Source organism: Notolabrus celidotus, chromosome 13 (assembly GCF_009762535.1).
Source record: "Notolabrus celidotus isolate fNotCel1 chromosome 13, fNotCel1.pri, whole genome shotgun sequence".
NCBI lineage: Eukaryota > Metazoa > Chordata > Actinopteri > Labriformes > Labridae > Notolabrus > Notolabrus celidotus.
Genome location: NC_048284.1, coordinates 22,952,104 through 23,023,319, shown reverse-complemented (window position 1 = coordinate 23,023,319; position 71,216 = coordinate 22,952,104). Strand labels below are relative to the sequence as shown.

Below are 71,216 nucleotides of genomic sequence, written 5' to 3'. Positions count from 1 at the left end.
TGAAGATGGTCTTATATCAGTCAATCAATGTACAGGCAAATTGGCTGATGCTATCTCTGTATGGCTGTATCAACAGCAGAAATTCCTCTTTTCATTTTTATAATATTTTAAAATCAATCGATCTATCTTTATTTACACAGCCGAAATTCACAACAAATATAATCTCAAGATGCTTTGCAGGTCTAGACTGTGCACTGTTATATTAACAGACAACGGGCCAGATAAATGTTTTAGGGCCTGATTTTCCTCACAGGGCAACAGGTGAATAGGTCTGCTCTTAAAAATGCATGTCAAGACGATTAAGAGAAAACAAAAAGGAACTTTGATTTAAAAGGTAACCAGTGATTAACCCTCATGTTATGTTGCAGGTCAAATTGACCCTTTTTAAAGACTATTTTAAGCAATATATGCCTTCCAAACCAGCTAAATGCAGCATAAAAAATATGGGCAGCATGTGACAGAAGAGGTGTCAAGTGTTAATTTATCAACATCACTTCATAAAAACAAATAAAAATAAAAATGTAAAATAAAATAAACCAAAACCAATGTCATGTAAAACTATTGTATTCATATTTAGGGTTCTCCAATGTACACTAAAAAAGTTTTAACATGAATTTTCATAAAAAACGAGTGAGTTATCCTCATTGAACCATGATCTGAGAGAATTAAAGAACACCAATGGACTAAGTCTTGATTTAAATGGTTAGTAATGGCGCTAAAAACTAGATTTAAAAAAATGTGTATTGGGATTTTTTGGGGTTCTGACACTTTTGGATAATTGAATATGCCCAGGTCAAATTGACCCAGGAACATTATTGCTGTTCCAGAGAAACGAACATAACAGGAGGGTTAATGAATAAAGATCCTTGGACCTGACAATATTTCTGTGGCCTCTGTTTGATAAAAAAACGGCATCATGACTTCAAAAAAGAAGCAGATACATTACTCACGTCATTATTTTATCACACCAACTCTGTTTCAGACTTTAAAAAGCAAATTCCTCAGTGACCTCTGTGCAGTTTGGCAGCTGCTCATTGTATGAAGTCTGATTGCCTTCGGACTTGTGCTGAGTCCTATAACCCTTCTGTGGGCAGAATGGGACATAACGAATCCAAGACTGAGACGAGAGACAAGAGGTTATGCCAAAGGGTAGGTCGTACACCTCTTCAGTTTCTGCGCTTCCCGAGTCTTCGAGATTGAATTCATCAGAAGCTAAGAGGCCACGCTCGCGTTTGGTCCCTGGAACAGTGACATAAAAGTACATTAGAAGTGAGCAGGAGACCATACTTTTTTAATTCTATAAAACACTTCTAGTTTATAGTGAGAGAAGACATGAGCTGTATTGATTCACTAGCAATCTTCCACCTCAACTTACCTGGAATCGTGTTATCCAGGAAGAAGCCGAGAAACCCTCCTACAAACATATGTGTGGACAACAGTATGTGGATCACTTGGTCCAGCTCGTTCACACCTGAGTTACACAGCAAAGGTAAAAGAGAGAACATATTAGTACAATATTAGTAGAATACCTCTGAATTTATAAGCACCACTTGCAATCCAATTACAATCCTGAATGTAAAAAAAACTTCATTGCAAAACGCACCTGTTTTAAAGGAATCAGGATTCTTCATTATCCAGTTAGGGACAACAAGTGCAGTGAAGATGGAAAAGCCAAAAACAAATATGTTCCTGGAGGAGTTCATATCTGTGGACTGTTATATTAGATATGTCAGCCCATTATTGAACAGTTACAAGCAGGTGGAAGCAAACAATGAACTGATTTTGCAGAGATATCATAATCTGCTGTCAGGCCAAACTTAATTTTGCTCATAAATGAGTGATCAAGGCGTTATGTGTGGCCTGCCCTATTCTTGCTTTCTCTCTGGTCTCCCTCCCTCTTCAGCCTGGCTGCAATGAACACTCAGGGAGGAAGAGGTCATAAAGAGGGGAAGGTAGAGCAGAAACTTCCTCCTCTCTCTCAGACTCACACTTGCTGGGCAGCACAGTTGTCACAAACATATTTTTGTTGTCTTCATTAACCTTCTTGTCCCCCTAAGCAGGTACATCAACATGTTTTAGATTACTGGGTTTGGTCACGTTAGATTAGTCTATCTCAGTCCAGGTCTCTTATTCTCTCAGGTTTCTCAGAAGTGCTGTGAGCGATGGTCTATTGCATGGCCTAGCATCTTCCCACCTTTTGTTCTTGGTCGGGGTCTGCAGACACTTCTTGTTTCTTTTGATTGTTTTCTTGTTTTGAACATTTAGTTTGTTCAGGGTTTTTTTTTTTGCTTAATGAAGCTTGAACTTTAAATCCAACGTCCCTTGAATATTTTTTAGTCTCCATCGTGTGAGCCTTTGGTTTTGCCAGGGAGGCCGTTACACAAGGTAGAACATTTCACATAAGGGACTGAACACTGACATTTTCCCAGTTAAACATCCCTATAGGGAATTCTCCCCAAAGGTAAATTTAAGGTCACATATAAGACATTCAAGAACTTCATGGTTTTTCCCATACGGTCCTTGATTGTTGATGAATGTAGACATGGTCTGACATCATATCATCAGTTACAGCTTAAATATGGTCATCTATGTGAAACTGGCCCCATGTCTAATACCACTGTTTACCTGCAGATTAGATATTCCTGCTGCAGATATGACTCCAAACATGATCAGGAACATTCCTCCAAGCACAGGAGTGGGGATGGTTGTGAAAATGGCTCCAACTTTACCCAACATCCCAATCAAAATCATGAAAACTCCACTCAGAAGAATGACCATCCGGCTACCCACCTGGTGTCACAGAAACAGTTTAAAAAATGAACATTTTGTAGATTTGCTTGTTCTGTTCTTGAACTGACAATGTACCAAAGCCAAACTGTATACGTTTGGATGTCACAGTATTAGTAAGAATCCTACTTTGGTAATACCCAGAGCAGCCACATTCTCACTGAATGAGGTAGTGCCGTTCCCTGAGCCGAAGGCCCCTGCCAACAAACAGCCAAGCCCTTCGATACCAATGCCCCGGTTGATAGCATGCTTAGGAGGAGGAGGAGCCCCTGAAAGCTTAGCACACGCGTGGTAGTCACCCACAGACTCTGCCATGGAGCATATTATACCAGCCATAATGCCCATCACACCTGGCAGGCTCACGGTTGGAACACCCCACTGACCTGAAGAGGAAGTCAAAACTGTGTTTACTGCACGTCAGAAGTAAATATTAGGTTTAACCAGACGAACTATGCCTTTATCTTATCTACGTGTGATCTCCACAAATAAGATGTTTGACGGATTTATTAATAATGAACCAATAGAATAAAGGGATTAAAGTAAAGAAACAGCAAGGGAGTATTGATGTGATTCTCGTAAACTGACCAGGATAAGGAACTGAGAACCAGGAAGCCTCTTCAACCACATTCCCTTTCACATCAGTGCGGGCCAGGTGTCCATATATGGCTGGATCAGATGGTAGGACGTCATAGATGGTAAGAAGGTAGCAGACTAACCATGACACCATTATGCCCAGCAGAATCTATTCAATATCTGATATTAGTATCAGGGTCAATATCAATTCAATAAAACAGAAATTCAAAAAACAACATAGATTTTTGATGATAAAGAGAATGACAAAAAAAAACAGAGAACATACAGGTACGGCCTGGAAGATATAGAACTTTGAGGTATGCAGTTTCCTGGCTTTGTTGTATGCAGGGAAAGGAACTGGTACACCACGAAGGTACTGGGAGAACAGAATGATCAGCGCTGTGGTCCTGTATGCATAAGAAGAACTGAAAAATCAGGGACTGATAACATAAATGCCTGCCACTAATGACCCCCCCCCCCTTTAAGGGAAGATTGGACTTACATAGCAGAGATGCCCCAGTGACTGCCAAGCTTGATTCCAGCTGAGTCGTACAGTGACAGGCCGATGAGAGAGACCGTGGGGGCAATGGTTAAAGGGCCAATGAAGCGCATGAGGAAGCCAATCAGGCCAGAGAAACCAACCAGGATCTGGAGTAGGGAGGCCACCATGATAGAGCCCTGCAGCTATAAAAAGGAACACAATATCTGAAATCAGAGGCATTGATGCCACTACACTTTCACAGTCTGACTGATAGACTGTTTGATTAGTAACTACCTACAACAGAAACCATTGATTCATAGAAGTGCTGTTTTATCTCATCTTTGATCATATTTACACAACAGTCATTTCATTCTGATGTGACGTTCAGGATGGAAAACTCAAATACTGTTATATACAGTATAGACAATGAAAAATGAAATTGTGACTGGACATCAGACTTTGTTTGAAGTTAAAACCAATAAGAATTTTACAATGGGACGAAACAAAATCCTGACTGGGAGTGCAGGTTGCATCTTGCTGCTCTGGCACAGCTTGTTCAGGTTGTTTAGCTTTCCTCCCTCGCTTTGGCTTCACCACAGCTTTCTCCACAGGTGCTGCACTGACATTTTCCTCCTGGTCCACCTCAGGTGGAGGACTTGGTTCCATAGCACCAGAGTAACAGGGTACTACATGGTCACAAAACAACAGTATTTTTGACAGTAACATGGTGCATGTACCATGGTTGTACCCTGGTACTTTCACTGTAGTACCTTCAAGGTAAGACCACATATTTATACTGGTACTCTAACCATATTGGTACCATAGTACAAGTATCAGGGAACATACAAATGCGCCATGGTGCTGTCAAAAATACTATAATACTTGTACCACATTAAGCACTTAGTTGTACTTGAACCATTGTAATGCCCTGGAACTCATACCAGCACTATTGTGCAAGAACAATGGTACTGTCAAAAAGACTGTATTACTTGTATCACAATTACACCCCAGTATTTTTTTGTTTTTGAATATAATACATTTTTAAACTTCTACTCCAATTCCCTTACAGTTGTAAATGCAAAGTGTTTGTGATAGCTCACTGTTCTCAGGCGGGTCTGCCACACTTCTATAAAGACAGGTGAGGAGGTGTTGACCAGAGTGGCGTTCTGGGTCCAAGCTGGGCATTTCCACTCTGGCAAAGATAACATGGCTACAGCAGGTGTTAGCAAAGCAAATGTTCCACCTTGTAGGATGGGAAGCCTATGCGTGAGACATAAAGAGAAGTAATAATCTGTTAGTCAACAAGACAAATTATTTCATGACAAATTAGGCAAAAACAACATCTACTAAAAGTAACACTACAAAATAATATAGTCTGCAAGGTTAGTTTGCATTTGATGAAGATTTTGAAATTAGTTTTACACATTTTGTATCCATGTGAGCCTGCCTTGACAAAGTTAACATGCTAATTTCTAGAAGATTGGCTAAATGTTTACATTATATCTGCAGGCTAGCATTTGCTTATTAACACTAAATCCAAAGTTGAGACTGGTGGCAATTTTCTTTCTTTCTTTCTTTTTTTTTTGCTGGTATTTGAATATATATCCCCTCTAAATGCACCATATAACGCCACAGGAAGTCATTCCTGCCTGTGGCCATCAGACTGTACAACTCATCCCTCTGATCACTGAACAATAACTGCGCAATACACTGTGCAATATCCCTGCCATTTCAATATCCTTGTATATATCTCCTTCATTCCCAGCACTTTTTACATAGATAATTCTAAACATTCTGAGCTTTTTGTATATACTTTAGTATTATTTTATTATATTGATCTTTATTTTATTTCATCTTTTTCGTATTTAGAATAGAATAGAATAGAATAGAATTCCTTTATTGTCATTGCAACAAGTGCAAAGAAATTGAAAGTTGCAGTCCTCATTAGGTGCCAAAACAATCAAGGCATAAAAAGTAATAAATACAGGGATAAAAAAAACACTGTCATACACACGACATACAAATCAATCACAGAGCCGCAAAGTTCACACTTGAGAGGGATTTTTTTTTCTCCCGGTCTTATTATTGCACAGTTTATGTTATTATTGCACTTGTGTATTGCACTTGACTATATTGCACAAAGTCACTATTCAAAAAATTGTACTCCTTCTATTAATATTTTGACTTTATTTTTTCATACTGGTTATAAGAGCTCTGTAAAGTCCGAATTTCCCTCCCCCGGGATAAATAAAGGACTCTAATAATTAGATGTATAGCAACAGACATTCTGCATTCAATAGCCACTTGGATAAGTCTTTCTGTCTATGATAAATACATTCACTCTCTTTTAGCTATAGTTTTGTCTCCATTAACTTCTGAAGAAAAACAATATGCTTGTGGTGAGTGTAACACTTTCAACTTTTCACATTCAAACCTGTGTAAGTTAGTCTTAACTGTCTTGCCAACCTATCCTTACAGAGTGTTGAGTGGTGTATTGAATCAGCACCGTCAATCTGACCTGACACCGAAGGTGACCTGCAGCAGGGTGCACAGGCCGGAGACGAAGAATATGGTGTTAATGAGTTGACTCTGAGTCAGGCTGTCATGCTGCAGACACAGTCCCTCTGACAGAATGAGAGGTATGGAGAGGATACTACCGAATGCTGTCAGGTAATGCTGCACAGGAAAGCAAGTGAAAAAAAAGAAGAAGATTACATTGGTAACACCACCACAACAAACACCAGTGCAATAGAGGAAGGATACAAATTATTTTAATGACATTTTTTTTATAAAATTGAAATGATACAATTATGGATTCAACTGCTGCAGTACTTAAGGAATTCAAATGACTGTGAAGCACAAGTTGGATTACACTCACCTGAATGGCCAGAAAAATAGCAAGGTACCAGGGGGGAACATCGGTCACACAATAGATGGGTTTGTTTCTGTCCTCTTCTGCTTCAAAGCTGCCCTTTTTTGTCTTTCCTTCCTTTCCTCTGAGTTGATTATTGACTTGTTCACCAGTCTGTAGCACCATCAAAACATGCAGATGCAAAAACAGGCTCAAACAAATAGACAAGATAGGAAACACCTGTTCTCAGTGATTCTCTATGGCTAGTAGTTTATTCTAAACAGGTTTTGATTTTTACATGTACTAAAACAGAAATTCCATGTCAAGAGACATTATAAACTATGTATAGGAATCTTTGTTAATCTGTTGAAGTATCTGTGGCAAATGTGGAAAGTTAAACATCAATTTAAAAAAAAAAATATAGCTCTTAACAATCCGACTAAAGCCTTTTAAAAAGTAGTATTGCGTGAGTGTCAATGAGTTACAGCCAAAGCAACATAACATAGGGAAAATGTTAATCTGAATTGCTCCCATTTTCCATATCATTCCAAACGCAATGAGTTGCAAAATATGTCAGAAGCTAAGACTAGCACAATCTGTACTTTTTACAGATTTTTTTTGTACTGTATTTGACAGAGCCAGCACTAACCGATTTGGTAGGCAAGATTTCAGCTGGTGATCCTTGTATAGCAAACAACTCCACCACCAATCACAAAATGTAAACACTTAAAGAAAAATGGCAAACAGCTTTATGTTTTACAGATTTTCTTTATTTCAAAATAAAAAATACATTTTAAACATTAATGAAATAACAATAACACAGATATTTATCATAAAATAAAACAAATATAAATGCAATTATAAAATGTATCATCTAACAGAACACACAATAACCCAGTGTAGAACTACAAAGATCCATAAATACCTGATGAAGCATCATTTGGCTATGCAGAGGTGGAGGGAGCAGAAGGGGTCACAGACGGCCCAGGGTTAGCAGGGGATTGATTTATATAATTTAAAAGTGCATCTGTAGAGTGAAGATGAGCACTTGTGAAACAATGGGTATATTCTGCAATATACTGCTCTAAAACCCAGAAACAGTTGTCAAGTTGCAAGTGGGGGCCCCCACTTGAGACCACCTTAAAGGAACCCATCTGGCAGCACTCACTCTAGTTTCTCTGCAAAGCACCGAATAACTTGAATAACAATATAAGCTAGCATTACATTATGGTGTTTTTTATTTCATGTGGGACATTAGTTATCTAAACTAGCAGCTGAGTGTGACCAGCTCTGCTGTCTGTGACTGAATCGAGTGTGCGCTGGGAGGCCCCCCCATACATTTTGCCTGGGGTCCCGAAAGACACCAGAATCGCCACTTTGAAAACCCCTGCAAGTTACAGTACACTGAAAAAAACTCTTTAGCGGTGACAGGCTTCAAACAATCTTTTGATCAAACTTAAATAGCTCATAGGTTTTAGAAACAACCACCCACCCCTCTTTTACATTGCTGCGTTTACACTGTACTGGGATCATTCAAATTAATTTTGTCAACATGGTATTTTACAGTAGTGACTAAGCAGTGAAACTATAACACACTTTTAAAAGAATTAGTCCAGAAATTGTAGTATATTTGCTCCAGAACAGTACTGAAACCTCAGCTGGTTTTCAGCTTAGGCAAAACATAAATAGGCCTACTCAAAGGCAAGTGTTAAAAACTGAAAAAACATACATTGGTGATAACAACTCGCCAGGTAATAGAAATAAAAAATATATGAGCAAATTAAGTACACAAAAATGTAAATAAAAATATAAGTGGGTCTTATGTCCCCTACAACATAGGCTACTGTACTTCACTGAAGAGAAGTCTATTACTTACACAGTTTTTTTTCTGAACACATGGATAATCTCTGCATACAGTGGAAACAACTGATCGTAACTCTAGCTGTTGATTTGGGATTAGGATGCATGAACTGGACTATCACCCATCCATAACAATCTAGTATAACTTCTGCATATAAATAATAAATTCCTTTAGCACATTACCTCTGTCTGCCTCTCGTTTTTCCTCTTCTTCCTCTTGTGTTCTTTTTTCGTGGGCCCCGAGCTCCAGAGGGCTTTTGAGTTTCTATTTGCATAGGGTTTGTTAATACACCTGATATTGATCAGTACGTCGGTGTCACTGCTCTTCTCCCCAATGAGCTGATTACGCGCAGCAGTGTTGTAATGCGCCCGGTCAGGGTTCAGCAGGAGCAAGAAAATATTAAATAGTTGATGCAATTATGTTTTCTTGGCTTCTGTTAACATTACTAAATGATATTATATAAAATGATTTAGAAAATGATGATAGTTTAAAAAAAAAAAGTATTTTTTCATTATTGTCTCCAACTTAGTTTTCTCACTCGTTTGGGCACCAGAGATACCAGAGACCCCCATGCATTTGCATGCTGCCTCTGCCACAGGCCTGCCCTGGTATTTGATAAAAATAAGTCATTGTACTTACATCAAATGCAGGGTTATCAAGTCCAACGATATCTTTCCCTGAGGCCATAGCAATTCAACTCAAGTCAAGACCAAAACAAAAAGGAATAAAACTGTTTCATGGCTTGAGGCGGTGGATTCCAAGAACAAGAGGTGCTTTCAAAGCTTCTAGTTGATAAGTAGTCGAATAATGAGGAGGAGTCAGAAGTTGAGTTGTAAAGTTATATCTCTTTGGCAAGACATTGGTTTCTTTTAGTCGATAGTTTTACAGCTGATGTTGTTGTGTTGACTCAAGACAAAGCTCTCCAACAGTTGGATAACATATTTAAAGGGATCATTAGTCACTATTTTTACAATGTGGTTCCTTTATCAGTTCTTATTGAAGAAAAGAGTTGTGGCAGATAGCTCTCCACCAATGAGTGTGATTCTGTTAAAGGTTTCTGCCTGTTAAAAGAAGGTTTCCCCTTGCAACAGCTGCTCATTAATAGATTATAGTTGGGTCTCTGTTAATATTAGGGGAGCATGATATCTGTCCCACAAATTACTTGACAGTAATGGGAATTTGGATTATTATTTATCCTTCCAATGTTCCAACCGATCCGATTAATAACAAATAAAAACAACTGATATGAGCTGCTTTTATTTGTTATGCCCCCAGCCATGGGCATTATTGGACCCTATTTAGGGTCTTCCTTTGCGTCTGGCTGGGCAAGCAAAGCCCTAGGTGGCCTTTGCATCTGGCAGGGCGGTCACGTCCCTGACGCATCTTGCACCAGGGCTGTTACAGACCAAGCAGCATTTCAGTCCTGATTGACCAATCAGAGGCCGAACCTGTGTCAGCATCTGATTCACTGGCATACACACACACAGAGACACAGGCATACTCACAGAAACATCCACACTCTGCAAGGGAGGAGACAGGGCTGCACAGAACAACAGAAACAGTTCACTGAATATATAACCCAGGGTCATAAAAACGTACATATTAACAGACCTACTTACTCTGACACAGTAGGTTGTAGTGTGTGAATGGGATTGACCATAACATACAAAGAAGAACAAGCAAAGCCAAAACAAGCTGATGAGGGAATAAAAATTGCGTCACCTGTGTGTTTGTTAGTGTTGTGGTCAAGACACCAAACCTTGAGTCTTGAGTAGAGTCTCAAGTCCTCAGTGTCAAAATCTAAGTCAAGTCTGAGTCACCAGTGAAGAATCTGAGTGGAGTCCAGGGGAGTCCTCATTAAGATACTTATCTATAACGGATGGGGAGCGGCTGTTTCATGCTGAACTCTTTGGAATGTGTAGAAAACACACGTCAACTTTAGATTCTGACTGATCCTTGTGTTGTCTATTCGTTGCGCTCATCTGTTGCTCAGTCTATACGTTGCATCATTTGAATTGCATGCAGCTAGTTCAATGATTGATAGTAAATTTACTTTGTTACTGTCCACATCTGATCTTTGCTCACTGAATCTATTAGCCTTTTCATACCCTCTCAGAGCACAAACTAAAAATTCAACAATACAAAGATAAATAAATAAATAGTGATCATATCAGCATCAAGCATCAGGATCATATTATCGTTTGTTAGTATCAGCTTAAACAAATCTACATCATGCATCTCTGGTAAATATGATAACAATGAGTATTGTCTAAATTTCGCCCCATGTGTACACTTTTAGGGATTCAATCTTGTTTTGATTTAGCACTGTAGAAAAAATGTTGATAATTAATTGAAAAGAAATGTCTTTATTTCTCTTTCATATTTAATCAATACACTTAAGATAATTCCCCAAGGATGGATGACAGTATAGATAGTTTGCTTTCATATGTCCTAAGTGCAGGCAGCTTACTTTTTAAATGTATTACATCATGTCAAAGAAAAAATAAAATAGATGGAAACTTTTAAACAAGAACTCAAAGACAGCGCTGACAGCCTCAGCAGCATGGTTTGTCTGATCCAGGTTTGCATTTAATGCTTACCTCAAACTGTCAGCCTCCGTTGACAGAGCAAAATTGGGAAGATAGTAAGATAAAGAGATTTAGGCCTTCAAAGAGGAGATGTTTGCATTGCTAAAAGAGGGGAAAGAACGTAGAGGACTGATAAAATCTCCCCATGTGAGGCTAACAAATGTGACGAGGCAGGTGTATCAGCTCAAATTATCATGTAAAAAACATGTCACTCTCCAGTTTTATAACATAAATTAAAGAAACAGGGTCAATTGAAGTGCTTCCTATTCTCACTCGTTGGTCTGGGTTTGATGTCAGGTCAGGGTAACCCAGACTTACTCCCCTACGGCTCATGTCAGCAAAAACCCACGGAGAGAATGAGCACAATATTCCCCTTTTTCTCACTGAGTGAAATGAATAACACCAGTCGAAACAGGATAAAACCGGGTCAGACTGACACAGCACTTATCTGCAACAAAGAGCGGAGGAACTAACTGAAACAGGGCACCACAAGCAAGCACTTTGAGATGGTCTGTTCTTTTATAATAATGTTGACATATACTGGTCTATGCTGGTTTAATAGTGCGGCACATAAAGAGTCATTTGTAATCTAAAGCAGAAGACAACAGTTTTAATGTCATTGCTTGCAATGTAGCACATCATTACTTCCCTGTGACAATTATGCAGATAACACTGCTTTTTCATTTTGTGATAGAGCAGGTTAATTTTTCATGTTTTGAGCCTGCTGACACTATTAATCCAATTTAAGGGCAGAAAAGCAGAAGTGCACTCTAATGAGTTATTTTGTCTGTATTTAGGGTGGAAATCATCTGTTAGGTAACTGATGCTAATAATGCATGTCAAGCGCAAAAAGGAAAATACTTCCAGAAGTTTCACAGCCCTTACTCAACCAACACTGTCCCTGTTTGACTACACTATACTCATTGTGCACAGAAGCACAGAACACTCATGACTTACTCTGACAGGGAAAGGTAAGGCAGATATGTAAACATGGGGGTTTGAGTACAGCAAAGAACATTCAGTCAGCAGATGTCACAGCACATAAAGTATGTGTTCAACCAGCAACAAGCTATTGTCTCTCAGTTGAGCCTGAGGTAACAAGCGGTAAAAGACTCTTCATGAAAGCCCTTGGTGGTAGCATATGGCACTGAGGCTGCAGCATACACTCCAGGCCATGTATTTCTTTTTTTACCCATGTCACAGAAACACAGTGCAGCATTTTATTTATTTACTTACTTACTAACATGCATACAATACATATTTTTAAATGCTATTAGTTCCTAAAACAGGATGAATATATGATTATTTATGATGATCACCAGGGATATTACGCTGTTACCATCTTAGCAAAGGTTCTATGTCATGTTCATACCATGCAATCACTTCTAATGTATCTCTGTAGATTTAACCGTGTGCAGTGAGACGTCAATGTCGTTCCTCACACAGACCAGCACAGACCGACTTCGCCTGGGGACGATCTGCAAGTTTTGCTTCATCCATGCATGTACTTCTTGCCCAAACTCCTCCAGCTGAGTAAAAATCTGATTAGCGGCTGACCAGTAGACACATGATGTCTCCAGCCGAGAACTCAGACCTCTTTAAAGCAAACAAGTGCCAGCACCGATCCATTTAAATGTGAAGTCAAGGTGAGGAAAGAGGCAAACTTTGTTCCCAGACTGGCATTGATTGTGACACCACCGTGAGTGTTCCCTTGCAGAGCTGATGTTTGAAACATCCTTAGATTTAGATCAGAGTTGTGTATTTCAGCCTAGCTGTTATACTGATACAGATATTAGCTGTTATTTTTTTAATCCAATTGTAATCCCCTTCCCTTTATTTTTTAGTTTTGCATCTCTCCTTGTATTCCAATGGAAACACTCTACCAGCACACTGAATTGCATTCAATTAAGCAGATGTTAAACACTGTCTCATATGACGGTGCATAAATCATGTGCCTTGAATACTTAACCATCAATTTACACAACAAAAACAACAAACAGGTTCAGTCCTTTGTTATAGAAGCAGAACAAGTGAGACAGATGTCCACTTGGATTTTATCCACTTTCTGCAATCAGACTTAACAAATCAGGCTCTCAGTAAGAGATATTGGCTGTTTTCTTCATAAGTAAACAAAATAAAAAAACATTTAGATTCATATTCACGACTTAAGTTGATACTGAAATGTAATGTTTTTTTGTCTCTTCTAAGGCTTACAGACATGAACTTCTGCTATAGGCAGAGGAACACATTTGTTGTGTCTTAAGGTAGTGCAAAATAAATAGACAAAGTAAAGTGCTGAGAAATATACTATCAATATAGATAGATAGATAGATAGATAGGTAGATAGATCTTTATTTGTCCTTAATAAGGAGATTTGTTGTCACCGTCTGTACAAGAATGTATAAAACACAAATAAACAATAAACATCCACCCAGCCTCACAACAATTGTGCACATCATCCCACATATGTGCAAACCGGACACATAAACACACCGGACACATCACATTGGCATTTTATTTAGCAGTGCTATGGCCAACGGGACAAAGCTTCTGCCATACCGGGCTTGCCTACAGTATGGGGATCTGTATCTGCGACCAGATGGGGGTACTGTGAAGACTGAGTAGAGGGGGTGTTGCGGGTCCAGTGTTATAGTCCGTGCTCTGCGTATGATGGCTCTGTTGTTGAGGTCAGACAGGTTGGGTGTGGGGAGGCGGATGATTTTAGTGGCGGTGTTTGTGGTGCGTATGAGTTGGTTTTTGTTGGAGACAGTTAGCATGTTGTAGTAGCAGGGGGAACAGTAGAGGAGAATGGGTTGGATGATGCTTTGGTACAGTAACAGTGGAAGGTGGGGGGCGACAGAAAGTGCTTTAAGTTTGCGGATGGCAGAGAGTCTTTATTGGCAGCGTTTGTGAATGTCAGTGGTGTGTTGATCAAAGTTAAGTTTATTGTCCAGGGTGAGTCCAAGATATTTGACGTGATCCACTATTTCGACTGGTTGATTGTTGATGTGGATGGGGTTGTGGGCCGGACTGTGAGTGCTGGAGGAGTGAATTAATATAAGTGTTTGGATTCGAGTTTGTTAAAAACAGCTAAATTAAGTGAAAGAGCTGACCCCATCCGGTTGATAGCCTTGCTTCCGTTACGGTTCTCTGGCTGGTTTCTCAACTAAGGAGCAGAGGTGACCGGTATCCTCTGCGGCTAATACAGTAAGCATTGACAAGTACCTCATACAACCCTAATACTAATACAGTAAGCATTGACAAGTACCTCATACAACCCTAATACTAATACAGTAAGCATTGACAAGTACCTCATACAACCCTACTTTAAAGCCCTTACTATCCCTTTAAAGGTTACATTTTATTTATCATTTCTGTGCAATGCTTTCTTCACACACAAAATAATATTTTTATTGTGTTATTGGATGCATGGATGCGTTATATATATTTCAACAAATAAATGTAAGAACAAAAACACTTCATGTTAAAAAACAAATCTAAAGTGTTAAGATGCCAGCCATGTTAGCATAACAAGATTATCTATTTAAACTGTGTACAAAGGTTACCCATCACACAAAAAGGCCTCAGTGAATGTCACTGTGAAGTTGGCCTTGAGGCTCTGTCTAATGTCCGCCTAATAAACTCAGTGTGGAGCTTTGCAACAAGTGACAACCTTTAAACTTTTGAACCTGGGAAGGAATGTAAACAAAATAATCTAGTTTCCCTCTGTTATCTGTCTGAATCCTTACTCCATACCGCTTGATGTCATCACGCCTGTGAACACAGCTTAACATCAGTGTCAATTTAACCAAAGAATGGAAGGTCACAGCGGGTAAGGAGGCTTCAAGGCAGCATCAATCATCTTTAATATCATGTCAATATGACGAACTGAGACTATTAAATGAATTATATCACTATGCCTGCTCAATTGTCACCTCACTAGTCAGCCAGGGGAAGGTAAAGTTGTTACTGCAGGTATTTTAAGTGTTTTTTTTTAAGTCATTCATCCATAATTGCCTGGTTCTAATCATGCAATGCAGGTTATTCCCAAGCGAAAGAACAAAGACCTTAACAAGCCAAAGCCACAGGATGATTAACAGTAAATTGCCGTTTTGCACAACACTGGGACTTGGGTCTCTTTCCTCAGCTGCAATTAGAGGTGAAAAAAATCAATGACATGAAAAGCCTGTGCTAATTTGTGAGCTCTTTACAGGCAGTGTTTGAAGCTCTTGTACTTACATGCCTGCCTGTGCAGTCAGGAATTGCATTCAAAATGTGTATTTTGATTTATAGGAGGGGAAACGAGGTTTCCAATATGGTTGGATTTTTGTAAATGTAATTTTAGCTGTTGTATCTTGTGCCTTTGAAGAAGAAACAGACTCAGAAATTAAAGGGCTTGTCCTCTCTAAGAAACATAGAAGTCATATTGTCACAGTTTTACAAAGGCAGCTGCTGTTTGTCAAAAAGAAAAAGTGTATCAACACACAGTGAAGCAAAGAGATAAGAATTGTCCCTTTCGGCCCAAAGTTCATTTGTTAGGTCAGGCTCTGATGTAGGAGCAGAGGACCTGGATATTGCTTCTCCCAAAGGTGTTAAATGAGGTTGAGGTCAGGGCTCTGAGTAAGCCAATCAAGTTCATCCACACTAAACCCATCTACAATATAAAACAAATCAAATCTTATCAAGATAATTTGATCATTTCTAGACAATTTACAGGATATACTTCAAATCTGCCACAATGACTTGAAAAGGCTGAGAATGAATTTGATTTCATGATGGTAGATCCAAAAATGCAGCAACCAACATTTTAATTTTAGATTTATTAAAATAAATGTTCCAACTTTTTTCAGGAAACTTAAACTGAAACAACAATTGAAACATTTTTTACTCATTAAAATCAATCAAGTGATTGTGGATTGTAATATCTTAAAATAACATTTATATTTGGACTTTTCGGGTTAAGGTGGCCTATTGGAAATGTCATGAGAAATGCTGACTATAGAACTTTGTTGGATACACTTGATAACATTTGAGTTTTTTTTTTTTAAGTGTCACCCAATCTTTATTTAAAAACAGACATTTCCACTGCTCTGTATGTACTGTAGCTGTGGCATACTTTACACCAATCCAACCTCCATGGAAACATGTTTTATGGATTGATAACAATGGTGGGATCTTATGACAGTGCAAAGTTTAAAATTGCAAAGCCCTTTATAACCAATACTAAATTCATATTGTAACCCTATAAAGCTTTCTTGTCTTTTTGCTGGATGTTTTGCACCTGATAGCAATGGGTGTGGAAGAAAACTCCTCAACAACATGATACCAGTAAGAGAGTCCACTGGCCTTCGTCCAAATGGTGTATCATATAATATAACCATAAAATAATTCAACTTTGGAATGAATTTGGCTGCTTGACCTCACAGGTTAATAAACTGCTGGAGTGATCTTGTGGATAGTTTATATTAATCTCTTCTTCACAGCTGTGACTCTCCACAGCTGAGTTGTTTAATGGGGCCAGTTTGCATTAACACATCTAAATCAATACTCATGATGAAAACCCAGGAGAGAGAAGCATTATGCAGCAACACTGTTCCATTAAATTTTCATTCACTGCAGAGGTCTGGTACAAAAGATTGGTAAACAGTGTCTGTTCTGTGGTTTCACATCTTTTGTTATGTTTATAGAGAGATGAAATATAGATGAAGAATAGTCACAAATAATTTGGGAAAGAGCAGCTTTGTGTCTGAAAACTATTATGATGATAACTAGATAAACACCAAGCTACTCCAGCAGTTTCCTAACCAGTTTGATAAACTTTAGAAATATGTTCTTAAATAAGAGGGAGTTCAAGAAGCTTGGTAAATGTGGTCACAGTTTAATGCTTTGCAGACCCATAAAAGTCATCTTTTGAACTGGCATAGAGTAATTACATCCTGGATGAACACAAAGTTGTCTTCAACAGTTCGGACCTTTTTTACATTAGAGTGTCCTGTATTGATGTTCTTGAATAAACTCCTGTTGTTTTTAAGCAAGTAGGACTAGAGACGTAACAACAACTTCCTCAAAACCTTACAATAGTTGTCGAGTTGCTTTCTTAAGTTGCCAACACTGTCATTCAAAAATGACCTGAGGTTTAAGCATTGAACTCAAAACTAATTAATTACTATGATTTTTTTTCCTGACCTTTAAAATTACTTATTATAGCTGGGTTTGGTTGTCAGATTTAGATACACTTTTTGTTGTACTGGTTGAAATGATCTTTATGTCCTGATGGAAATCAATACATAGTGTGTTCCTAAAAAAGAGTGAAAAAAAAGCCGCTATCTACAGCCGAAGTAAACCTGGGAAAACACCAACCAATCCCTGCCATCTGGAGCCAAATTATGAAACCAATCAAATCCCGTCCTGCCGTTCTGCCCGCCTACTGCGCGTACATTTCATCTTTGTTTGTGTTTTTAACTTTCACTATGATAATGTTTTGGTGTTTTCTTACCGCTGAGTGAGATATGAGTTGACGTAGTGCAAAACACAAACGATGTGCTGAGGACCGGTTTTGAATCATACATTATAGAATCGACATATAGTCGCGAATCAGCGGCACTCGTGCATGTGAGCGGGGGTGTCATTTTGGAGGCGCTCTGAGGGGAGGGGGGGAGGGGCTCGACCGAGTCCTGAGGAAATGCTACATTCAAATTCATGCTAGTTTTCCGTGACTACCAACCCCAGCTTTAAGCCATAGACATAGAAAGATTTGATTCAAAACCTTGATGTCGCACTAAACAGTTATCATGTGCTATCGAGTGACGAAAAGTCCAAGACAGTCTAGCTGCAGACCTCCATAGTCAGGCCCCTACCTCTGCAGACCTCCCCGTGAAGCACCTCAATAGTCAAGGCCGGAAATGAACACAAAAGTTGTTTTTTTTTTAATTGGGTTTTAATTACGGTTTCACATTTCAGTCTTTTTTTTTTCTCTGATCCCGTAAAAAGTATGCAAGATATTGTGTGTAGTTTTCACTTCCAGTTTAACACTTCAGTCATCTAGCAAAAATGGATCTTTTGCTGTAGGTTGAAGAATTACAGCTTTGTTACCACTTGTTATTAATATGGTTGAGATTCATTATGGGTAATAGATCTGAATACATTAAAGTTGTTAAACATATTTCTTCTTTTACATCTTAAGAAATTCACGATTCAATACTTAGCGGACTTTACCATGGCTTGGTGGCTTTTAACTTTTTAAACATTATGTTTTACTTTATGTTGCTCAGAAACAAAGCTTCTACAGTGAAAATATACTGCGTGATCTGAATAATTTTCAAAAATAAGAAGGTTGAAGTTATTAGAAGTAGAGGGTGTTTCAGGTTTTGAACTGCTTGTATTCATCAAGAAATAAATTCCCAGTAGCCAAAGAGCCCTTAGCAAAAAATGACCACTGATAATAGCAGGCACTGATACAAAACCAGCATAAACATTTAATGAAGCCAAACCTAAACTGTCCAGACAGAAATTAGAAGTTTGTGTAACTGAGGAAACTGCAATCCTTAAACACAGTGATGAGCCATATGACTATTTGACATTGTGCGTGAGACTCAGGGACTTCTCCAGACGCCTTTAGATGTTTTCCAACAGCGTTGATTATGCAGAGCATTCATCCATTTGCGTGTAAACAACTAATCACATTAAAACGAGCTGGTTCTGCAGTACTGTAAGTGCTGCAGGTGTCACATCCATAAGCAGACAGGCTCGGGGTGTGTTGGCTGGATGTACGGGTGTTGACATCTCAAATGACTCAGAGCCTGGCCTGTGAAAATGTCAAAGGGTGTTATGAGATCGTTCATAAATTAACTTATGCTGGATAAGGTGCCGTCACAGAAGAGGGGAGGATGTGTCTAAATATTGCCAAATAATGTTTTATACTCATAGAAAATGACCCATGGCTGTTAAGGTCATTATTTTGCAAAAGTTGCATGAAAAAATAGGACCGCACAGTCACCAAAGCAGCTCTTGTAACTGTCCACAGGAACCATTTCTCCTCTAAGAATAGCAAACTTTTATGACCATCGCAATATTCATAATGTTTCGACTGTTCTGCTTCATTCAGAATTTATTTAGATTTATCCTTCTCAAGCAGCACACACCATCCTTTTCTCCCCAAAGACCTCATAAGGGACTCTACATTTTCTCATTTTACTGAACTGAAACAGTTTTGCTTAAACCCTGACTGCATTAATAAAAACATACAAAAACACACACACACACACACACACACACACACACACACACACACACACACACACACACACACACACACACACACACACACACACACACACACACTATCATCATATGTACTTTTCAAAACCTAAAACGTTTTTCAAATGTGGGGACCTTTTATGGAGCACTTTCAGCAACTTCAGTCAATTTAAAAAGCACCCTCCTTCTTTGTCTTTGTCTTTGACATTACAATCTACATTTCTATAATCTTTCTTTTTTTTACATTCTTTTATTCTATGTATTCCCACCCAAATATTGTTTTTGTCTAGTACTATTGTAATCCTCAAAAATAACCGGCAACCTGACTTCCAGCACTAGAACGCTGTTTAATCCAGGACTGTTCTACTAAATGTTTGCACTATGGAGCACCTATACGGGCATTGGGACTGTTTGGTTATGAGGGTGGGTTTTGTATTAGAACAAGCTGATCTCATTGTGCCGTTTTCTGTGTACATTTGTGAAAATCAATAAAAAAAATCTTGAGATGAAAAAAAAGGTAGTCTTGCTCTTCTGTTTCCTCTGATTTACTTCAAGGTCTGGCTATTTCATTCAAGAGTTTTTTGTTAAGATTTTTTACAACCAAAGAGACAGAGAGTTAGAGGAGCTGACGAGTTTGACATGGAAATCCCATAATTAAGTACACATTATAATTAGCCCTCACCTGCTTGTTTGTCAATGAGGGCAATTCAAACCATGTATTACACAATAAATCAGAGCTGGATCCTCCTTATTGGCCATTTCAATCCCATGCTGGCCTTCAGGGTCCCATTGAGTGTTCTATTGAGAAAGATAAAGCACAAAGCAGCTATGTAGCATTACTGTTTGGCATATAGAGTACAAGCCTCCTGTCAGCCTGCTTTATAAATGCATCAACAACGCAGCAGCTTTGTAATGACACCTGCATGGATCATGTGAAAGCACACTTTCCATTCTTTGTTGCCTGTTCTCCTCTTTTTTTAACACTACCTCACAAACAATAACAAGAGTCTACAGCTGTCCTAGCAGCTTTGTGAGGCTGTGCTGAACAGTACAGCTTTGCTTCGAGCTAAATGCTAATATCAGCATGGTCACAATCACTACATTAGCATTCTAACATTTTGGAGGTAATGTTTACCATTTTTTAACATGAGTTAGAAAGCTTGTATATTGGTGTAACAAACTATGCTAGCATGCTACCAATTACAGTGCTAACATGTTGACATGGTTAGGAGGTTCTGATCCCCATGTGAACCATCACAGTGTTAATAAGCATGCTAACATATTCATGTTCATTGTATCCATGTTAATGTTTGAAGTGAACCGTATGTTCACCATCTCATATGATAACACACACATACAACCCCATTTCCATAAGAGTTGGGAGGCTGGGTAAAATGTTGTAAAAACATAATCTGATGATTTGCAAATCATATTAAACCTTTTTTTAATAGAAAATATTGCAGAGACAATGAAGTATTATTGTTTTACGAAAATAATATACACATTTTAAATTTGATGCCAGCAACACCTTTCAGAAAAGTTGGGACAGGGGCGCGCAATTAGTCTAATGGTTAAGTTGTGTGCCCATGTAGCGGGTGGCCCGGGCTCGAATCCAGCTCGTGGCCTCCCTCCCGCATGTCATTCCCCCCACTCTCTCCCAGTTGCCTATACTATCCACTGTCCTCTCTGCTATAAAATAAAGGTGTAAAAGCCCCAAAAATATAACTTAAAAAAAAGAAACTTTGGGACAGGGACAACAACACTGAAGAAGTTGTATCATTCTAAAAAAAAACACCTGGAGGAACTTCTCCCAAATAATAACATACATTTGCAACAGGTCAGTGACATGCAAAAATGGGCACTCCAGAGAGGTAGTGTCTTAAAGGAGTAAAGATGGGAAGAGGTTCACCACCATTTTGTGAAAAATTGGCAAAGGAAATAGTAAAGCAGTTCTATATTAATGTTCTGAGTTGTGTAAAATTACAAAGAATATCAGGATTTCATCAACTACGGTATAATACTAAGAGATTCAGAGAATCTTGAGAAATCTTTGTACAAAAGGGACAAGAGGCCAATAACTGATATTGGCCAGCTATAATCTTGGGGTCCTCAGGCATCACTACATTAAAAACAGTTAGGACTCTGCAGTGGAATTCACTGCATGGGCTCAAAATCATATCCAAAACCATTGTCCATGATCATAGTTTGTCAATGCATCCACAATTACAGGTTAAAACTGTACCATAGACAAAACCATATATAAACATGATCCAGAAATGCCAGCGACTCCTCTGAGCCCAAGCCCATTTAGGATGGACTGAGGCTAAGTTGAAGTTGACTTTCTCTTTGGAAATCATGTACGCCACATCCTCCACTCTAATTACAACTTTATGATAAGTGTACTTAAAGACAGGTTGTGTTTATAAAGATGATACATTTTGTATTGGAGATGGGTAGATGATGGCTAATTAGTTTGAGCTTTGGATCTTACATAAAATTGTGCTTAAGTCTGAGAGTAAATGGTTCACCAAAAAGAAAATATAACTGCCTATTGCCAGAAAAAGTCAGACCAAGATGAAGTATTAACCACACAGTTTATTAAAATAAGTGTGTTTGACCACAAATGACCACACACAGACTCTCCTATTGTTCTTGGACTATCATCAAAGTCTCTCTTTAGTTTGGAGCCAAACAAAAAGCTTGTCCCCCTAGGAGATCAAAGCCCAGCTGAGGCTTTCATTTGGTGTTCTGCATCGTGCTCATCCTCAGTCACTCTTCTTTTGTTCATACATGTAAATAGTCGGGATGAAAGGGCCTGTGTGTTTTTGCAGACAGGGACTGATCTCACCGAGTCGTGCTCACAGAACCTGTCTGCACTCATCGAGCTTCCCCTCTGAAATCCTCCTCTTCTCTGTAAGCTCCTATATCTTCATGGCTCACTAAAATATTAATCAGGCCTGGAGCTGTGGCGGTAAGGCCATGAAAACACATACACAGCATCACACGTGGGTGCAAAGGAATCCATGGACACACACACAAATATTGTTCAGAGCATGGTACTTGTATAATTTAGTGCTTCAGTGCTTTTGATATCTAGTAGCTGGATGGCTCAGTGTGGAGAACTAAGCTTCAGTCACAGACATGACTTCCTCCCTGGAGACAGCAGTGGAAACTACAGAGCACTGCTCTGCTGCTTCTGCACAAAACATGTAATAATCTATCATCCACACACAGTACTGGGTTCACTGGTTGCCCTCGATCATTGCCTTGATGCCTGACATTACAGTTTTTATGTTCTGACCAGCAATTATTTCAGTTACTATTATGGAGCTTGTCTGCTGTAACGAAGATGGATGTCAGTAGCCGAGCATGTGGGCATGAGAAGCACAGGCGAGAGAGCAGATTTATGGAGCACGATATTTTCATTTGGCTTGCAGCTGTTGCAGTTTCTGGGTGTGTGGTTTTCAAGACATGATTGAATTCGAATGTACTTTGCCATACATAAAGGTCAGTGCTTGTTGTATAAACGTCCTATGTAAACATTTGCATCCATATGCATCTACAGACGCCCATTATACGAATATATGCAGATGTACTGAAGCCCATATAAAAGGGTCACACATGGGTCTCTTTTGACTTGTTTTTCTTAAATTAGAATGAAAAATATATGCTAAAGGAAAGGACGAATTGCACAAGGAAGCCAAACAAGAAATCATGCAAAGTGCCAAAAAAGAAGATGCCAGTAGTTGTCGGTTTGAATGTCCTGAGCCATGCTGAGTCGAGACGGCTGAGTCTGAGCTCTGTCACTGCACATGTCAGTTCATCCCAATCTATTCATTTTGTTACCAAGACAGCAGCAGTCACAGATTAAGATACACATATTCATGCACAACCTACTTTTACAGGAAGCTAGGGATTAGAGGGAAAAGTCTGAAATTGAGATGTGTCTTGTCTCAACAAATATAGTCACACAAGACCTTGCAGATGTTTTGTAGTAACTTAAATTTGCTTGGTTCTCATGAGAATTACTCTTACATACTATTTTGTGTAACCACTTTACCTATAACAAAGAAAAGAGGGTTGAAAAAGATGCGTAGTGCTCTTCTAACACTTGAGTGTTAACCACAAAAACGATTGACTCACGTCTCTCCATTAACCAGCGCCTCAACTGGGGATGGAGAGCCCCATGGGAAACTAGCTGCAATGCGTTAAGGGCTGAATAAATTATTGAAGAGTTACAAATTGTGACTCAGGGTTTGTCGGGCTCTCTGGCTGAACATGCCTAATTTAACTTGTTTTATATCTGTTACATGATACTACATTAAATTATACAAGAAAACAAGAAATGTAGGGCAACATTGCAGTTGATAATAAGGAGGGATTACATAACCTCAGCCAGAGACTGGGGGAAGCCTTTTCTAAAATGCAATAAAAAAAATAGAGCATTACATAGTAAAGAAGTCTGCAGTCTAATGCAATACCACGCAGCAGACCTGCAATCGGATGCTTTGTTTAGAGACCACCTTCTTTTAGTGAAAAGGTGCACAGAGTGTGTAGATTTTCTAAGTATTTTATACTGACTTTTAATCATTTTTGTTGAATTATTTTCTTTCTTTTTTTTTTTTTTTTTTTTTACCTTTGATCACTTCAGATACTTTTTAATTATTGTAAGCTACTGTAACAAGCGAATTCCCCCTCTGGGGATCAATACGATGGTCTTATCTTACCTTATTTTATCCTTATGTTAATATCAGCAGCTAACACAGGGGGGCTGAGCCGAATAATCATCAGTCCGACTATAAAAAATATTTCTAAATCTTTGCAAAGTGGCATCGTGATGTTTTCTCCACCCCCTGCACCTATCTGTCCTGTCCTCAGGCACATGATGGCATTAAACACAAACACCCTTCCCTCCCACCCGTCTCTTAAATCTATTACGTTATCACCTGAATGAACCGTGACAGTAACTACATTACTAATTCACTTTCCGTAAAATGTCGACATTGTGCATGCATCAAACCTCACTCAGGACACCCTCTTTGCAGGTCTAATGAGTCATGACATTAACAGCCCTAAGCCCTCCTCCCACGCTCCTCGTGCCCACTCCTCTCTTTATTAGAGCCGCTCCTCGGCTCCAGTCCTCAGAGCAGCAAAGCGCCCTAGCCAGCGCACCTCTCTCGTACCGCTGCGGAGTGGACGGGAGCTGGTGTTTCTTGCACTTTTTCCTCGGATTTACCTTCCATTTCGCCAAGATGAGACTTCTTTTTGTGTTTGCTGCGGTTGTGGGTCTTTTGACAGGTAGGTGAAGAAGTCGTGGTTTTCTCGCTGCATAGTGTTGCAAGTTTTCAGAGCGCAGTTCAGGACCATGGACAGAGACACGGACGGCTCTTTCACCTTCATTCATTCCTTCAAGTGATCTGTTTCAGTTTCTGCTATTTGACTAATTCATACTTTTGCTTGTGTAGAAAACCTAGCGCTGCCGGTAGGAAAAGAAGGACAAAGAGAAGATGTGGTATGTCACTTAAACTATTTTTAAAGATTAGAACAGCAGCAATGCAGAAATCAAAAACTACAAAAGCTACAACAATAATAAGATATATATTTTGATGCCGTTCGTTTCAGGTGACACGATGCTTGGTTGAAGTTCTCTCCAAAGCTCTATCCAAACCGGACTCCCAACTGGATCAGGACTGCAAGGACATTATCCAAGCAGGTTTGTAGCACGAGCGATTTTTCAATGTGCATGGAGATAGTAAACAGGCAAATTTAAATCATGGTCAGGTCGTGCAGACATTGAGCTGGTTCATGCATTTAATATCCTGGCAACTAGCTTGTGATATAAATCGCTACAAGAAATCAGATTGTTTATATTTTCAAGCAACTTCTCTATAATGAAGAGCCTTGTTCTTCAATATATTTTAACTTAAGTGAAACTAAAATAAAACAAGTGATAGATTTGACCTAAAAGCTGAGTGCAATGAGAAAATGTACCCTGAACTGCCTCTAAGTGCCATTTCAAATGGGTGATTACACCTCTTTTGATCTTGTCTTGTGTCTTGATCTGTAACAGGGGTTAAACATGCCCCACTGGACAAGAAGAGCACTGAAGAAGTCAAAGGTCAACCCGAGGTGCCACAGGCAAAAGAAGCAGATGTGAAGGACATCGAGGCTCTCCTGAAAACAGTGGAAGAAAAAAGAGAAACCCCAGAAGATGAGCGCAGCCAAGAATCCTGGAGCTTTGGTGACGAGAAGGAGAAGAGACACGAGAACCAAGGGGAAGAAGAAGAAACAGAGCGAGAGAAGAGGAGCGGCTGGAGGCCCGGCAGGCAACACCAGAGGAAACACAAACGAGGAGAAGAAGAAGAAGAAGACCAAGAGCGCAGTCAGGAGAGTTGGGGGTTGGACAAAAGATCAGATGATGAAGAAGAGGAGGACAAAGAGAAGAGGAACTGGAGGCCAGGAAGACACCACCAAAGGAAACACAAACGAGATGAGGAATCTTTAGGAGACGAGAGGGAGGAACCTGAGGAGGAGCGCAGCCAGGAGTCTTGGGGTCTCGACAAGAGGGATGGATATGAGGACGAGGAGGAGACAGACAAGCACAAATGGAACCCCTTACACCGTTACATCTACACCAAGCTCACTAAACGTGGAGACGAAGGGGAGGAAGACGGCGAACGCAGCCAGGAGTCTTGGGGTCTTGACAAAAGAAACTGGAGAGCAGGAAGACACAGCCAGAGGAAACACAAGCGTGATGAAGAGCTCTCAGAAGAAGCCAGGGAAGAGCCTGAAGAGGAGCGTAGCCAGGAATCATGGGGACTGGACAAAAGAGACTGGAGAGCAGGAAGACACAGCCAGAGGAGACACAAACGGGATGAAGAACTCACTGAAGAAGCACCTGAGGAAGAACGCAGCCAGGAATCATGGGGACTGGACAAAAGAGACTGGAGAGCAGGCAGACACAGCCAGAGGAGACATAAACGGGATGAAGAACTTGCTGAAGAAGCACCTGAGGAAGAACGCAGCCAGGAGTCTTGGGGACTGGACAAAAGAGACTGGAGAGCAGGCAGACACAGCCAGAGGAGACACAAGCGTGATGAAGAACTCGCTGAAGAAGCACCTGAGGAAGAACGCAGCCAGGAATCATGGGGACTGGACAAAAGAGACTGGAGAGCAGGCAGACACAGCCAGAGGAGACATAAACGGGATGAAGAACTCGCTGAAGAAGCACCTGAGGAAGAACGCAGCCAGGAGTCTTGGGGACTGGACAAAAGGAACTGGAGAGCAGGCAGACACAGTCAGAGGAGACACAAACGGGATGAAGAACTCGCTGAAGAAGAACGCAGCCAGGAGTCTTGGGGACTGGACAAAAGAGACTGGAGAGCAGGAAGACACAGTCAGAGGAGACACAAACGGGATGAAGAACTCACTGAAGACGCACCTGAGGAAGAACGCAGCCAGGAGTCTTGGGGACTGGACAAAAGGGACTGGAGAGCAGGCAGACACAGCCAGAGGAGACACAAGCGTGATGAGGATCTCTCTGAGGAAGCCCGTGAAGAGCCTGATGAAGAGCGCAGCCAAGAATACTGGGACTTTGATACTGGAAGAGACAAAAGAGACTGGAGAGCAGGCAGACACCACCAGAGGAGACACAAACGTGACGAAGAGCTCTCAGAGGAAGCCAGAGAAGAGCCAGATGAAGAGCGCAGCCAAGAATACTGGGACTTTGATACTGGAAGAGACAAGAGAGAGTGGAGGGCTGGCAGGCACCACCAGAGGAAGCACAAACGTGATGAAGAGCTCTCAGAGGAAGCCAGGGATGAGCCTGAAGAGGAGAGAAGCCAGGAATACTGGGATTTTGATACTGGAAGAGACAAGAGAGAATGGAGGGCTGGCAGACACCACCAGAGGAGACATAAGCGTGGTGAGGAGCTCTCTGAAGAGGAGAGAGACGAACCAGAGGGAGAACGCAGCCAGGAGGACTGGGGCATTGACAAAAGACACGGCCAAGAACAGGAAGAAGTGGACAAGAATGGAGAAAAGGACAAAGATGACGCTCTGAGGTACTGTTATCACATTTTACCACTCCTACAGTTTTATTCTGCAAATTGATTCTCCTGTGCCCTGGAGCAGGAACACTGCAGAGTTCAATGATACATGTTTGCAATAGACAGAGATCCAAACTCAATCTTGCACCAGAAATGAACAAACTGCTGAGCAGTGTACATGTGCTGCCAGAAACTGCTGGTGGAACAGCATTTAATTGAGGCTGTTTTTCAGGTATCTGGCAGAAAAGCGCAACCCTTGGATTTTCAGAAGTTTCTACCATCCTGCCTGGTATAAAAGGGATTCAGATGGGCATGCTGCCACCTCAAACAAGGTAGGAATTGTGTGAAGATAGATTAAATGGTTGCAAATGTTTGCAGCTGAAGGTTTGTGGCTTAAAAGACTGCACAGCTCAAACATGTAGATTTAGTGAATGTCATTTCAGCTTTTATTCTTTCACTTCTTAAAATGTTTAGCCTCCTAAAAGTTACTAAAATGCATTGACCCAACATCCATTCTATTTCAAGTATTATTGAACAAAAAACGGATTAGCACATTATAATTCCATCCTATAGGTTGTAAAGTTTTTAAATGTACAATGGTTCTGATTTTCTGTGCTCAGATGAATGAACTGGCCAAGTTGCTGAGCTATAAGATAAATGAGCTGTCCAACCACTCCAATCAGGAGGAGGCAAAGAGGAGCACACAGCAGAAAGCACTCACTGCACAGGAGGTAAAAACTGCAAACTAGACCATTGAACTATAGAATAGTAAAGAAAATGTAGAGTTGAATAAGTTCAATATTTCTACTACTTAAGATGTTGCAATTAGAATTAAGGCAAAAAAAAAAGAAGCTATTTAATGTTTTTCTGTAAATCTTGGTAGTGAAGTTATAATCTACCACAGACCATTAGGAATAAAAACATCTGGATGTTTCACGTGTTAAAGTACGTGCTTCATGCTGCACAAACTGTTGACCTTCAAATGAAAATATATTCAGTTGACCCTGTAAAGTCATGAGGTACATCCAGTGCCTCCAACACTCTGTTTCACTAGGGCAAAAAGAAACTTTCCTTATTATGGAAATCTCATGTCAACACCAACATGTCAGGATTTCGCCTTCAGAATTAGTGAATATGCATCTGTGCAAATGCACATCAGGAACTCTCCCAGGAGCATGTCCCAAAAACAGAAAAAAGCAGCCAGTATATTCATGAGCAGTGGCTCCATACACTTTGTATTTATTGCCTAAAATCCTTTGCAGCTCTTGCTTGTTAGTCCCCTTGTTTATATTTGCACTTTCAGCATTAGTTTTTTATGACTTCTGCAGTAATCGCACCAAGAACTTCATGATTATCGCCTCCTAAAGCAATCAAAGTCATAATTCACCCATTAAAAGAGCGATGGCCCGCAGAGACCTCCTCATCTTGTAAGATACTCTAAGCAGAAAAACAAATCGGGGTGTAGGAGGCGATCTTGAGGGAAAGTAAAGAATGTTTTACCTCCATCTGCCGTTTCTCACATTATGCAGAGTTTGGAGCAGGCTGGGGAAAAAAACGTGTCTAATTCAGACTGATGGTATTTAGTTGCTGACACTGATTTTCCTGTTTTTCAGGAGAAAGAGCTGGAAAACCTTGCAGCGATGGATCTGGAGCTGCAGAAAATTGCTGCAAAGTTGCATGACAACAATGCATAAGTCAGCATTTCATTCCACCACCAGTGGTTAAACGCTGCTGTCTAACTGTATGTCCACTATCTATGTGCTTACAGTGTTGAAAAAAGACAAAAAATAAGACTAAGAACACTGGAGCCTTGCCAAAAACACTTTATCAACCTGTTCATCATTGTATTTGTGATATTTTGATGTTATCAAATTAATCCGCATGGGAATGATTTTGATGTTTGTAAATATACAGTAAGGGAAACTAAGAAAATAATATATATATATATATATATGAGACAAATTATTCAAAATATTGTCTTCTTAGGAGTTTGTTCAGTTTGCACTCAATAAAAGAAATTATTCTGGGACCAAACATATCTCTTTCAAATTATTCCTTGATGAAAAAAAAAGTTCACACAGCCTTTCTTCTTCTTCTGCTTTTTTAATCCTGAGCAGATACAGATGTAGCCCACAGTGAAGCTAATACAACAAATGGCACTGACTGCAGGGATAACAAAGTAAAAAAAGTCATAACCTAGCAGCTGGGGAGCATTTAACCAAGAAAAGAAAGCTCTTACACGTATTGTTAAGGCATAAAACACAAACCTGCCACATACTGTCAACACATAACGTTATTTCTGCTTGTCATTACACAACACACACTGTGCTCATACGGCCTGCACTGACTTACAGTTAACTCCTCAGCATTACTTTAAGACTGCACTGATCTGGATACACGAGCCGGGGGAAAGTGTGCTGATGAATGCAAAACAGACACTATGCCTGGTTTATTCCAGATGTGTCAGGTCAGATCTGTCAAATCAGAGGAGTCGATGCTGGAGGAAATTCCCTGTAGGTCGTCGGTAATGTGCCTTCTGAGGATTCTTTGCTTGTGTTTTGTTTATCCTTCACTGTCCGTAAGTTTCTGTCTCTTTGGCGCCGGTTCCTCAGCTCGCCGGGAGCCTGCAGGTTTGGAGCGGTCCACGGCAACTGTTGTTCCTGAGAGGAGGTAGCCCCCACCCCCGCTCATCAGCAGCAGAGGATGTGTCCTGTTAGGCAACACCTGGAGACGGGACATACATACAGTCAAAGAGACATTAAAGTCTAATAGATGAGCCAGGGGAAATAACACTCTGGTCGTGAGGGGACGATGTCTTTGAGTATGAAAACTAACTGGTTTCAGGCGGTTACTGCAAAGTTCACAAACGAAAAAAAGAAAAGGAACAGAGAGTGGGCAGTGAGGGAGTCTCTGCTGTGAAAGATCAGACTTTTATCTTTTCTGAAAAACATTTCTGCAGAGCATGAAATGTCTGAGGCAGTTCAACCAATAATGAAGGTAAAAATTACCAAACACTAAAACAAGTACTTCATTAAACCAAACTTTAACAGCAACCATGATGATAATCCATTAAATGGTTTACAGTAACAGAGACAATCAGAGCTGGTTCCAACTGAGTACGAGAATGTTGCTTCTGTTGTATTAAAATGCACATCACGAAAAGATGTTAATTAGACAGACCATTTCGATGATGTCCCCTTGAGATGGTTAACACTGACAAAATGTGGAGCTTCTCAATTTTCATCAAGTTGGGTAAACCAAATGATAAATTAAAACTCATAAAAGGAGTTTTTTAGCTGCTTATGAAACAGACCCAAATGATAACTGAAGCTTCTGTATGACTCAAAAATGCAAACACTACTATTAGTGAAAACTAGGGATGTACACAATTAATCGATTATCGATTAATTGATTGTTAAGAAATTACTCGAAATACTCATTTTTCTTTTCAATTTTCCGTCACGTGGAACAAACATCATGTGGTCTCATATTACACTCATCTATCAGGGAGGTGTTTTAAGTTTAAAGCATGTTTTGATGTGAATCAGCTGTTAAAAGGTGTTGCACACAGCAGAGACGCTCAGCTGGCGGCTGCAGCTGTGCGTCAGCTGCCAGTACGCTTTTTAAAAAGAGGATCAATACGCAACTGCTGCCAACAACAACACAAAGGTTGACAACTTTAAACCGGACATTTCCCCACCTTTGGATACAAAGCCAACAGACTGATGGGAATTGCTGGTACGCTAAATTTGCAGACCAGCAACATCAGAGCCGTCTGAGCTTTTCTGCCGCTGGACTGATTATGACCCGGTTCAGCTCCCGGCTGACACCTGCCAATACACATGTTTATTTCTCTCAATAAGAACAAGTAGAGAGAAAACTGGACACTGTGAGTGAGTAACAGGAGGCTGCAGAAACAGCCTTGTTTCTAGGGCAAACATTCAAATCAGGTAAAATGTTTGACTGTTCAACGAGCTTGAGGAGATTTTTCATCTGAAAACACCACTTTTACATGTATGGTACAGAAGCGGTAAACAGACAAAAGGTACTTCTTGCTTTGACCTCAGCGGGTGCAAAAATTGGCGCAACTGAAGGTCCCTTAAGAAGCTTTAAATACTGCATTTAAAGTATTTACTGACAAGAGAAAAGTTCTCAATTTAACTCCTTTTAAATTTAATGTATTTTTTAATCATTTAAGCTTCATTGATTGGTGTGCAAATGAAGCTTAAATAAACATGTATATCATTGCACTTGAGGGTTTATGTTAGCATAATTATGAAAGAGCTGCCAAGTACGCATCCAAAAAGTGAGGAACCACCTAAGTATTATTATTATGCAGCGGTGTGTGTGTTCAAATAACTAACTCAACATAAATCTTTGCTCTCCTTTTTGCACTCTTCTGCTCTTCACAGGAGAACAGATAGTGTAACTGCCTGGTAGTGCCACTTTGACTGAAAAAAGCTGCCTCACATATCTGAAAATAACCCTGATGAAAATGGCCGGGCAGAGAAAAAAGACAGTGAAAGAGATACAAAAAAAAAAGTGAACAGAGCTGAGGGGAGCTGCAGAAGCTGATAATAATTCTCTGTTGGTTCATTACACACGGACAACTAGTCCAGAAATCATTAAGAAGTAATGATTACAGCATCTTTACCGTTTAAACTTAAAAAATAATGAAAATAATATTAATAATCAGCATTCTGGGCTGATTCTGAGTTAAAACTTTACCTGATAATGTCTGACCCAAGTGTCTGTGAGCCTGATGTCGACCGCACCGCCTTGTTCTTTGAGTTTTGTGAAGCACTCAATCAGAGGCTGCAGAGATGAAGGCAGGAGAGATGGAAACAGAAATATTAGGCGGAGGACTGCAGAGTCAATGAGTCAACACCCTCGCACGGTCATCTTTTCAGCAGCATAAGCACAACAGAGCTCTGCGACTTGAAAAGGCATTGCAACACTACAGCAGGGACAGGGATCTCTGCTGTGTTACTGTAATAAAAAAATTACCTGGTGGACAATAAAGCCGTTTTTGAGTCACTGTTGTCAAGTTAACACCATGGATGATTTACCTCTTTGTATTGGGAGTAGACTACAAAGGGTCTGGATGGGGCGAGGAATCTGAGCAGCCCCATTAGGACTGGACACGGATGAAAGCGGCTCGCTATAACCAACCTGCATGGAGGAAACAAACAGATGATACAGCAAACCTGTCCAATATGAAACACACTGTAAACCCAACACTGTGTTAACGGGAAGGAGGAAGTAGAAAGTAGAAAGTCATTCAGCTCATCAGTGCTTTTATGAGTTATGAGCAGTGGACCTATGGATTGAATGCTTATTATAGACATCCATTTCCTACTTTCACAGCTGGATGAGAGTCAGTAAAAGAGGCAGATTTAGGTGTAAAAAATTGTGCTCAGAGGTGCTATTTATGATATAGCAGCTGTGTTGTTGTGAAGACTCGGAGGAAAGTCAATAGGCTAACCAGATCAATACTCCCAGCTTTCGTGTCACCCTCACTGCAAAGCTATAAAGCAAGCCCTTCATTTTATATGACAGGAAACTGCAGAGCAATCACATCGTTCACCTTGTGAGGGCGTTGTGTGTGAGCCACAGCGTGTTGGCTCATGCAAAGGCACAACGTTTATCATGCCTTTCATTGACAGACTTAACAATACTTTAATCACTCATTGCATTTTGTGCCTGTAGATCTATTTTAATTACTGTTGTTTATTACTCAGTGTAATCTGGAGCAGATAATGCAGAGCTGGAAGAACCGGAAAGATGCTGATGTGGAGATGAGCACAGTGTTGCAGAGGAAAAAAAAATCAGACAAAATTGGAAAGCAGAAACTAAATCTGAGACCAACCCGTCTGCGTTCTTGTCTTCCAACAGAGCAGCAGCAGCAGCCAGCTTCTTCCGTTTCTCCTCCAGCTTTACCTTTTTTTCCTGAGCCTACAAAAAAGAAACATCACATCAGAACATTTTTTTTACCTCTCTCAGATCAGATTGTGATACTACAAGCTTGTCATGTTGCTTTCAAATACGAGGGCAGGGTAAAAAAAAGAATGATATTGCTGGTGAGGCTGGTGAACAGTGGACATACTCTGGCTTCTCTGCGTTTCTCTCTTTCTTCTGTCTCCTGGTCACGGACTCCATCAGTGGCACTGTTCGTCTCCATGCTCTGTTCTTCTGGATTGCTCTGCTGCTCTACTTCAGGCTGGCTTTTCTCCTTTTCTGCAGCTATGACAGGCGGCTTTAAATCTGTAATATCAAAGGAGATATTCTATACAAGAAGACCACCACAAAATGTATACGGGATTATGTTAAAAGATTCATTGTTGAAATAAACCAACAAGGCTTACAGATCCCAACATTTTAATCTTTGAACTGTGAAAAAAACACTAACATTCTCTGTGGCATTTTAGCAGAATATTCCCTTTTCATCTAAAACTAAGGTTAGAAACATCTTGAGGGATGTTTTGAATAAATAGTTTACCTCCAGCAGCCCTGGGATCCTTGGCAGAGGTGTCCAGAGTGCCTGCCAGCAGAGCGTTGACACGGCAGATGGGAAAATCATGCAGCGTATCATGAAAATGTGTAGGGAAGCCAAAACTCTCCACACCAGCACGGACAGGCTCCCCTCCTGGGTACATTTGGATCACTGAGCCATAGCCTGCATAAGGAGAAGAAAGAGATTAATTATGCAAAGGGCAGAGAAAGAGCATTGTTCAAAAAGAAAAACACATTCTTTGTATCGAAAAAGAAAGTTAAAAAGTTTGATCGCAATGCTGACGTACCTCCCATTCTTTCCATGACGGCGCCAAGCACGAGACCAGCACACGTTTCAAACACCAAAACTTTACTACCAGCGTGGATGTTCCCCAGAGTCAACATCTGGCCAAGTGTGTCATACCGCAGATGGCTGCAAACACACACACATCTATCACATTCTGCTCCGTTAACGATCAATGTCACACTTTCTGAAAATCCACACGCTGACTCACCAGATCTTCCCCGGTTCCCGACCATGGTACATCATTGCCAGGATGCGACAGGACGGTTTTAGAATGGTCACAGTGTTTTCATACCTAGAAAAAACACGAGAATGAAACCAATGATAACACTAACTACATCACACTGAGTTATTCTAATGTGAAACAGATTGCATGCCACGTCACCAGTGACTTACTTCTTCTTTTTCTTCTTGATGTACTTGTCTTGGGCATATTTAGTCTTATCTCCGAATGTTGAGCTGTTCTCTATAAGCTGCTGGATGATTTCCTGCGGAGGACACACGCATATACAGCCTCAATTCTCCCTCTTATTATGCTTCAACTTTTTATCTCACAATTTAGAAGATAAGGTTCCCATGACCAGGCAAAAACCAACAATGCCTTGTAGGCACTTCTCAGCATTTTCCTACTTTAATACCCTGAATGTGGCACTCAGATCCAAGCCCACTGTTTCAAACTTGATATGCAAAACTTTTTACAATGAGGCACAAATGTTTTAACTGATTTTGAAAACGGTCAACTAATTACTTGAAATAGCCAGACAAGCAATTACTCAAAGTAGACTACATTGTGTGAATATTAAGGAGGTATCCACAACAGAAAACCAAAATACATTTAGAGCACAAATAATGACAGAACCTTGTGTGTGGAAATACTCAATGTAAAATGAATGTTCATTAGTTATAGTAAACTGTAATGGGCAACTCTACGTTTGCAGCAGTGTGGCTCTAATGTGTGTGTTTAAATCAAAGACTGTATAAATAATGGAGTAGTATCTGTGACGTCGACCATCTGTTTCTGAGCGCTGCTTTGAAGCCAATTGTCGGTGGCAGCCATATTGGAAATGCAGAACTCAACCAGGCATAGGCTGTTTCCGAAATGGCCTGCTACATACTACCTACTAATGTAGTAGGCAGTAGGTACAGCCTACTACATACTGCGTTTGAATTTAGTATGTAGTGTGACTGTTCTGTTCGATCTGTCATGCAGCATGCTGGGCCAGACGTCACTGGATTTCCAGTTTCAAACAGCGGAAGTAAACAACGGTGAAGCCGATAGAGAAAATGCTTATTTAGCATTTACTAATGATTTAAAAAGTTGAGAAGTGGTTTGTATGGAATTCAATAACTTTCACATTACCCCAAAACAGATTTCCTCCCGTCAAAAAAGAAGGAAGAAGAAAAAGAGGAACGAGCGCTGTGCATTATGGGAAACAGTAAGCGAGGCAGACTGGTCCAATGCATGCTGTGAAAATTTCTCGAATCTCTAGACATCTGGGGAGTTTTGGCTTACTGCAGATTTTGCTCTTGTTCACATACTGCTTACTACATACTGAATTTTGGCCAAATCAGTACGTACTGCTAGTATAGCAGGCGGTTTGGAAACAGCCAGAGTGTGACGTAAAGAGGCGGAGTTTGAGCCTCCTAGCCAACAGCTACATGTTCCTGTCCGGGAGTCAAGTCAGTCATGTCCTTATTTGTGCAAAAACTTGTAATCTTAATATCTTCTGAACCGTCGCATTAGAAAAATATTCACCCCCTGTACAGTGTGTGCCGATAGAGAAATTAGCTACGTAGAGCCAAGACATTTTTTTGAACCAGGCTGTAAACATGTTTATTAATGCTGCAAAGATCGTCTTTTTTGAATTGGTGTGTATGTGGTTTCCAGTGTTTCTGCATACAGCCTCAAGCAGATTCTCAATGAATTGCAGTTTATAACACTTCCGCATGGGCTTCATATTTTGTGACCGGAGTTGCCGCTTGGTTTAAATACGTTCAACCACAAAAGATGATGATCATGGTTTTAGTTTGTCATGGAGTTTGATGAATCTACAAAAAACATTTTAGTGAAACACTTCCATGGTTATTCTTAAATAATAAAGATGACAGCTGGCAGTATTGTGACACTTTTCCATAATGTTGTATGTAACATCAAGATTACTGGTACCTGTCCCTTCAGACCTTGCTCTTTTAGCGCCTCAATGTCATCTCTGGTCAGTTTCTGGGATTTTCCATCATCTACAATGTTTCTGTTGTCTGTGCCCACCTCCTTTGCATCTGGAAAGAACACACACGCACACACGCACACACACACACACACACACACAGACACAGACACAGACACAAACACACACACACACACACACACAAAAGGAGTTACTCAAAGTGAACATGAAAGTGTCAAACATGAATGTTACTTCTGTGTGTGTGTGTGTGTGTGTGTGTGTGTGTGTGTGTGTGTGTGTGTGTGTGTGTGTGTGTGAACAGCAGGTTACACACCAGTAGAGCCCTCTGACTCCTTTGACTTTTGTGGCTGAAGAGCGCCTGATGCAATTTCAAACGTGGTTCTGTACAAGTGTCCCACAGCTTTATCCAAGAAGAACCACTGCTTCTCAAAGATCACCTTCCTGTTAGAATAGCAGAATAAAATATATATTCATTACATAGAAATGTACATCAGAATCAGAAATACTTTATCAGTTGTTACAGAATGCTCTTATACACAGTATGAAAAAGTATTAATAGAAAGAAGGAATAAAATAAGATATAAATACCAATGAAATAATATAATTTGGATTAATAATAAGTACAGCCTTCATACAGCCCTGCACATGTAATTTTACATCATAAGGAAGGTTCATTGTAATTCCTATGTTCCTAGATCAGTACCAAGATGTTTGTTAATATTGTTATAACAACAACTTTAACATATAGTTATCCATCACGAGAGAGATGGTAGGTGTAGCTTTCTCAGCCCCGGTTTGTCCCTCCCATAAAATGAAGGCACAAGTCAAGACTTGGCTTTGGTGTAGATTTGTTTTTACTGATAAAGACTTACTTCTTCGGTTGAATTTGCACAGCTTTGTAGATATCTCCTCGCTTCAACACAACGTAGTCACCCTCTTTGATTCTGTAATCAGAGTCATCATCTATGTTTTCCGCCATAATAACAGCAGATGAATAAAGCTCACCGGACAGCAGAGAAGCTCACTGTCAACCCAAGCGAAGTGTACAGTGTCGGCGTTGACAAGGCACAGCTTTGTAAAAGGCACTACACCACCCTGAAGAGAGAGCTAAACACGGTAAATAACTACTCCCACGTGTTAGCTTGCATTTCCCTAGCTCCTCACTTCTTCTCAGGACAGATTAAACGATTGCGGAAGAGATTTGTCGGGTCCTGTTTCACCGGATTTGTCTGTGATTGGCTTAAAGATGCATCACTGAACTCACTGGCCAATGGCAGCAAAGTGCGATGACTAGGTTGGAATGTAGATCTCAGAATAATCGATAAGTGGACTTTAGGTCAGCCAAATCAGCCGACTTTTCTATATTAGGAAGGAGGTGCAACAACAGTGCTACAGTCATAAAGAGTTTATTCATTTATTTATTATTACCAGAGCCGTGGGAAGTGGCTTTAAGTTGGGGGGGCTGTAGTAAGAGGTGCAGTTTTTTTTCTTTTTGCATTTAGGTTAATATGCAACTGATAGGCTATAGCGCACTTACATTGTATTTTTATTTATCTGGTTTGACATTTTCAGAAATAATACAATGGGGAAAAAACTGATTTATTGTGTTAATTAATGTATTTATTTCAACTTATTTATGCATCCAGAAAAAAATGTGTGATGCCTTTTCCAACAGTGGGTGCTGCAGCACCCTCAGCACCCTCAGCACCCCTACTTCCCACGGCCATGGAAGGAGTTGCAACAACAGTGCAACAGTCATAAAGAGTTCATTCATTTATTTATTATTACCAGAGCCGTGGGAAGTGGCTTTATGTTGGGGATGCTGTAGTAAGAGGTGCATTTTTTTTTCTTTTTGCATTTAGGTTACTTATGCAACTGATAGGCTATAGCGCACATACATTTTATTTTTATTTGTCTGGTTTGAATACAAGCTTTCAAGAGAACTTTTCATTATAAATTCACAAATTGCACTTCCATACCCCGTTGTACAGCAAAGAGCATACAAGCCAAACCTGGTAAAACAGGCCCCAAAGACAGTAAAGCGCATTGAACAGAACTTATCCAAATACATTTAGTTTTTAAGCAGGCACACACACACAGGGCCCATGCATCAGGTTATTTTAAAATGAATAATTATTTAAAATTGCTTTAATTATTTCTCAAATCTTCCTCAGGCATTACATTTTCAGAAAATAATACAATGGGAAAAAAACTGATTTATTGTGTTAATTAATGTATTTGCTTCAACTCATTTATGCATCCAGAAAAAATTGTTTGATGCCTTTTCCAACAGTGGGTGCTGCAGCACCCTCAGCACCCCTACTTCCCACGGCCATGATTATTACAGTCTATGGTTTATTCATTTACTGTAGGTTCATATGAGAGGGCGCCATAAAGTTTTATACTATGGTGAAGAATATGTGCTTTTTCAGCTGTAGAAGAATGATGGTTTACATAACAAAGATGTTTGTTGAAATTTTTTTTTTTATGTCTTAATCTGTTTTCACACCAATTTTTACTAAATATCATCAATCTGTGTATTATTTAAAATCATTTAAACATGTATTTTTCTGTTAATTTGTTTGTTATAAATAAGTGATTCTCAAATGGGGGTACGCCACCCGTAGGGCTGCGTTGGAGTACTGCAAATTAATGACAAATTAAATAATTAATCACAAACAAATGAAAAAATGAATGAATTAACTAATTAATGAAGGAATGAATCATCCATGCATACATAAATAGGTATGTATGTGTGTATATGAAGTTCTTTTTTTGGGGGGGGGGGGGGGGGGGGGGGGGGGGGGCATGTATTTTTTTCACCCAGAAAGGGGGGCACCACAGAAACAATTTTGGGAACCACTGCTGTAAAACCATGTGCATACATTATTTCCTAAAAGAAATTCTCAGCCATACAAAGAGGTACTTGGCTGAAATTGTTTCTGAAAGGGGGGAAACAAGCCAAAAGTTTGAGAACCCCTGTCATAAATGATATGCTGAAAATGTTAAGCCATACTGACCTGATTTTCAAGTGTAGAATTGTTTTCATTGGATGACACATTCCTGAACACGATACTGAATTCAATGTGAATTTTCTAACACACAGTTATATAAAGGAATAAACTCAACAGCTTGCCTATCAACATGGGAGCTGACAGTGCTGGATTACATTCCAACACATTAGTACGGTTTGTAGTGCGCAAACATGGCAGATGTGTGACTACGTCAATGCCTAGCCTGGGTGGGTGCATTTTATTTCCCAGCATGGGACCTCAATCTGGTGTTTTATAACTGCTTTTTATCAGTGTGCCAGCTCCACCTTCCCACCATAAGTGCACAGCAGTGTGGCAGTGAGGCAACAGCAGAGCATCCTACACAACTCAGGATACAACACGATATGGTCAAATTGGGACAAATGATACAACATGGGAGACAACTTGAGTCACAGGGATGTCTCAACTAATTTTAAACTACACGCAAGTCTTGGTTACTTCAGTCCAACCCATAAGTTTGACAGGTTATCTAAGATCAAAATTACCACTGTAGCTGTTTTATTAAGCTTTCTTAAAATTGCGACTGTGGGCAGCAAAGTTTGTAATATTTTAATAATAACCAGGTGTAATTAAGCATGCTGTGCTGCCAATATTAAACTCAAATGATGCCATTACATAAAAAGACATGTGCAGCCATCTTGGAGGATACGAAAAACAACCACTATTGTGTCAGAATTTCACTTTCGATGTGAAAACTCAATTTTGTGTTTTTTATTCAGCAAATTAAAAAAAGTAAGACATCTTGTGAGATAAAAAAAACACCCTTTAATGTTCTTTACAATTGCTTTTCTTCTGTTGTACCTAAAAAAAATCTTACAAATATCCATTCATCCAAGTTTTGAGAGAAATCTTGACTACATATTTACATCAACACCATTGTTTTTCTAGTGCACTGTTTATGGCAGGACATGTGGAAAAGTAGAATTTATCTGACTGTGATACAGTTTACATTTGTCATTGCAGTAATACGCTCAGTATTCAGGGTGGCCACTGTTATAGTAGACGATTCCTGTGCTTTCACATTGTAACACGATTGCAGATGTACTATGGGAAAGATTTAAAAGGCTCGTAGCTTTGTTCACTCTTGGCCTCCAGTGAGTTTATGGAACAAGTCCTCGTCTAGTGTCTCGTTCTGGTCTTTCGATCTTGTGGAGAGGAAGATGTAACCGCCAATGAACTCATGCACCACTTTGCAGTCGCAGCTCTGACAGCAGAAGGCTATAGACACATTCTGGTCAAACTCTATGGTCACCTGGAATAACACACAAACAATAGATTCATATCAGTCAAATAACAATGTTTGTAGGTCACAACTTAATAAACGGGTACAACAGTACCTGTCTAATTTCCCAGTTTACGTTCCACTGCTTCATGTTGGCAAACCTCCATGTGGTGATAGGCAGACAAGAGGACATGTCAATACGGATCATACGGTTGTATGAGATCCCCAGAATCTCGTCCTTCTTACTGCCTCTGAACCTGAAACACCAATGAAAAAAGATAACCTCTCAAGCGATATTGTTTGCATTTTCAAAAAATGGCAGACGTTTGGTCACTAAATATGTGCACTGTACCTGACAATGTAGTAGTTGATACCAAACTCTGGAAGTGACTGCCAGGCCTGGATAAAACGCATCTTGGCCTCCACCAGTGACAGCCGTGTAATGTTCTGATGGGCCTCCAGGATACGTGCTGTTAGCTTAAAACGACCACCACAGGCAGATTAAGCAAACATATTAAGTAATAACAGTGATGCAACATTGATAGCTGTTGGCAAAGTCAAGTATGTCGGCTGTAGCCTTTGAACCAACCTGTTTGGTCTTGTGCTTCTTGGCGTAGCGTGGAGAAACAAAACATTCAGCGTTCATCTCCATAGCATCAATGTCAGGAGCTGCCTGACCAGGAGGGGGCGCCAGGCTCTTCATTTGCAAAAATGACTGAATGTTCTTCACCTCTGACTTATAGGAGCTGTAGGCCATTGTCTTGCCCTTAGAGGCCAGGATACACGCAGCTTTCCATTTGGCGTATTGTGTTTCCTGTAAGATGGGGAAATTATATGTCAGTTACAATACCAGTACAATGAGAAAGTGGAGGAGGAATTACAGGTTCTAACATGAAAATTATTGCAATTAATGCATGTGGATATACAGCTGGGCCTCACATTGTCACATCGGATGTACACCTCATTCATCCCGTCAGCAACAGGGAGCAGGAGCTTGATACCGAACTTCTTGTCTGTCACGTTGACATCAGGGACCACCTCACAACCTGCCAAACAAAGGGATAGTTTGGATTTTAATTACTAAAGAAACAGAGCAAGATGTAGGAGATCTGCTTGTATTTTCACAGACTGAAAAAACAGCTTGCATGCATTGGCACCTCAAGGAGAATACCACTGAATTAAAATGAGGCCTTGATTCTAAATATTTTAGCACTTTTCTTTAACCTGTAGCAAGAAAAAAGTTTCTTTTATCATATTTCTTCACAGATAACAGTGTATTATTGAATATTCTATGTGTTTTAGCCATTATAGATAATCTGGTATGCACAGGGGGATGCACAAAGACATAATCCTTCTTCATGGGTATGCTTGAAATAAGGGTAATTAATCTTAAACATTACAGTAGTGTTTTCACACCATTGCTTTGCACTGACCTCGGAGGTGAAACTGCTCTATGGGTTCTCCATTCGAGGTTTCTTTGTTTTTGTAGTAAGAGATGGTTGTGTCCTTGAATACAAACCAGTACTCTTTGTATGGCCGCAGCGTTAGTCTTTTGGGCCTGAACAGAAAAACAAAAAATAAATCATTGTTTTGCCTGCCATACTGTTCATAATCTTAGATGAGCAAAACACAAAACACTTTAAGCAAACATCATGAATGTTTTAGAAGGTTTACAAGATCCATTTCTAAATAGCCTGGGCCACACATTCAGGGCAGTGAGCAGCTCAGTAGAAGGTTGTTCCCTTTAATCAATTCTTTTACATCCTTGAGTCTGTTTAACAACCCGGAAACGATTTACAGCCAGAATGGGAGACATAAATAGACACAATCAATTTGTATAGCGAATATTTTATCCTTTCTCATAAATCCCCTCATGGCTGCTCCAAATTTAGCCCCTAAATAAAGTTGATTAAGAGCTCTAGACAGTTCAAAGTTGAAAAGGCAGCCAAGGATTGATTTCAGTTACTTATATGTGGGTCCACTTCAGTTATAAACAATGAAACTTTATACACAGGTTCAATAAAGGTGGGCTTACCTAAACAGGCGGAGGGAGTCTGCCAGCTCTGGAATGTCTGTAATGTCTTCCTGGGGGAGGGACAAACAACTGTCAATTATCCTGTGTCTTCTCCTGACATCACTGTGTTAAGACATGCAATCATCAGAGGCCTACCCATCACTCCTGCTTTAAAACAGGTGTTCTACTCGCACTGTAAAGACACGAAAACCTGAAAATTACAGTCAATATTCCAAAAAATATGTTTACCAGAATTCTGTCCGTGAGTCCACCTTCAAGAGTCACCTCCAGGTTGGACAGGGCGGCCTCCACTTCATCTATTTCTGGCTCATTGGAGTGGTCCAAGGGTTCACTTGAGATGGTCAGTTTACAAATGTGATACTGAAACCAAAGATAGAATGTTTGTACTCCATAAGTGACAAAGCTCTACTTTCCCGGTAGCAATGATCAAACATTTACTTCAGCAAGTAGAACTCATTCTGAAGTTCTCCGACATGACTTAAGAGGTTATGCAAGACTGGCATGAGTCAGAGGGAGTTCTGAGCACGGCCTTGTGTGCCAGCCGTTGCACCAATGTGTAGGTGAGTGTAACACTGATCTCCTCTTGAATCACCGTGATTTCTGAATCACTGTCCCAGCAGTTGCTCAATAACAGCCAAACAAATCCTAGAGGCATGGAAATTTAGACACAGAGACTATCAAAGGGTACACTTTGCCCCAGTTAAAATGATAATCATTTGTTTCTATGCATACATAGCTGTAGTTCTTATCATATTACTTTTCCTACTACTCATTCTCTCTCGTCCCCAGTGGGATTTTCCTCATGTTCAAGCATGTCCCTGCATGGATTTAGACACAGCTACACAACTAGAACTAATCACTAACTTCAAGAGTCATTGAGCTCTCATCTCATAGGTTCCTCTGAGTCATTGCCGTAGACAACCTGCTTCTGTGGACATGCCAGACTCCAGCTGCTACAACTACCACTATCTGTCTCACCACCAGTGGCGTTTCTAGACCAATTTTACTGGGGGGGCCAGGCTGGGGCCAAGGGTGTTGTCAGAGGGACACATTCAACCCTGACAAAAGAGACTGAGAAGGGCGAGGAACGGCTGAGAACAAATTGGCAAAACACCAGTGCATCCCTATATACTAGACATATATACTACTGTGTACTAGATCAAAATGCAGACTGACAGCAGCTGTTTGGTTGTTTACACTCAACATGAGTCCCTAAGTGCTCTAAGGGACTGGAACCAAGTGCCACATGCATTTGTTCCGTCTGTAACATCGGCGTGATACCGAAGCTTTTTTTATTGTATACTATTTGTTTGGTGTGGAGGGGGGGGGGCACAGGGGGTCAGTTTTACAGGGGCACTGGCCACTGCTCACCACTATCATCTCTCTCTCTCTCTCTCTCTCTCTCTCTCTCTCTCTCTCTCTCTCTCTCTCTCTCTCTATCCACCTCCTTTTATCCCTCTTTCCAACCCCAACTCGGTCGAGGCAGATGGCTGTCTAACATGAGTCGGGTTCTGCTTGTGGTTTCTGCCTGTTAAAGGAGGTCTAACCTTGCCACTGTAACTTGCTAAATACTGCCAGGTGCTCTGCTCATGGTGGATTAAGATGAGATAAGATTGAGTCATGCATGTAAGATGGGACTGGATCTTATCCTGTCTTGATGTTGGTCTTTGTTAATAATTTAACATAGAGCACAGACAGTCTAGACCTACTCTTTAGATAACGTTTGTTGTGATTTGGTGCTTTAAAAGTAAAGATTAATTGAAACTGAAGACTTACTCATGGTACACTATGGTGCCCTTTTGACAACTTTGGTTCCTGACTGCAGGAAAATCCAAATTTTTGAATTTAACCTTAAGTGCCATAAACCAGTTTAAAAAGAATATAATACATTTTAAAGGTGTTAAAGAATTTTATCTCAGTGTCTAAAAGCTTAATAGATGGTTATTTGTTATATTCATGCTTAAAATCCATGCTTTAGTATTTCACCAGTGATAACAAGTTCCATTTTACTTATTCAATTGATATAACTAATAAATTCTTTAAAAAAGTGTATTCATATGTTCAGTAACGTAATAAAATATAAACAGTGCTTACATTGTGTAAAACAAGAATCGAAATCGCTTGAAACATAGAAAAAATATCAAATGAGTGAATGACTGTGACATTATAAGACTTACCTGTAATGAAGCAAACATCAGCATTTCCTCCTCTGTGCAGTCTATCTCCTCCAGCAGGATGGACCAGCGTGCTTGTTCATACAGCTGTGTTATTCTGACAGCGTCATACTAAAGCATAACATTGAACAAACACACATATGTTCAAATTCAATTCAAACCTTCAGATCAAGTCTACCATTATGGTTTTACAGGTGGCTAACAGAAGACCTTTTTTTAAAAGGTCTCTGACTTTTCTGGGAGTCTTACTTTTGGGTTGAGGTCAAAGAAGACATTGTACTTGAAGCGAAGCAACAGCTTTTCTTCATCTTGAATGTCTTGCTCCATCAGAGAACGAGAGGAATCCAACCACCTGTGGGAACAAGGCAACAACTAAATATACATCATACAAATAACACAAATCTAATTCAGATCAACACGTCACATTCAGGTTTCACACTCATTTTAGTTTTACAAGTTTTTTTGTACCCTGCCATGTTGACTGCTTTATCCACTAGCGACAGCGGCTGGTACAACTTGGCCAGCTCAGCAGGGGGTAAGTTTGGCTGGGACTCAGCGAGCGGGTTTTCTCCAAACCAAAGGCTTGTGGCGGACACTGGCATCCCGTTCTCTGGGTCATAGGTTGCTGTCATGGTCTTACTGTACATTGGGCCTGGTTGAAGGAGAAATAAATGATGTACATCAGGTTTGCCCAGATCAGCATTCTTCAGTGAATTTAAAGGGATTATAAGGGATTTTTTAAACCTGAAAGACACTTAACAAAAAATGATTGAAATGTAAAATAAAAGTTTGGCTTAAGGAAAACAAATGATGCATGATGATACTTGGCAGGTAATAACTAGGTGCACATTAAACGAAGAGATCAAATGTCTTTATCATTAAAAGTAGCTATTTTAAGGTTGGTGTGTAATCCTTAGTGCACACTCAGTGTAAGATGAGAGAGTGCTTGAACGGGATACAGTTAGGAAACAGCAGCATACTGAACCATTCTTTCAGATCTCACTGATCAAAACGGCAAACTTTCAGATCTCAGCAGCACCAAGTATATGTCTCATTTCTTCTTCTCCAACCACAATTGAAGCTCATAGAAATCTGACACTGTCCCCTCTATGGCTGGACTAATCTAAATGTGTTGAATTAGTGGCATCATGTATCTCCTGACCTATGTTTAGAGAGATATAACATATTGGGTGGAAGGAGTGAGGATGACATGCAGCAAAGGACCCAGGCCCAGAGTTCACTAGGGACTGTTGCAATAAGGATTTTAGCATATGTTCCAGTGTTTTCTTCAATGTTGAACTTCCATGAGATACCATTAAAAATCAAACAATATCTATACCTGTTTCAACACCATGGCAACAGAAAAATAACTCCTGGGCACCCATAATGTTTCATTTTATGATTTTGGATTTTCAATCTGCACATTGTTCTGATCAGCACAGAATTAATCACTGTGCCAACATTTGACCGGCTGTTAATAGTAATGAAAGGCAAAGTAAATATAGTTTTCCTAACAGAGCTATATAAACAATATAAAATATTTCCTCTGGATAGTCCATCTCTGTACTTTATCTATGTATCTATGTTGATAGGTCTTTTTTTCTCACCATATGCGTAGGTGTTTTTCGATACTATTGAATGTAAAATCAAAGTACATTGTAATGTTTTAAAGAACATGGTATTGAAAAGTAGCAAAGTATAGAACATTCTGACATCCTTATTATGTACTGAGCTAAATAAACACCCTAGAGTAAATGTTATCAACAGATAAGACCTACAACAGTCAATGATGTAGCCAAATAAATCAATCAACCAGTCTACTCAGAATTCAGTCAACACAAAATCTGACCTGTGCCCCTTTGCCCCATGTCATTACCCACTTTCCCCTCTCAGTTTCCTGCTTTGTTTACTGTCCAGTCCTCTCAATAAAGGCAAGAAAAGCCCCACAAAGTTATCTCATTAAAAAAAAGACAAAAATGTTTACCGTGTGATACAATTACTTTTACGTTATCATGATAAAAGCAACACCTGGAAGGACATTTCAAATACTTGATTGTACTTTGAACATGGTAAGAATGCATTTGAGAATCACATCATTTTATCATATAGATGCATATTTCTAACATGAATCCAGGAAGACATGCGATAATCAAAGTCTTCATCAATACGAGATGCATAAACATTTGTCACATTAAATATTTTGACTTTCGGGTAGAGCACTGCTGAAACTGTTTCCTATAAAGGATGGCTCTGTTCAAGCATACATATATGTAAAATCTTTGTTCAAATGTACGATGGAGTGCAAGAATTGTCTACAGAAAAATGATCTTTTACACTTCCTGCACAGGATCTCTACTCTACAAGAGTTGAGCAACATTCCTAACACTAAACCTGCTGCCCTAATGTCACGACCCAGAAATGTGGAACAATGTAATTTACATTCCCTAAATGTTTGGAGTAAATCACTGATATACTGGGATCTGTTTGGGTAAATAGTGTGGGCCTCTGTTTGTACTGGTGTGCTTTTGTATGTTCTTTTAAACTGCCAGGGACTGCAAATCAAATTAACCTGTCTGTAAGAAGAAAACTGAAAGATCTTGGCAGCCACTACAAACACAAAGCAACAGTAATATTCATATTATATAAACTATAAACCATACCAAGCCTGAAAATGATACCAAAGCCATAAGGTATGACAAAAAAAGGAGGATGAGATATGTTTAATAATACAGGAACTATTACCATTTCTCTCCTGCAGATTCATCTTAATCCTTTCATTATCTGAGTACTAGCCTGGATCTTCTAAGCAATACTGCTGGGATACTTTTTACATAACAAGATCAAGTTCTTGTTTGATGTCTGTGAAACTTCTTTATAGCATTGTTAAAAACATCACTGTGTTCCATAGTACCTGTGCCTGCTGGTCCCCCGCTAAGTAGATCAATGTCCCAGATATCATCGTGTCCTGAGTTCTTGTCTTTCTTCTTCTTCTTTTTGGATGGATCATCTGGAGGCTTCAACAGGGACAGTTCCTCTGATCGTCTGATGTCTGAAGTGGAGTAAAAATTAGAGGGTGAGAGGAGTCAGGAATCATATGAAAGAAAGGTTAAGAATGAAGCCCAACAAAAGCAGCAAGGGCCACTGGACGATGCAAACAGAAAGGACAGAAAAACTCACTGAGTACTCGACAGATCTCTGCCACCGCCTTGAAGACCACGCTGGAGAAGCTGACGGTCATTTTGACTGTCTTCATGTTGGGGAGCTGCAGTAACAGGGGTTTGTGCTGGGGTGTATATCTCAGGTCAGCATCAGCCTGTGCAGAGTAATGTTTTTTAAATAGCATGAACAATACCTGCTTTATCCATTTAAATCTCCCTTACCATTATATTGCTTTGGAGATTATGACCAAATTAAGGGAACTTCCCTTGCTAGATTAACTTGAGGATATCATGTTAGAATTCCTGTAATATCTGTGGATTGTGTAAATAAAGGGTATACAGTCTGAAGTCATGTTCTCACTTGCAGTGTCGGGAATTGACGCCAAGAACTGAGGGTAGGTGTAGTATCGAGAGCTAACTTAGACACATAACTGTGGATTGTACTCATATTGTACACATTCTGCAATGTTTCAGAGAGAATTGAGCACTTTGATAATAGTTTTATTTGAAACCTTTTTTGGGCTTAAAGAATGCTTGGCTTTAACAGAAATGAGTAAATTATAAACCTAACAAATGTTAGAGGCTGGGATGTGAAAATACAACCACAGATGGCTCCCTCTCTGACATACAATGTTAGGGATTTTAAAATCCTATTTAGAATTAAAATTCTCAAATTATAACAAACAAAAGGTCAGCATAACTACAGAAATAAAGGAAAAAAAACACTTCAGTATCCTTGTAGTACCTGAATCCCATACTTGTCCAAGGTCCAGTGGGTTTTGAGCAGCCAGCATTTTCTCTGCTCCCACCACAGGGCATGATCTGACCAGTCCTGAGGAGCCTCTGCAGACACACAGATCAAACATGACTACCATGTTACTCTCATAATGCCACTTTTAAGGGCTTGTTATTCCACACATTACATTTGCTAACAACACACCAACTTCCTGTACCCACGTTTGTGTAGGCGGCTGAGCATGATTAAAGTGTGGTTTTATGAGTCTACCTGACATCATATTATGGTGCTGGGTTGAAATCCGTCTGTTGATGACAAGCTACTTAGTCATCTATTATGTCTCATGCTCTTTAAACCATCTCGAGTTACCCTCCTTATCATATTAGCTCCTCAGTGTTTACAGGGAACTATAAAGAGATATCAGGTTAGATGCAGGCTGAACTTTGGCCCCTAAGGCTACAAATGCCAAACCATTGTAATGAAACAATGGCATTGCAGTAGAAAAATCCAGGGCAAACAAGGGTGTGGCCTCATAACAGAGCACTTACAGCAGCAAAGGTAGGCTGAGAGTCTGTGCCTCAAACATGTTGAATGAATAGACACATTTCATCAGATAAACAAAGAAAAAGTACTTTGAATTAAACAATCTGATGATTCCAAAACGTTGCTGAAATGCACATATATGAGATGCTACATACTGCTAATGTACTTTCTCTTTTACAGTCTACTGATACTTACTGATCTTCTCCACCAGCTTCAGCATAAGGCCTCCAATATGCAAGTCGCCCTTCACCCGTAGCTTAAATTTCATGGACTCGTCTCCAGCTTTTTGATCCACCTGCACAGACAGCTCCCATGACGTTTCTCCATACTCTGCGGCTGTGATCATCGCCCTGTTGTAGAAAGACAAGAGTCAAAAGGAACATTGATTAAGACACTATTAGTTTAAGATACTCACGAAGGCACACCACAGGGAACACTGGAGGGGATAAACCATAGGGATAAACCCACCCCTACAAACCATCTCTTATTAATAACATGGTGGAGGAAATCCACCAAAATATGCTGATTCTTTCCTCGCTTTCTTTTGTTTGGAAGATTAGGAAACACCTGAGATGAAAACATGAGTCAGAGGATCAAGTGTTTCTCAACATCCTGTGGGAACATCCTAATGTAATCTCTGTTTCTTACCCTCCAACAAAACTGATTTTCACCACGCTTCCTCTGCAGTATCTCTGCAATGATACTGCAGCCCCCAAAGTTCTCCTCTCAGCCGAAACATTTATAAATAAGATATCAGTGAACACAAAGGCGGGCAGATGTACTGGTTCGGGCCAGCAGGAAGAATATGATGATACTGCAGAACGCACAGTACACACAGCAGCAGCTCTGCCCAGGAAGGCACAGATATGGTGGAGGATTGTTTGATTTAAATAATGAAAAAGACTTTATGGATGAAAGAAATCCACTAGGTAAGAAAGAGGAGAAGAGCGGAGGAGGTGCAGGGAGGGTACAGCTGTGGAATGTGTGACGAGCAGGGACACGAATCTGGTGCAAGAGAGAGACCATACAGAACCACAGTCTCCACACACACTGAAACAATTTCGCTTTATTCCACATCTGAAATGTGGTAAACAAAGAGATGCAAAAACTAGTACACACACCAGTCTAGACTGGGGGCATCAAAAGAGATACCTAGGTAGCTCATTGGAAGTGTATGCTGTGTAAATCTGTATTGCTGGGAGGCTAAGTTTAATGAGCACACTCTGGTTCATTGTGCTGCTCCCGCCCTGTGCAGCCGTAGGGTACAGTTAAAAGTTTGAGTTTGAGCTTGCATTTCAGCTGAAGGGAGGCTTGTCGGGATGTGTTGGAGAGTGATGAATTTACTCCGACAATATTACTCTGATCGAGGAAGAGACCTAAAAGTGGTGACAACATCACAGGGCTCATCCAAATGCATCATGAAAAACTTCTCCTTCAAAAACAACAACGATGTTTTGAAGAACTCTAACTCATTATCAAGTACTGAACTGTTAACTGCATATATGTGATTTCAATTTACATCAAATTCTTATACTCTATACAGTAGATGTGCATTTTAAAGATTAATTTCCAGAGGGCACTTAATAACTACAGCACAGGAAGAACACATCCACCCTCCATTAAAAATACAATAACACAGTCTGTATCTTATTACTACACAAATAAGAGTCATTGCCTAAAAAGCACCAAGCATTTCCCTTTGACGTCAAAATCTTTTTCACTGAGGGAAAATATCTGAATTAAGGAAGACAGTGGGCGCTGTGGCAACTATAATATCAAGTTTCAGGCCTCTTTTTTAAGCAACAAGCAGCAACACTGATTTAAGGTTTCATATAATGCAACATACTATCTTATTGAATCAATAACAGCAAAGTTAAACAAGTCATCCTTTGACCTCAGATGGACTCTTCTCTTTTTATGATGTGGTTTTAATTCTGGGAAATCAGAGTATACTTGATTTAAATCGCACTGGCTAACGCCCCATAATACTATCGCTGGAAGTCAATAGTCTCAAAACTTTTCTTACCTTTGTTAAAAGTTTTCTGTCGGTGAGTTATTCCTGGAAATATCTTGGGAAGTGGACTACACCAAGACGGAGGCTCCTTCGGGAATAAAACACGCCCAGTTCAGACAGGTAGAGAGGAGGAGGTGGGGACCGTCCAGGAACCGTCACAGGAAGTAATAGCAAAGCAGAGGTGGGTTGCTCTCTGGTGGGTAAATTACACGGTGTGTTATGTTTGGAAATGGACATGTTTTACCAAAATGTGAAGGTTTAGTTGTTTGGAGTTACATGTCAATGACTAAAATGTCTATTTCGCTTACATTTATAAGCAGACAGAGCGACTCAGTATCCACATGGTTATGTTTGTTCATAAACATAGCCCCAGGTGACGTCGGTGTATCTTTGCTATTACTCATTCAGGTAGAGGTGAGCTAGGTAGGTACAGTAGTTAGCTAATAGTAAAAAGGAAATGGTGCTCAGCTTAGAATCTAAACATTGTGTCAAGAGTGGTTTCAGCATAGTACACAGTTTAGAGGAACCATACTATAAAATATGGTCCAGAGAAAAAGGATAGGCAATGCTAAGAAGCACTTCTTTATCAATAGAGTGAAGCAGTATACTGCAAAAACTCAAAATCTTACCAAGTGAAATTCTCTCATTTTTAGTCAAAATGTCTTATCCCACTTGATTTATGTTATATTTACTTAATAAGTAACATTTGAGCAAGATAGAGGGACTTGTTTTAAGACAATGCATCTTAAATATCTTGTTAAGTCAAACAATCTTGAAATTATCTTGTTTTGAGTTGTAATTTAGAAGAAACAAGGTTTATTTTACATTTCATACATTTTTCAAGCTCAGATCTTATTTGTGGAAGACGGATAATCTTGATTTAAGACAAACCCTTTACTTGATTTAAGTAAATGCATTTTATTGGAGAATCTATCAGAAAACAGCTCCATTGATAAAAGAAAGAAAGAAAGAAAAGTTGGTTTTTTTTTAAGGGTGGGTTACCGTTTTCAGGCACTGTTTCTTCTAAATCAGATACAAATATACATCCTCCAACTACATGCACACAATGAAACACCTACTTTTGAGCATAGCTGGCTTAGCCTAAGTAACAACATGACTGAATATTAGTATATCCAGCTCACTAGAAGACAGTATATCTCAAAATGCTCATATTAAACTTTGTAATCGTATTAGTACAAGATGGTCTTAAACCTAGAGAAGTGCTGCTATAATACAAATCAAATTAAAGTGAATATATCTCAAATGAAGAAGTTGACATGAAATTTACTGGTGCAAAAATCTTTTTTTGAGTGAAATAAATAATTGTTAGCAGTCCTGTCTTATTCTGAGACACTAAAAAAAATTCTGGTAAAATATTGCTTAAAATAAGTTTTCCTGCTAATTTTAAGATCACAATTTGCTAAATATTACGTCTTATTTTAAGAAATTTTGCCAAGCAAATTTTTACTTGTTCTATTAGCAGATATTTTTTGCTTATTTCAAGGTAAAAGTACCTTGAGATACGTTTTTTTTCTTTTTTTTGGAGGGGCATTTTTTACAGTGTAGTAGTTCTTAGGATGTGTTAACTACATTTATTTGCTTACTGGTCATATCAGCTTACCTCCAAGTATTTTTTTTCATACAGGCTGACCTTAGCAGTATATTTAAGAATATCTTATTCCATTCAAACTGTGATGTAAATTAAAGACGAATACACTTAAGGTGACTTTGCCTTTAAAAGTTAGTTAACCAGTCATTTGAAGTACCACTCAGCCAGGAGCTCTTTTAGCTGCAAAATTGATGCAGCCCAAGTAATGTCATTATTCATACAAGTATGAAGTCATAGAAGTGTTTTCTGCCATACAAGTGTCACGGAAGATGTTTACAGTCTGGCAACGATGGGGGACTTCTAGCCCTTAAAAGCAAAACCTTTTCTGAAGGAGTACCCCCTGAAGAAAGGAGAAAACCATACTTAACTATTCATGCTGACACATTTCCCTGCACTAACACAAAGTAACACTTCTTTAAAATAAAAAGTTCAGAATATATATTTATTTTAAGTTGAAACTTTCATCTCATGTTGATCTGTTTACACAGACTTTGAACTAAAATTGAACCTAAAGTTGGTGTAGCTTCAAAGGAGGTATCATTTCTTTGAAAATCTCACCTCATGGTTGTTTCTCCAGTTTAAAGAAATCTAAAAAGACAACATGATGAGTAATAGTGCATTTCATTTGATTCAGCCCACTTCCAGTAAGCCCACATCCCACCCAATGAGTATATCAAGATGAATCACTTGAGTTGGTCTTTTCCACATTATGATATTGCCATCTTATGAAACAACAAAGACACATGAGGAAAAGTAATGTTTGGCTTTTCATCCTTTTTAACAGACAACAAGCCACACTGAGTGTCAGCATGCTTAGCTTTGAATATGTAGGTGTGTTTCTTAAGCAGTTTGTGTCATGGGTTTATCATCTTTACAGACACTTGGTCTTAAGTTGAAGCAATGTGTGAAGGCTGCCATCCCCTGGTTTCTATTGGTAAAATCATACCGTGTCTGTACCTGAGCTGGTACAAAATGCACTATGGCCCTATTGCAACAACATCCTCCAGTTTTCTCATGGAACACTAAATAATTGTAGGTAGTAATTCAATCAGCTTGAGCACAATTTGAAGTTAATTTTAAAGACTTAACAGTTTGATTTTAAGATGAAAATGTATTTGTATAGAGGGCATCCTCAAAATTGAGAGACATTAGAGGATTAACAAGGAGTGAACTGTTGACATTTCTGTTTCTTTTCCTATGCAACTCCCAACCAGGCATGCATTAGAAAACCACCAATCCATCCCCCCAAAATATAGAAAGTGAAAATAAGACAGACAAATATGGGAAATATGGTTTTCCTTTTTTATAAGTCAGAGACATTGAGGCCATTTTTTCCTTTTTAAGTAGTGAAAAAACATATTCAAAGGTAGCAGACAATTTCAGTTGATAAGTCAAATTGTATCAGTTAAACTTTTTTTAATAAAACACCATATTATACAGAAATACCTGCATGTTTTTGAATTTAAGGGAGACACAAAAATAACATCTGATTTCTGTTGAATCCATCTAACTGATGAGTAAAATACTCTCAGGACAGGCTCAGTGAAAATAAAACCATAAAGTCCTTTGCTGCCACATAGTGGCGCCACAAGACCATACCACAGCTGGTGACGCCAAAGATTGTGAACCAGCTTTGGGTGCTTCACGTGTGGTGTAGGAGCAGGCAACTGTTTATAGTTTGTAGAACCATGAGGGTTTTGTAATGGTCCACTTCAAGTCTGTATTAAATTTAAAAAACATCTTTATCATTCCTGTCATCACATGATATTCCCCTCACTGGAAGAAAGCAGAAACTGATAGTTTCCACTCAAATTATCACAATATAAAAATGCCATTTAAAGCAACATGGTATAACAAATGAAAGGCAGTGTTTTTGAGTCACTCTCAATTATTGTCATATGACTTGGGTACTCGGATTTCTAGGTTGTGATTATGAAACCATGCCATAAAAGCTACCTCAAACCATCTCTTTTTTTGATAGCATGGTGTCATACTGATTGGGTATGTATTGATTTAGCGGTGACATTTTCTTTAATTTTCTTCTTCAGGGAGCACAGATGTCAGAGTTGGCTGCAGAGGAGCAGTTAAAGATTTGGTAAGGACATTTTAGCATTTTATTCTTGCCAACACAAGGGCTCAATCCTAGGCACTCCAGTTCAAGGACTGTCTTTGACTGCTTGACCATTTCGACCACACCCAGACGTACAGATTAAGAGTAGCAAACTTGCCTGTGAGTCTCTTTAAGCTCTCTGTCCCAGCTGAGTGTGTAGTGCTGGCACATGAAGTCGTCTTGTGTAAGAGAGGAAATTTAAATTCCATGACAAAAACAAACAAATAAACTCTGAGCCTCATAAACTGTGTCATTGGTGGACAGACACATGGAAAATAACATCATTTGGACCTGTCAGGCCTGGACAGAGTACAGACAAAGTGACACCATGTCCAAGTCATCATGACACCTGTGGCTCTAACAGCAGAAGCGAACACAGTCCAAGCTAAGGGAAAGAACAAATATCGACTTTACTACAGTTCCTGGGAGAATGATAGAAAAGTAGTCTTTAGAGTGAGGAGGATAGAGAAGGAAACATTTTGGACTGTGCTTTTGGACACAATAAATTACATCGAGTGCCTGAAGCGGGTCTGAACCTACTTGGAAGCGGGTGGGAAATAACATCTGTAGAAGCCTTTGCCGGCTTTCTGTATTTATGGAAAGAGAAACCTCCTGGTGACCTGGGAACACGCTTACCCAATTAGCAGCCTCGCCGACGGATCAAATGGAAGTGAAAACATTCACTGCCGTGACGGAGACGCATCACAATGCCCCATTCATGCTGCCGAGCCCCATGCTTTTGGGGTGAGGCAGGTGGGGTTGGGAGGTTGTTCTTCTAGGGATGTAGTGGGATAGGCAAGAAGGAGTAATGAATGCAACAAGAACCTAACTTACCCCAGCACTTTCTTTGACGTGTCAGTGGAGGCCTCATTCATGACTTAATACAGGTTCGGAGGTAAACACTGTTCAAAAGTGTTGTTTTCATAGGGTTGGCGACCACCGCTCACCTCGGCGGTCCACATCCCCTTCACCTCAGCCTCTACATTCCCTTGGCTGTCCCAAAACCTCGGGTCTTATCCTGTGGGACTCGCACTGAGGGGGTCAGGAGGCCTGAGAACCAGCACTGCAGGGAGAGGCTCTTGACAGCGAAGGGCTCTGGAGACCAAAGCTACTCTGCTTTGTGGACTGCTTATTGTTATTATTATTTTATATATATTTATTTGTATGCCTTATTCTTATGCCTTGTACAAAGAGAGCACAGTTTACCAAAGACAAATTCCTTGTGTGTTCAAGCATACCTGGCCAATAAAGCTGATTCTGATTCTAAATGTTACAGCTCTGATTAGTTCTCACTCTTTGAGGCTGTCAAAATCACTTTTTTCTTTCTGTCTTTTTTTTCTTTGTTTTATTCTTATACCACTGACCTCCTTAGCTGGCTTGAATTTCTATACCAGTTCCTGTCACATACAAAAATAAAACTCAAGAAAGCACAAGCTGCACCTGGCTGGTTGTTTGTTTTGCAAATGTCAGCGTGATGTGAAATTCTGTCGTGATGAGAGTCAAGCAAAACCAGGTGTGATGGTCAGGACAGGATCTATGACTGAGAGCAGAGTGATTGACTAAATACAGACTATGTGTTGATAAAAGCACCTAAATATGACTCACCGCTCCTCAGATAGACTGTGTTATCCTTGACCTGCAGTGAAGGCTCAGTATAAAGGCTCTTCTATTGCTAAAATTAATTGTTTGTTTATATGGGTGGAGCTATAGCTGCTTCAGTAAATGATGCCTGGCCTGTGGATGTTTCCATTGAAATTTATAAAAATGTTACCGAGCTAGGGCCAATGCTATAAATACAAAAAAAAGATTTTAAAAAGTGCAAGAGAAGTAAAAACCTGCTGAATGTTCATGCTTTTTCAATCACATTTGAACTTTCCAAAAGCCACAGCCAAGTCTGATATTCTTTTTTTTTATGTTTACCTCCCCTGGCATGGAAACATCTGATGGAAATAAAACTTTTCACAGTGTCAGGTCAGATAGCCATAAATACAGGTTGTCTGCACAGTGTGACCCTCACATGTAGAGGAGAGTCTGTTCTGAACTGTGGTTTGGAACAGGATATCACGTGTTTAAATATTGCTCTTCTTTCTAAAAAGTGGCTCCTGTAAAACAACTTCCATTACAGAGTATCGCTTTACCTGTCACCGGCAGTATTTCATCCCTCTGCTGCCCAGAAGCATAAAAGATGTAGAGGAACACAGCCATGTGGATAGAGGGTGATCACTCACCTCAGGCAGATATTCTGTTGTTCCAAAAACTTGAAGAAAGTCTGAAAGATAGATGGACTTTTTCATGTATTAATCCTGATAGAATGTATTGTTATTTTCTGGCACACTGGTCTTACAGTCTTTCTCTTTCAGGTGTGCAGGAAGTTAGAGGTACCACCATATTTGGTTCCTGTGTGAATATAAAACGTGTTGAATAAAGCCATATGTAATTCTGTGACTTTTATTGGGTTTGTCAGAGTGCACATAGACACAGTGGAACCCTGCACACAGTCTGCTAAAGATAAAATATCACTTTTTCTTGCAGCTCCTACGTGCAGAGGATGTTGGGTCTGGATCTGGCCGCGTGTGCACGGAAGCGTCGAGATGCCCCGCCACCACGTCCTGTGCTGCAGAGCGACATGGAAGAAACAACTCTTGACACTGGCCTTGAAGTTGGTGTGACTGATCTCAGGTAAGCGTAAGAGGAAGCTGGGCGTTGTGTTCCTTTCCTCCCCACATCAATTTGCCAACTGGTCGTGAATGGGAGCCATTTTGAAACATGCAAATGTGGGTAGCCTCTGCCTGTATCAGCTGATGCAGGTCAGTGTTGTTGTTGGCCAGGCCTTAAAGACCCGAGGGGAGAAAGACGTACTGAGAGTTAGAAAAGGTCGCATAAACTCTAGTGGGATTACTTTACCAACACTTTCCATGGCTGAGATCCTGTGAATGGATGCATTGTGGGTAGGGTCCTTGCTTGTGGAAAGCAAACCCTGTCAGGATCCAGTTCATTAGCACCTATTTTACTGTTTGAAGTTGGTTATTTATCCGGAGTGTCTAAAGGGGAACCCCGTTCAGACCAACGTGTGTGTGTGTGTGCATGCGTGTGCATCCATGCGCAGACATGTAGTGTGTACTTGTACAAGCGTACAGTACTCAGAGGATCTACAGGGGGTTTCCAGAGCAAATTGCTCAAGAGCAAATAAAACTTTCCATGGCGCAATAAAATGTATGGAGAACGAACAGGAGGGACATTGGTGCGGCTCTGAAGGTGGGAAACAACCTTGAGAAAATGTTGAAAAAATATATACATAAGGGCTTGATATATATATGCTCTGACAGCAGCTGACCTTGACCCTGTAAATAAAGAAGAGTGTCTCAAACATAGGAAGTTGGAAATGTTAAACAAAGTACAATTAGCTACACATTGTGGATTTTTATATATTTTTGCACACGCACTCTTCCGAATAAAAAACAAAACAATGAAGTTATATCATTTTAGATTTCGTTCGGAAAACAGAATTGATGCGGTTAAAAAAAAAAAGATCTCTGGAAACACTTTTTACTTGTTGAGTAACACTGAAGCAGCTGCAGTCCTCCTTTGAGTTTCCTACTGTATTTCAAACTTTCAAGTGAGAGAGCCTGAGAGTGTTTTCTTTTTTCCTTTGTGATCTGTTTGTTCGTTGGAAGGCGTCCCTGTGCCTTTGGTCAGACAAAAGTGCCGCGTTGAGCAAAACCTCCACTCCACTTTTATGGTCTGTGTGGGCCGTCCTATTTGTACATGCTTAGAGCAAATTAGACCAGCAGCTGCGCATGGCCGTCCCATTCCATGTTGGCTTTTCATGATAAAAATATGCTTCGGTAAACCTCGCAGCTTGGATCCAGAAATACGCGGCCCGTTTCTTCTGGCGCTGACACCTCTCCCTATTTACAATCAGCACTTCCCTTTTCCGGCACAAACACATAAGGAGACAGAGGAAACAGAATAGTGGGGTGGGAGTAAATGAGAGGGGTGAAGGGAGAAGGAGAGCGAAAAGGACCACCTATGCAGATGTTTTCCACATGCAGAAGGAAAACAGGCTGCAGCCTGAGAGTATGAGGAGAGCGAAGAGAGAAGGCTGCACCTGTTGTGGGGTGAAGATCTGGCCACAGGTGACACCAGTCCTCATAACCTGTCATCTTGCTTGAATCATTAAACAGCCAAAAGCCCCTGGAGGCTCTTTGTGCACTTTTGAGGATAATTTGTTATTGGTTAACATTGATGCTCAGAAATCTAGAGAACAGAACATCTGTACTGTATAATCGGAACTTTGAGTGTTTAACAAAGCAAAAAGGAAAGCTTCTTAAGCTGCATAATAATTCCTTCATATTTGATTCTGTAAATCAGATCATTTAATGCCCTGCAGGTTCTCTTGAGATTAGATTTGAAAAACTAAATCATTCATTTCAAATGAAGGTAACCATTTCAGTGAATCAGAACTGAAGAAGTGTAGAGCCTTTTTCAAGAGAAAAAAATCACTTCAGCTTGAACTTAATTGAACCTTTCATGAGATCACATGTGTGTATGTACACATAACAGATGCAGACACCAGGGTATACTTCACTCTTTAATATTTCTGTCAGTGGCACACACCTGTTGGATTTGCATTGATCGGTCAAGCCTTCCTCTATGTCTCTAGACAGTTGGGAAAAGTGTTGGGTAAATATGATTTCTGACGCTGTGACAGGAATAAGGAATGGTCCCCGCTTGGGATTGAGTTCTTCGGCTAATCATCCATGATTACAGCCTCGAAAGCCAAAACACACTCAACGTGAAAGAGGTTGTTTTCATCTGCATGCTGCAGCAGCACGGCGTGCTGACAGAGTTACCTATTCTCCCGAGGGCTCTCACTCTCCTTCTACCTCTGCTGGACTGGCCCTGCAGCAGGTCTTGTAGCCCCCGGGGACTGTCCTGGGAGACCTGAACAACATTGGCAGCAGGTGGCTCAGTGGTGTCATTTCACCGTGGCAAGCTATGGACAAAAGCATCTCTTGTTGTCGCAAGCTGTATGTGGTGCTTCTTTCCCAGCTCTGTGGAAAGGAAAGGACAGCCAATGACCAATGCCAAACAAACCTGCTCCAGCTCACCTGTGCAGTGAATGTGGAACTGAGTGACCCAGATCTGGATGGAAACCATTGCAAATATTTCCCAGCAAGGTTTGTGGAAGAAGCATTTAGTAGGGCCTTCTCAGCAGGGAACTTAAGTAACTGTAAATGACTCTGACTCCCTCCAGTTTGTGTCATCTGTTCCCCAAGAAGTAGTAAACATTCGGTTTACCTTCAAACCATCCAGCAAATACCTCTGCACGCTGCAAGGTGTGGAGTGAAGTGTAATAAAACTGTGACAATTCTGTTTATCTCATCACTCACTGAAGAATCTATTTCACAAACAGAGCGAGAAGAGAGAACGACTGTGTGATTGGGAGCAGAGCAGAGTTGTTGTTGATGAGCAGTGAGTCTGTTTATTGCTCTGTCTGTGCAGCGCTGCTGGCAGGACTGACCTCTTTTGCCCAAACGACAGCTCAGTTTAGAAGCAAAAGCCATGCTGCAAATATTTGGCTTGGCCACAGAATTCGAATTATATTGGCACAGAAAGCCTCGAAATAAAAAACAGCAACCTTGGGAACAATTATGCAAAGTGAAACGTGGTTAAACCAATTGCTACTGGTTTTCCTTTCCATCCAGAAGGAAAAAGGAAAAGACTGCTTTTTGCAAGGTTTATCCCCCTATATGTTGAAGTATTTATCCTTGCTATGAAGTTGTAGCTATAGCTAATTTTTGTAGTGTAATATAGCTTCTTGTTGGTTCACACAGCCTTAAAAGTGAACACATCTTTAAACGTGTTTATCCATGTGAATCCTAAGCTGTGGTGACTGGATTGTCCGTGTAACCTAATGATACAACTTTATTAAAAATAGCATTTAATAAATGTCTTGTCTGAATCCTGAACAAAACAATGAATAGAATTTGTAATAAGATGCTTCTGCATTAAATTGATTAGAGTAGGATATATGAACTTGATTAGGAGTACAAAATGTTTTAATCTGCTCAGATTTATTCTACAGTAATATAAAGAGTACAGCAATGATGGGCAGTGGTGGACAAAGTACACAGCTTCATTACTTAAGTCAAAGTATAGATCCTCCAGGTCAAATGTTACTCCAATACAAGTGAAAGTTGCTCTGTCAAATTTTTACTTGAATTAAAGTACTGGAGTACTTGCTTTTAAAAATACTTAAGTAGCCTATTTAAAGTACTTTTAAAAAATCTCACAATGTTGTATTTTCACAAAGCATAAATGCAGTCAAGACTACATAGGAGTACATTCAGTTACATTCTGTTTATTCAGAAACTATTACTTGAAATCTCTAAAAACTATACCATGGACTAAAAACAGCAACTAAGTTACTCCAAGCACAGACAACTTAGTTTGAAATGTTTATCTGGAATGAAACAAATGTTACGTAGCTCAACACGCTTTCTCAGGTTGGACTGGGAATTTTTGTACATTTGGGCAGAGTGGGAAACAGAGAGAACATTTCAAACAATACGTATCATTCTTCATTTAGAAAACTCTAACACAGGCTGAAGATATGGCTATGGGTGCTCAGGTGGGGAATTATTGCTATCATTACCACCTCTAAATGAACTGCCTGATCTGAGTGAAATTTGCTCTGTGTTCGCTCCATGTTCAACCGTGAAGGCGCATGATATACAGGTACGGCTAAACCACTGAGACAAACAGAACTACACAAACACATTTTACTGTCTTAATATCAGATTTCAGAAAAAAGAAGGAAATTCATGAACTGAAAGCAAAAGTAGTGAGTAACTAGAGCATTGATATAAATGTAGTGGAGTAAAAAGTACAATAATTGTCTTCTGACTGTAGTGGAGTAAAAGTAATAAGTTCCCCCAAAAAATAATACGCAAGTAAAGTACAGATACTCAATAAATGTACTTAAGTACTGCACTCAAGTAAATTTACTCTGTTACTGTCCACCACTGGTGATGGGTGATGTGGAATAGTTGATTTAATGTGATCTCAGGTATCAAAATTCAAAAGTATTATGGCATATTATAACACTTGTGTGTGTCAATGATGTCATTTCTCGTGTAATGTTTTACACTAACAAGTTTCATTAGGGTTAACCCCTGTCACAACCCCTTGTGAAGTAAGTTTCATCTTGTTTTTGGAGAAACTCTGGACAGGATGCTCAGACTGAAGCTGCTTGCACATTGCAATTCCACAACAGTGCCTTGACTAAGTTGCACCAGCATCATAACATGTTTGTATTTACACACAGCATCCACAAATGCGAAATATGGCTTACCAGAGTGGGATTTCACACTGCATTACGGCATTGCACAAGCATGAGAAACACTACATTTATACACAGACACGCACATGCACGCACGCACGCACGCATGCACACACGTGCACGCACACACAGCACTGCCGGCTTTGATAAAACGCATAGCCCCCCCATTGCTGCTCTGTAACTGGCTCAGAAGGTGGATCAGAGGCATATTCTCTATCCGTGTGTTACACATTGAGATAGGAAGAGGCTGATGAGGTGTAACGGGGACGTTTTAATCCTGCCTTCAATTGACAGTTTGTAAGAGCCGCAAGTTAGCCAAGGAAACTGAAATAACATTATATTGAGCTGCTTGTGTGTGAGTAAAGTTATACTTAATTTTGAAAAGTTCAAATTTAAAAACTTCCAAGTGAAGGGCCACTTTTTGCCTCGTTACTAGCCAGAGTAATATAAGTGAAATATGATATAGGATTTTTTTTCCCCTTTTTTCTCCAAGCCTTAAAGCTGGGGTTGGTAGTCAGATTTAGATACACTTTTTGTTATACTGGTTAAAATTATCTTTATGTCCTGATGGCAATCACTACATAATGTGTTGAAGACACATTAGAGTGAAAAAAGCTGCTATCTACAGCCAGAGTAAACTTGGGAAAACACCAACCAATCCCTGCTTTTGGGGGCCTTCTGCGCATACACTTGTGTTTGTTTGTGTTTTTAACTTTCACTATGATAATGTTTTGGTGTTTTCTTACCCCTGAGTGAGACATGAGTTGACGTAGTGCAAAACACAAATGATGTGCTGAGTTTTGAATCAGTCACGATCATATGGTCGCGAAGCAGCGGCGCTCGCGCATGTGAGCTGGGGCGTCATTTTGGAGGCGCTCCAAGGGGAGGAGGGGAGGGGTTAGACGGAGTCCTGAGGAAATGCTACATTCTAATTCAAGCTAGTTTGTCAACTCTAGCTTTAACCTTGTTTCCTTGGTAAAATTGATGTTTGAATACTAGCTGATTTCCACCTTATAATGTTTTAATGCAATGGTCATTTACTATAGTAGTAAATAATATCTACAGATTAAAATATTCAGATATTTCCAATGTGTTCGGTTTTGGCTAAGCTATTAGCCAGGAGGCTAAAGGTATTTTTGCAAGTTTTAAAAATGTAAAATTGTTGAACAAAAAATGCCAACTTTCTTGCCTTTCCATGTCGTCAAGTCAACGTCAAGGATTTCTTGATCAAGTCATTAATGACACATGTTTTTTCTTTTGGCTGCTGCTCAATGTGGAGTGCTGAATCTTGAATGAACTGTGAGATGTTTGCTTTATTGTGGTATCAGAAAGTTCTGAGGGGCTGTATACTGGTTCTTGTGTTACGGTTTCAATCTTTTGGTTAATAGGACGGGAGCCAGGCACAGCCCTCAGGATGTTTTTGCTACCTTTTTTTCACTAGTATCTCCAGTTAGCCTATACCTTTGGCCATCTCAAGATGATATTGAGCACTCTAAACTCAGGGCCATTTGGTTGTGAGGGGCCAAAAAAAACTTTTTTTGAAAAATGCCCCTGGCATAATAATGTAAATCTAGAGAACAAGGTGTTAAAATTGAATTCTTTGATATCCAAGTATGAAATTTGGCATAGAGTATCTTGACACATAGGGTAAAGTGGCAAAATAAGATTCTGGTGTTTGTTAATTTTAGATTTTGAAATATCATCCACAAAATACACAACAAGACTATAAAAATAGCATCTGTTGGATGAAACATCATAAGAAATGGTCAATTTTGGGCATTATATGGTCAATGTCACTGCCTCATTTGTATTTAAAAAACTGCCCAACTTTGTAAGCTTCAATTAGAGCTGTTGATGACCTCTGTATCTTAAATATTACACTTCCTGTGGCCATAAATACTTCACCAAACCCCAAATCAGAGAGAACAGAATTTTCAGTTTCCAGCATTCCAGATGGAGGTCAGCCTGTTTCCTGACTCTAACACTGCCTTCATATACTCTGCTTCTTCTGCTATCTGAGGTGGAAAACATAACATTGAGAAGCAGTTAATTGTAAACAGAGACTTCAATCATGTAGAGTTGCTTTGGTTAGCAATATTTAGATACAACTTGATTCCCCATAGGCAGTGTCACGGACCTTACAGAGCATATATTTAGAGCAGACAGTTGCATTTTGACTTCTTAGAGGGTATCCTGAGTCAAAAAAAAAATGGATGTCCTGCAGCCAATCAAAATTGTGCTTTCAGACGTAATTGGCTAAGAAATAATTACACAAAACTGAAAAGATCAATGTTTGCTTACTTGTTTTTTTTTAATTATTTTTTTATTGGACTGCTCAAGTGTCCCATATTTAATTTGGAACACATTATGATTCCTACGATTTCACTCGTTCCCCAGTCCAAAAAAATCAAACCCTGAGGGGATTGCTTTCTTTTCCTTTTTTTATATGAAGTCCTCATCAGTGGAGCATTGACTGGCTCTTCTCTCATTAGCCATTGAAGCCCCACCTGCAGAACACAAGAAACACAAACTCCATTGCTCTCATTGACGCAAACACTAACACGGCTAGCCAGATAGCTAGCTCACCATCATGCAAACCTTTAAGCCAGCTTTGTTTGCTCACAGCTGAGGCTCAAAAGAAAGGCAGGACCGGTGCAGAAAAGGGCCAGCTTTGACAATTTTCACACAAAGGGAGTACTGTTGGCTAACAGTGAGCGGCCTGTTTCTGGGAGGTTTGCACTGTTCCTGGGGCCCATTTCATGGAACAGTTAGCAAGGCCAAAGGCAACCCATGGACTGGAGTGATAGTTTAGGCCTTCAGGGCCAAACCAGGGTCTGGCCCTCTAGCTCTCCCCTCTGTCCCCCACCTTGTTCAGAAGCTTACAAAAAGCTGACTTGGGACACTGAGTGCTGCAGGTGTCCTCTCATAAAGACCCACATCACATGGGCTGATGGACTGACTGATTTGGTTGGCTTGGTCTGGGTTTTTTCTCCACCTCACAGGTGTTGGGAAATTCAAGACAATAATGAAACGAGACATTAGACCAGGTTAACTTAAAGTAACTCTCGATTTTGTTGTATTTTCACATTTTTGCTGCACTTATAAAAGTAGTTGGTTCTTCGTCAGTCAGTTTACAGCTGTAGTTATTTTATGGTGGGATTACTTGTTGGTGATCTGTGTGTGGTTTTTATAAGAATGTGGTCTGCTACAGTGGTTCTAGGTTCTGTAAAAGTGGGTGAGGTTTTCATTTCAGGTTTTAGCAAACAGTCAAGGAAATTATTAATGGTGACATTAACTTTTAAAACAATAACCCAGACCTCAGCTTAAGTTGCTGGTATTATCTATCATTCTGTCCTGGGCTTAGGCCAGATGATTAATTTCTCTGTACCTCCCATCCACAGAGCCAGTATTAGACCGGACACTTCCTTCATCTGGAACTGCATTCACAGCACTACAGCTGCTATCGAAATGAGCCATGTCTGCCATCATTGGATTTAAGTTTAATTTGATGAAGAAGCCAAAAATACGGCTTGCACATTGAGAGGGGGAAAGAGGAAGAAAGCATGTGAGTAAGGACAAGAGAGAGAGATTAATATCCAGGCTTCTCTCCTCCTGACCACAGAGTGGGCATAAAGAGCTCGGCGCCTCATTGATGTCAACCCTAGCCGTGCCTGTCCTGTAGTTTTCAGTTTGGTTTGGACAGAACAGGCGGTCTGGCCTACAGGGGTTGGGAGGACAGGGCCCAGGGTTTCCCACATCACTCAAGGGCCTCTGATAGGCGGTCACATAGGCTGGTAATGACAGGGGGAGAGATTTAGTATTAAAGTCTCCTCTGATGCCTCCTCTGCTCCTATCTGACGTCAGACTGTTAAATGTGGGGATGAGAGCATGGCATGGCCTATAGGAAAGGTAGTAAGATCTGTCTTAAGTATACAGCTTTGTGTGTGAGAGGGCTGGATGCGTTCTCCTGGAGTGTTGCTAAGGACACTGTATACAGAACAAGGAAAATTGTGATTGCAGTCAATCACTAAAGGGATTTGAATCTGCCATAAATAAGATTTCAGTCAAGGTAAATAGTGATAAGATTGATGGAGGAGGAAGTTCCATATACTTACACAGTGACTCATTCTTAGTGGTTTGTAATTCACTGGGTGGACTCTGGGTCAGCAATACAATAATTCAGGCCAAGACTACCAGTAAAATTATTTGCAGTCTTAAGTTTTTCTGATGTCCTGGCCTGCCATCAATTTTAAACCACTGTTCCACATACAACACCAAGGGTTTTTCCCTGGTTATTTGTGGAGCATTATAACATTTGAGTTCATGACTAATGAACTTCGAAAGCCAATAAGACACCTTGAGACTGGTTTGAAATTTCATTTACTTGCATTTTAAAAGAACTCATTGTGTATGCACATTTGCAACCATACAACCAAAACTCAGAAACTTTGACGCAGCCGATTGCTGCACCTGCATCCACAGATCATCGCACCATTGTGGCATTTAAAGAAAAGGCTTCAGTCAAACACGCCCCCCTGACCTTCTCTAGCTAACATAAACTAATTAGGCTGACTCTGAAAGGAATGGACCGCCATTGGATTAATCAGCCTCCACAGATCTGGACCATGCAACTCTGCTCTGGGCAGCTCTCCCCACTAGTACCTCATTATCTCACGTTTTCAAAGGAGTGCCACGGCGAATGGCAGGAGTGGTTGAAGGGATGAAGAAACGGAGGAGGTGGTGGTGCAGGAAGGGGCTTCCCCAGTTCCTCTCTTCTCACATCGGACTCAGAAAGGAAATGTCAAGCGTGAAGCGCAGAGAGTGGTCAGTACCGCTCAGTCCAGCAGGCAGCACAGAGGGGGCCTTTGTCCACCATCACTTAGCGCCAATTACAGCCCGTCAAAATAGTTTTTCTGCTGTGGGGCGACGTGTTAATGGGCCTGGAGTTGGGTGTGAGGAGCGACCTTGTCCACACACACCAACCAGGGGTTAGGGGTTAATAGGGCCCCTCTGATGTGGCGGATGAGATTTCGGCAACCTTTAGCTGGTGAGAGAATGCCAGAACAAAGCCTGCAGAATGTGATACAATTAGGCGGACAGCTAGCCATCCTGAATGGAGTCGGTCTGTACAAGTGGGATGGCTGCATTAGCAGGAGCAGATGGGCAGCAGGATGCTGGCCAAACAGGTGCCACAGAAGGTCAAAAACCCTCCTAAATGAGAATGAGGACCCAGGTGAGGACACAAACACCAGTCAAACTCAAGGCTTTATTTGAAGTGAGTGGTAATTAAAAATCCTGTTGAACAAATGACTCTTCTCAACACAAAGAAAGTCCCTTTGTACTTGTGAAAAGGTCAGAGATTATCCAGTCTTCTGTAGCGTTTCCCATCCTTTTCCTGGCCCAATCCTCTACAGAGGACTGGATCTACAAGTTTTTAGACCGCCCTCAGTCAAACTTGGAAGCGGTCTAGCCTCCCATATGAGAAAGTGAACTTGGCATGATTGGTGTCTGACCTACACGGTGTTTCCTGAGCTTTGGTAATCAGTGAATATCTGATGCAGCTGAGAAATTGTCCTGGCAAATTGAAATGTTCATAAAATTGAACTGTGCTACGTGTGGCTGGTCTGAATATGTGAGCACAAAGCCAGGCCTCCCTTTACACTGTAAGTGTGGGAACAGAACCAATGCCAAACTACCCATGGGCCCTTCGAAGGCCCATTACACTCTGCCAAGGAGAGCTGGAGAATTCAGAAAAAAAAAAAACCCTGAACCACACTGAGCAAATCCAACCACATGCAAGCCTGTGGGAACTAGCGGATGACATCTATCCGCATATAAATACTCTTAAAATACTTTCTCCACTTATTGGTGTACAGATCATTCCCCCCACCCAGTCCTCTTGGAAATGGTAGTGGTGATCTGGCCCCCAGCTTCTTCTACTTAATGTTGAAATAAAGAAGGTGATTGAACTCGGTCTCCAAATTGGATTTGTTTAATCTGCATCAAGTTTGAACATCCTGTGTAAACACAAGCGTGTGCAGATGCCGGAAACGCCACGGCTGGGAGCATAAATGCCCGTGGTTGACTTTGGCAGAGAATCAGAAGAGCAGACGGGGAAATGAGGCCTGAACAGAGGCTGGAGAACTTGCATTGTTACTTGAGGGTCAAAGGCTACTTCTTCGATGTACTAATGATTACATTGAATTATTATGGATTGGTTATTGTTGACGCATAACTACGGTGAAAGAGTTTTGATGATTTACAGATAAGTAAAGGTCCTTTTGAATTAGATTATTATTGTCATCATAGAAAGGGAAGTCTTGGACTCACAGCCTCTGGGAACAAAATGTCCAACATCTCCTCATAACCTTTAAACAAAATTCTATTTTGGCAAATGATGTGGAAGCAAAATTGAATAAACACAAACATCATTAAGAGTTCATGTGTTCCAGTGAAACAACCCTTTGGTTAGCCTCTCATTTCCTTAATGGCTTTGCAGGCGTATTTCACCCCTGCATTAAGTCACAAATCATTGGCAACCACCATGGTTTCTTTTGCCTTGTTTTCCTCAGAGATAAGTGAGAATATGACTTTGCCTCGAAAGGATTTATTTGCCTTACAACAAAGACTGCACCCCTTCAAACCCAACTCATTAGGGAGTGTGTTTTGGGGAAGGGGGGGAGGAGAAGTGAAGGTCTCCAGAGGTTAATTCCAATCGCAGTGCCTCCTTGAAGCAGTGTGACAGCATGTCTCCTCTGCTCACAGATTGAATGAGTTCTTCGTGATGAGGCTGGCCTGATTTCAATGTATGAATGAATGGGTCTCTCACTCACCCTCGTAAATTGTCCTTCTTCTCCTCTAGTTATGTGTTTATTGTTTTCATAAATTAGGGGATTTGCATTGTGTTTGCACATTTTTATATTATATTGGTTTATCTTGGATGGTAATAGCTCTAACCACTAAAAGATTTGTGGTATTATGTCCTTCATGAGGGCAAATCCAATAAACTGATTTCTAAACCTGATTTGGTTGTTTTGACAGTTTCACAGTTCTCTGTGATTTATTATGTCCGATGTCTGGCGAGGTTGATACGTGATTGTGCTGCCCTTGTATTGGCTGTTGTATTTTATTGTTTTCATCAGCAAGAGCTGCTGCTTTATGACTTATCAAAGTACCACACCTTGATCTTGAAGAAAGCAAAGAAAGCAAAGGGGCAGAATGAAAGAGAACCAGAAGAGATGAGAGGGACAAAAGAGTGACTGCAGTGTGGTGAAGACATAACAGCAAAGAAACAAAGAAAGTATGTGAGAACGAGAGAAAGAATGTGAGACAAAGAATGAAAAATAAGAATGAAAAGAAGAAAAAAAGAAAACAAAGACAGATGAGAAAGAGTGAGATGTGGGCCATTCATAAGCAGACTTCTCTAAGGGATCTCGGGCCAGCACACCTGCTACTATTCACTTCAGAGGAAATAGACACTCTGTGGAAGAGAGGCTCTTGGCCTGGGGACAAAACCGCTGCAGCGCCAAATTAGAAACAGGAAGGACTGTGGGTAAGGCTCAGATTAAAAACGCACTCCCCACATGGACTCAATATACTGCAGCCCTGATCCCGCTCTGGAAACCCAAAACCCAACAGCACTATTTTATGTCCCAGTCAACAGAACGCCCGCAGTTTGCACAGTGACAGTACTGAGACTCAGTCCAATGTCAACCCCTGGCTGTTGGTAAACTGTGGCCCTCTAAATGCTGCCCATTCTAATGAGGAAAAGAAGTGACTATGTATACCTTATCAAGTTCCTACTTCCCAACAGTGGATCACATCTGCATTTTCACCAAGGTTGCTTTGTCCTTAACAAGCGACGGTCACTTTATGAGTCCAGTCATGAGGAAATTATGTGAATGTCAAAGAAAACCAGTGTGGGCCTTGTCCTTCCGTTCCTCCCGTACAGGCCTCTTTCTGGTCTATACCATCTATCAGCACCAGAACCAGATGAATGTAACGCACACACATAAAGGGAGGACCCAGTGCTGAGTTTCCCACAGACGTCCATTTGAGCAGCTAATGTTGTCAACGAGCAGCTAGCAAGAATTAATGATCCATAACGCACTCTATAGAGGAGTGAAACTGGTAAGAGGTCTCTAAATGTACCAGAGAAGGAAATTAATATTGATATATGCCTGCTGCCTTCCTCTTGCGACCCCTGACCTCTAACGGGGTTTCTCCTCTGCTGACGGTAGCTGCAAGGCATTTCCTGCCCTTTCACTTATGTGCACGTTCTATCTGGGGGAGAAAAAGAGCAAAAAAAAGTTTGGTTTTGCAGAAACAACTAAAAAAACATTACCTCTTAAGCCCAGGATAAAGGAAAAAACTGGGCACTCATTCTCATACAATATTTCCATTTACTCATGGGCCTGTCCAAGTAGTGTGTTCCCCTCAATCTATCATTTTCACTGCGGTCACTGATGGTAGAAAGGCCTACTATAATTATTCCTACAGATATTGAGGACATCTAGAGGTTGTTTCTCCTCACTGGAAAACAGAGCTACTCCTTTCTCATAAAGGTCAAGTTTTCATTACGTTAAGCTCCTGTAAGGATTCTTACAAGTAATTGAATGAACAGATGCGCAGAGTCAACAACAGGACGTATTTATATCTTTGAGAAAATGGAAGTAAAAGAGAAAAAAAATCACAACAATCTTACTTTGGGACTGAATCCATGTTCCATCTATGACTGTCCTCATCCATCCAAGTCTGTTTGATGTGCCTTTCCACTCCTAAAACCTCTTG

At 40.2% G+C, this 71,216-nt stretch overlaps 4 protein-coding genes across 6 annotated transcripts; 1 reads left to right on the top strand and 3 right to left on the bottom strand.

Moving 5' to 3' along the window:
- Positions 1–768: 768 nt before the first annotated feature.
- On the bottom strand, positions 769–9,240 carry LOC117824419 (solute carrier family 23 member 1-like). Its single transcript, XM_034699898.1, has 12 exons — positions 9,193–9,240; positions 6,720–6,866; positions 6,360–6,517; positions 4,942–5,101; positions 3,863–4,044; positions 3,647–3,767; positions 3,373–3,529; positions 2,917–3,170; positions 2,626–2,790; positions 1,604–1,712; positions 1,376–1,471; positions 769–1,239 (listed from the first exon to the last, which is right to left on the bottom strand). Exons 1-12 carry the CDS (start codon positions 9,238–9,240, stop codon positions 986–988), a joined length of 1,851 nt encoding a protein of 616 aa, XP_034555789.1. The 3' UTR covers positions 769–985.
- A 15,306-nt stretch (positions 9,241–24,546) lies between these two features.
- Positions 24,547–29,476, top strand: chgb (chromogranin B). 2 transcript variants are annotated; one of them, XM_034699557.1, is made up of 7 exons: positions 24,547–24,695; positions 24,863–24,909; positions 25,020–25,110; positions 25,468–27,460; positions 27,678–27,777; positions 28,066–28,176; positions 29,059–29,476. In XM_034699557.1, the coding sequence occupies exons 1-7, from the start codon at positions 24,650–24,652 to the stop codon at positions 29,137–29,139; spliced, it is 2,469 nt and encodes an 822-aa protein (XP_034555448.1). In that variant the 5' UTR covers positions 24,547–24,649; the 3' UTR covers positions 29,140–29,476. The 2 variants fall into 2 exon arrangements, with proteins under 2 accessions (XP_034555448.1, XP_034555449.1); XM_034699558.1 differs by lacking the exon at positions 28,066–28,176 and having other exon boundaries at positions 29,059–29,475.
- Positions 29,477–29,528: 52 nt separating this feature from the next.
- On the bottom strand, positions 29,529–37,614 carry trmt6 (tRNA methyltransferase 6). Its single transcript, XM_034699559.1, has 12 exons — positions 37,300–37,614; positions 36,741–36,868; positions 36,409–36,518; positions 34,638–34,729; positions 34,453–34,536; positions 34,246–34,370; positions 33,945–34,121; positions 33,552–33,709; positions 33,315–33,400; positions 32,515–32,617; positions 32,174–32,260; positions 29,529–30,169 (listed from the first exon to the last, which is right to left on the bottom strand). The coding sequence occupies exons 1-12, from the start codon at positions 37,404–37,406 to the stop codon at positions 30,008–30,010; spliced, it is 1,419 nt and encodes a 472-aa protein (XP_034555450.1). The 5' UTR covers positions 37,407–37,614; the 3' UTR covers positions 29,529–30,007.
- A 2,611-nt stretch (positions 37,615–40,225) lies between these two features.
- fermt1 (fermitin family member 1) lies at positions 40,226–51,560 on the bottom strand. Of its 2 annotated transcripts, XM_034699831.1 has the most exons (16): positions 51,375–51,560; positions 49,544–49,698; positions 48,815–48,912; positions 48,089–48,224; positions 47,823–47,960; positions 45,380–45,563; positions 45,161–45,263; positions 44,915–45,022; positions 42,966–43,097; positions 42,738–42,787; positions 42,136–42,260; positions 41,642–41,748; positions 41,292–41,516; positions 41,055–41,179; positions 40,818–40,959; positions 40,559–40,732 (listed from the first exon to the last, which is right to left on the bottom strand). In XM_034699831.1, the coding sequence occupies exons 2-16, from the start codon at positions 49,692–49,694 to the stop codon at positions 40,559–40,561; spliced, it is 1,998 nt and encodes a 665-aa protein (XP_034555722.1). In that variant the 5' UTR covers positions 49,695–49,698; positions 51,375–51,560. The 2 variants fall into 2 exon arrangements, with proteins under 2 accessions (XP_034555723.1, XP_034555722.1); XM_034699832.1 differs by lacking the exon at positions 51,375–51,560 and having other exon boundaries at positions 40,226–40,732; positions 49,544–49,694.
- Positions 51,561–71,216: the final 19,656 nt, after the last annotated feature.

Coding starts and splice junctions, on each gene's coding strand:
- LOC117824419 (XM_034699898.1), bottom strand. CDS start 9,240: ATGGCCTCAGGGAAAGATATCGTTGGACTTGATAACCCTGCATTTGAT. Junction 2,791..2,916: donor CTGCTCTGGGTATTACCAAA/GTAGGATTCTTA, acceptor CTGTGACACCAG/GTGGGTAGCCGGATGGTCAT. Junction 1,713..2,625: donor CAGGAATATCTAATCTGCAG/GTAAACAGTGGT, acceptor CTAATATAACAG/TCCACAGATATGAACTCCTC.
- chgb (XM_034699557.1), top strand. CDS start 24,650: ATGAGACTTCTTTTTGTGTTTGCTGCGGTTGTGGGTCTTTTGACAG. Junction 24,696..24,862: donor GGTTGTGGGTCTTTTGACAG/GTAGGTGAAGAA, acceptor TTGCTTGTGTAG/AAAACCTAGCGCTGCCGGTA. Junction 28,177..29,058: donor AAGCACTCACTGCACAGGAG/GTAAAAACTGCA, acceptor CCTGTTTTTCAG/GAGAAAGAGCTGGAAAACCT.
- trmt6 (XM_034699559.1), bottom strand. CDS start 37,406: ATGGCGGAAAACATAGATGATGACTCTGATTACAGAATCAAAGAGGGT. Junction 34,730..36,408: donor AGCAAGGTCTGAAGGGACAG/GTACCAGTAATC, acceptor TGTCCTCCGCAG/GAAATCATCCAGCAGCTTAT. Junction 34,122..34,245: donor CGTCATGGAAAGAATGGGAG/GTACGTCAGCAT, acceptor CTCCTTATGCAG/GCTATGGCTCAGTGATCCAA.
- fermt1 (XM_034699831.1), bottom strand. CDS start 49,694: ATGATCACAGCCGCAGAGTATGGAGAAACGTCATGGGAGCTGTCTGTG. Junction 45,564..47,822: donor CGGGGGACCAGCAGGCACAG/GTACTATGGAAC, acceptor TCCTTCAACCAG/GCCCAATGTACAGTAAGACC. Junction 40,960..41,054: donor ATCAACTACTACATTGTCAG/GTACAGTGCACA, acceptor TTGGTGTTTCAG/GTTCAGAGGCAGTAAGAAGG.